At 55.2% G+C, this 60,948-nt stretch overlaps 3 protein-coding genes across 9 annotated transcripts; 1 reads left to right on the top strand and 2 right to left on the bottom strand.

Moving 5' to 3' along the window:
* Positions 1-629: 629 nt before the first annotated feature.
* Positions 630-33,193, top strand: IL11RA (interleukin 11 receptor subunit alpha). Of its 6 annotated transcripts, none has more exons than XM_032096490.1 (13): positions 630-754; positions 18,593-18,692; positions 19,037-19,097; positions 19,192-19,379; positions 19,537-19,651; positions 20,473-20,505; positions 20,881-21,044; positions 21,184-21,347; positions 21,460-21,601; positions 21,983-22,078; positions 22,260-22,359; positions 22,988-23,067; positions 23,181-33,193. In XM_032096490.1, the coding sequence occupies exons 2-13, from the start codon at positions 18,593-18,595 to the stop codon at positions 23,195-23,197; spliced, it is 1,260 nt and encodes a 419-aa protein (XP_031952381.1). In that variant the 5' UTR covers positions 630-754; the 3' UTR covers positions 23,198-33,193. The 6 variants fall into 6 exon arrangements, 4 of the variants coding, with proteins under 4 accessions (XP_031952381.1, XP_031952383.1, XP_031952382.1 ...); XM_032096492.1 differs by having other exon boundaries at positions 631-754; positions 19,213-19,379; XM_032096491.1 differs by lacking the exon at positions 630-754 and adding an exon at positions 800-819.
* Positions 33,194-44,959: 11,766 nt separating this feature from the next.
* Positions 44,960-48,169, bottom strand: LOC116438228 (C-C motif chemokine 19-like). The gene is made up of 4 exons (XM_032096992.1): positions 48,000-48,169; positions 46,743-46,866; positions 46,290-46,386; positions 44,960-45,793 (listed from the first exon to the last, which is right to left on the bottom strand). Exons 1-4 carry the CDS (start codon positions 48,055-48,057, stop codon positions 45,773-45,775), a joined length of 300 nt encoding a protein of 99 aa, XP_031952883.1. The 5' UTR covers positions 48,058-48,169; the 3' UTR covers positions 44,960-45,772.
* A 5,934-nt stretch (positions 48,170-54,103) lies between these two features.
* LOC116438227 (C-C motif chemokine 21a-like) lies at positions 54,104-57,235 on the bottom strand. 2 transcript variants are annotated; one of them, XM_032096990.1, is made up of 4 exons: positions 57,055-57,234; positions 56,409-56,529; positions 56,119-56,296; positions 54,104-55,802 (listed from the first exon to the last, which is right to left on the bottom strand). In XM_032096990.1, exons 1-3 carry the CDS (start codon positions 57,122-57,124, stop codon positions 56,134-56,136), a joined length of 354 nt encoding a protein of 117 aa, XP_031952881.1. In that variant the 5' UTR covers positions 57,125-57,234; the 3' UTR covers positions 54,104-55,802; positions 56,119-56,133. The 2 variants fall into 2 exon arrangements, with proteins under 2 accessions (XP_031952881.1, XP_031952882.1); XM_032096991.1 differs by lacking the exon at positions 54,104-55,802 and having other exon boundaries at positions 56,118-56,296; positions 57,055-57,235.
* Positions 57,236-60,948: the final 3,713 nt, after the last annotated feature.

Below are 60,948 nucleotides of genomic sequence, written 5' to 3'. Positions count from 1 at the left end.
CTGCAATAAAATGGCATACGAAACCCATTTCCAAGGGAAAGCAGCTTGGGTGGTGGATGTGTCCTGCAAAAGAGGGATGCAAACACGCACCACAAGCTGCGAGGAGGAAGGAGCCTTTTCTTCAACTCAGGGACACAAACCCCGCGGCCAGATTTCAACCCTGCATGTTCCCCATCAAATAAACCACCACAATAATAAACCCCAAAGAAACGGCCCGCCTGGGGGCCAGGGAAACTGAGTCACAGGCAGGACGTATCTGCCTCCACTCCTCCGGGATGCAGGGATGGGGGCAGGCACGGTTGGTGAACGCAGGAGGTGCTGACCTCCAAGAGCACCGGGGAGGGTTGTGCACTCTCGGGGGGTTCCTGAGCCTCAGGGGGACACCCACGCTCCGGAGGGCACCGCACATCAGTGTGCCACGGTGGGATCCCCATCCCAGCGCTCCGGCCGGACTGGGACGGGGAGCCCCGGGGAGGACCGCGAACCCCGGGCAGGCGGCGGGCAGAGGGTTCGGATCCCTCCCGGTCCCGGGGGGCGGCTCACAGGCAGGAAGCGTCCCGGGGTGGCGGCGGCAGATTGGCAGAGCCCTGCTCCAATGGAGCGGCGGCGGCAGCCCCGGCGGCTTCGCACCGCCTGCGCTACCGGCCCCAGCCAGCCCGGTGCGGGCGCCCCGCTCCCGGCCCCGCTCCCGCTCCCGGCCCGGCTCCCGCTCCGCTAGCGCCATGGACACATAGCCGCGGCGCCACGCAGGAAGGTAGGGAACAGTCCCCCGGTCCTCGGCCCGCGAGGGGAACGAGTCGCCGCCGCCCCGACTTCGCGGTGAGGGACGCGCGGCTGCGGTCAGGCGGCTCCCGGAGCTGTTTGCTGCCCGGGTGGAGAAAGTTGTGCGGGTGTGTGTGGATGTCTGTGTCTCTGTGTCCCCTCGCAAAGCAGCTGCCAGGGACTTGCCCTCCCCGTCCCTCCCGGCTGCCTGTGGGTACCCAGTGCTGCTCCCCCTTCTCCGCCCTCCGCGCCTCCGCCTTGCCCGGAGATGCTCGGGGGGTTGATGTTCCTGGGGTGGGATGTTTGAGCCCCTTCTCCAGCCTCCACAAACCACCCTCCCCCCGTTTCCTACTGCCACCCCTAATGTCTCTGAAGGGAGTTTTCTGGAGAAAGGCTGGAATGCCAGGCAAAGCGCCCCCCCTGACAGGGCCCCCTCTTCTCCTGGGGGGTCCAGGGAAAAGCTGCTCCCAATTAGGAGAGGCGCTGAGAGAGGCGCTTTCCCATGCGCGGGCGCTGGCAGGGCTCTGCTTGCCTTGTCCTTCCTTGCCCCGGGATGCTGTCTCAATCCCAGCTTCTCTGTCCTGTGCCAGCCGTGATGAGTGCCCAGCTCTGGGTTGTGCCCACCACCACTCTCAGAGGCTGGCTGTGTCACCCACCCACCAGGTCCCCTCCAAGCTCTGCCTCCGGGCTGGTGAAGGCCATCAGAGAGGGCCATGGGGCTGAGCTTGGCTTGGACATCACTGTCAGCAAACTGAGACCCCTCTGAGACGGGGCCCAAGGGCGCCTTGTGCCTGGTCCCCATGGATGGGAAGAAACCCAGAGCTGCAGCAGCTCACAGATGTGTTTCCATGCACACAAAATGGTGTTGGACTGAGTGGCATTGGTGGCATAGCCAGAGCTGAGACTTCTGGGGCTGGCCAAGCACTTTGTGTGCCGGGAGGTGACCTGCCCCATGTCTGGCTGTTGTGTTTGCAGCAGGAGGTGGTGCATTTGCACTCTGCTGTTTATAGGAGGGCAGGTCGCAGCGAGGTTGCGTGTGCTGTGACTTGAGGCACATGGCATCCCAGCCTGGCGCAGGGAGAGGAGCTTCACAGGGAGCTGGGAGCTGGTGGAGGCCCTCCTGTGGCGGGGACAAGGATGAGATATGGCCACAATGCCCCTTCATCATCCACACACCCTTTCCCCCACCAACCTGGCACTTTTTGGGGGGAAATGAAAGGGGCAATATGTGCTCTCCAGGGAGCTGTGAACTGACCTTGGCAGCCAAAGTGGGACTGGTGGGGGACAGGGTCTGACTGGTGACAGCAGGGTTGTGCTCAGGACTGGTTGTCACCAGCGGTGGGTGAACAGGGAGTGTGGGGTTCAGCAGGGTGGTGGGGAGGGCTCCCTGGAGGGTGCAGCTACAGGCAGAGCCTGCAGGAAGGTGGAAGAAAAGCCGCTCTGGCCTTGTGCTTCCTATTCCAGGAAGAGGAACCTCACAGGGAGGGGAAAACTTGACTTGATTATATCTAATAAGCCACTTTTTCCCTGTCCCAGCAAGCTGTCCCAGCGGCGGGGGGAGGAGGATGCTTGGCCAAGTGCAGGCCCTGTTTGTGAAGGATGAATGAATGACTCACAGCACAGCAAGTCTCCCCGCCGTTTTCATCGTGGCAGCAGCAGCAGCAGTTCCCCTTTGCAGCTGCTGGGTTTATCAGAAGCTGTCATGCTAGGTGGGCACCCAGGCAGCCCACACCTGCAGCCTCCACATGAAGGTGTCCTGCCTCCCCTGCCCGTCTCACACGGCTCACCTGGACCATCCTGAGTGGGGAAACCCTCACGGGTGGTAACAGCGCGTGGCATCCTCACCTGCCATGAACTAGCTGAGCACTCAGTTCAAACCCTTTCTTTCTACTCTGCTCTTGTTCAAAGGCAACTCCAGGCTCTTCCTGCTCACACAGGCCTCAACCTCCCTCCGGTTTCCTGCCGAATGCGTTCCTGGAGAGCTTATTCCCCTGTGGGTTTGTGCCAACATTGTGCTTTTAGTTCAAGACCTCTTCTCCCTCTCCGGTGTTTACCCTGCTATATTTATAGCTTCCTCGTTAGGTTAAGCATGCCAAAGGATTCTTGCCTCCTCTTCTCCCGCGGGTTTGGCTCTAGAGGAAAACCCCTTGCTAGATGCTTCCCGCAGGAGGGGGCAGGTGCCGGCTTGTGTCTCTGCTTTTCTCCCTTTGGAAAATTTTGGCATCTCTCACAGCTTGTTTCCCCTCCTCTTGTTTAGGCATGAAAGAGGGTGGCTCTGCCCCTGCCCAAGATATCGTCAAGGACTGTGCTTGGATGGTATGGGAGCTCTTCCCTGTAGGCAACACACTGGGGCTTCAGCAGCATTTGGGATGCTGATACAATGCCAGCGTCAGGGATTAGCCCTGGGATGTCTGAGGTGGCTTGCTGGGATGTTCAGAGAGTTTTTGGTTTTTCTAAGTGTTCCTGTGGTTACAACAGCATCGCAATGTGTGAAAATCACCAAATCTCTCTGGCTGGGGATGTCATGACCCTATGACCCAAGTTCCTACCAGCAAACCTCTCTGCACCTCCTAGTGATGGTTTTCTTCTCCCATCCAGGTTGTGAAGGTGGGGAAGGGCACAGATGCCTTGCAGTTACTGTTGCAGTTGTTGTTGCAGTTGTCTGTCCAACAGCCAGATTCCCATGCACCTTTTCCATGGAAAAATAAAAATTCCTTTGGCGATTAGTAGCAGGTTTGCAGTGTCAAGGATCAATGTGTAAATAGGAATTATCTCTCAAGTTTGGCTGCTTCCCAGGTCTCTGAGTCATCCTCGCATGGGAGTGGGACGGGGTGAGCTTTGGACTCTTTTGAAAGGTCACAGCACCCCCTGGAGCATCTGCCAAGCTCTCTGGTACAGGTGGATAGCTGGGCTGGAAGGTGCAATTCCTTCTCTCTAGTGGTACGAGCCTGGGATGTGGCAAAAAAAAGCTGACAAATATTTCCTCCCACTCTGGTGTTTAGGTTGGGGGCATCCAGGAGAAGAGGGACAAGAAATTTGTCAAGACCTGATTTGCCTCCATCTTACCAGGACTGTTCACTGTGGTCACATTGGTCACATCTGATCAGCACAGCTTGGGCTTGCTCCAGCAGGCATTGGTCATTGCTGAAAGGCTTTTGAGGAATTTTGGAAGAGTCTGTGCAGGGGAAGATCACATCCACCTGCTTGTACATGTTTCCTAAAGATGCTTTTGGGGAGGACAAGGAGGCTGGAGGGACCTCAGGAGATCTGACATGGTCGGGCATGGGGCTGGCCCATGCAGGTAGCAATGGCCTTCATGCAGCCAAGAGTGCATTGCCCAGGAGAAGGGAGGATGCTGAAAGCACTTTGGAAATCAGCCTGAGGCTCCTCAGAGGCTGCTCAGCTCTAGTCCATTCCTTTCAGTATGGAAACGGCCAAAATAGAATCTGCCTAATGAAGATTGTTACGGACCCGCAGAGATTGCCGCATAGGGAGAGGTGGAAGAGCTCAGTTCATCATCTAACGAAATCCTGATGGTGGGAAAAAAATCATTTGGGCATATTCTGGTTTATTTCACCTCCCAAAGTGTAAACAAGGAATGCCAACTGTTGTTGAGAAGCCAGTGCTGATGACACACTTAGGGGAAGAAGGGAAGGAGGAAGCTTCCAGCTTTGGTGGACCATCATCTCTGCAGCAGTTTGGGGAGGATCTTCTGACCCGCTAACTTTGATGAGTGTTGTGCTCAGCTGTAGCTAAGTGTTGTCCCACCTTGGGGAGCTCCAGACCAGCCTTAGGGCTGCTGCCTACCATCCTGCTGGCAGCCTAAGGGGTGTGGATGTCCTCACAGAAGAGCACGTGGGAGGCAGTGGGGCTGGCACAACATCCCTGGAGCCCCCAGGCTGGCGTGGCTGGGCCTGTCCAGCTGTTTCCTTTGCCTTCCTGTGCTTTCACCATACGCTTCCTTTGGGACAGAAGGCTTTCATCCTGGCCATACCAACAGTCCCATCGGCACATCACCAGCCCCTTTTTAGGGTATCAGGGCCTTTTGAATTCAGTAACATCGAGAAAGGTGTAAATCCACTCTTACCTTCCTGCAAAAATAGACAGGGAAAAGCCGAAAGCGCTGTCATGAAGGGTCTTCATTGTGGTCCAGCCCAGTGCCGTGCCAGTGTTGCGACAGAGCTCACAACAGCTGTGCTGCAACAGCCCTGCAAAGGTCTCCCGGGATGGCCCAGCTGCAGTGGCCCGGCTTGGTTTTGCAAAAGCTTCTGTCACGCAGGGTGCCCAGGCCAGCTGGCACCTCCCCAGACTTCCTTTCAGGGCCAGGGCCAGCCCCTGGCTGCTGGGGAGGTCTGCAGGAGTCTTTGCTTTCCATGAGTTTTGCCTGAGGCCTCAAGGCTTAGGAGGAGCTGGTGGACCCAACCAGCTATTGCTCCATCCTTGTCTTGCAAGGGCCAACACGCAACCCCAGGGGTTCTTCGGTGCTTCGGCTGCTTTTGATTTTTTTAGCTCCTGCAAGGCTCCCGCCGGGCTGTTTCATGGCTCCCTTGAGGCTACTCCACCCCATCCTGGCTTTGAGTTTTGCAGCTTCACGGCTGGAGCATGGCTGTGCCAGGGGAGGCGTCCGTTTTCTCTGGCCTCCCTGATCCTTTGCCCAGCTCCGTTTTCTCTGGCCTCCCTGATCCTTTGCCCAGCTCCATTTCCCCTCTCCAAGTGGGACTGTGCCCACAGTTGTTGCACCCCAGCATCCAAAAAACAGTGCACATAACAAGGAAGATGAAGCCCCCCAGTGCCTGTGCTGGCACAGGGAGCAGTCAGTGTGAGAGACTGGTCTCTCAGAGTATCTGCTGCACATCCACATTCCTCCTTCCCAATGGGAGGCTGCAGATATGCATTGGGTTCCCTGGCAGCTCCTGGAGCTGGGTGGTTTGCCCTGGAGATGCCTTGGAGAGCTCTGCAAGGCACTGAGGCTTGGACTCAGTGGTCTGGGAGGATGATGAGAAGCTCATCATCCAAGCTCAATCTTAGCTGGAGCAGCAGTGGTGCTGTGCCTGGGATGGATGGATGGATGGATGGATGGATGGATGGATGGATGGATTGATGGATGAAGGACTTGAGCAAGGCAAGGCCTGTGGGGAAGGTCATCTTGGTTTTCACCCCTGGGGTGCTGCTGTAAGAGTGGGATGGTGCTGGGGCAGCGTGTCCTGCTGCATCCCCAAACTATGTCCCCATGAGACGTGTCCCCAACAGGGTGCTTGGTGGTGAGCCATGCATGGAGAACTTTCTTCCTCCAGTGCCTGGGAAGGTCTCTGAGAGCTTTTTTCACTTATTTTTCCCACCTATCAAGGGCAGAGGGGCCGTGCAGCAGCATTTAACCCTCCTAGGGTATGTGGGGGACCTCACATTGCTGCTGGCGACGTGGCTGCTGCATCTCCATCAGTGACAGCATTTCAGGGGTGGCAGCAAATGCCTCTCTACCATCCCTCACCACAACCAGAGGAGGGTTGAGTGGAGCCAGAGGCAGCATTTGTGGCCAGTTCTATGAATGTCCAATTACCAGCTTGCCTTGCCACTGTGTGAGAGGTTCCTGCACCTAATTTTTGTTGAAACGATCCATTTTTCTCAGTAATTTAATAGCGTGGGCAGGCTGCTTGCTGTCGGAGAGCCAGCAGCGAGCACCGAGGAGCCTGTGTGCCGGGCTGCCGGCCGTAACCACCTTCCCTGGGCGACGCAGGAATGCTGACCTAATAGAAAAGACATTTTAAAGAGGAGTTTTGGAGAGCAGCTCAGCTCTTACTCGGCTCATGCGCACGGCTGCCGATTGTAACAGGGTCTCTCCATGCTCCAGAAGGTGCTGGGGACCAGCATGGGCAGTGGGGACATCCCTGATGGGAGCTGGGCACCAGGGCACAAGCCATGCCAGACATCAGTTGCTTTATTTTCCGGGAAAAAAAGTTGCTTCGGGGGGGCCGTCACAAGTTGTGAACCGAGGCTGGGTTCAGCGCCCGGCTGCGGTTCTCCCAGGCTGGAAAAGCCGTGGAGTTTTGCTCTTGACATTTTCCAAATGAGATGTTTTGATTTATCCTTCTTTTTTTTTTTTTTTTTTTCCGATTTATTTTATTCCCTGCCCCAAGGTAATGTTTGGAAGACAAATTTAGCTCGATTTAACTCAAACCTTTTTAAAAAAGTAAAACCACTGAAAACTAAACAAGGCCTATCATTTAGAACAAAATGTTTTGGTTTTCATTTTCCTTTTGGCATGAAAAACACAAACTTTATTTTTTTCCATTTTCCTCTTGACCTACAAACAATTTTACCATTTTCTTTTCTCCTCCTTGTTCATTCCCAAGACCGCATTGTGCATTGTGGCCAGGGAACAGGCAAGCCCTGGTACTGTTCCCAGTGGGATGGGGGTCCCAGAGTGGGTACTTCCCCGTGGAGACCAGAGGAATCTTGCAAAATCAAGCAGGAGCTGCTCTCCCTGCTGCCAGCACTGACTCAGCTGGGAGCTCCTTGTGGAAAAGGGAGGCCCCCGGGTGTGGGTCTGTTCCAGCTCTCTTAGGGGGATGTGAACCCCTGGGCAGGGCAGAGCTGTACTGCGGGTGCTATGTTCTGCTGCTGGGCATCCCTACTGGGAAGGGCGAGCTCTGGCATTGCCTTCTCTCCTTGTTTATTCAAGTTTAAAATTAATCTGACCTTCCCCTGCTCAGACATGTGCAAACACGGCACGTCCCTGAGCAGGGAGCTCCTGCCGGCCCAAGGGGAGCCCTCTCTGTCCCCAGCTTGAGGCGTTACTGTCCCCTCTGGATGAGGTCCCCACCAGGATCCGGGTGCTGGGGTATGGTGGGGCTTCCTCCTGGCAAAGGCAGCTCTGGCCGTCAATCAGTGCACGGTTAATCCTCCAGTACGAACTGCCAGAAGCCTGAATGCCCGGGTCTGGCGTCTCTGAGCTGGGCAAGGGGTGGCTGCAATGCTTCCATCCCGGGCAGGAGCCCGTGTACCCGAGCCAGCGATTGTTTCCTCAGCCTTGACCCCCTCCACTCCCTGCCAACTCAGCCCTGCGTCCTCCACCCTTTGCCAAGTCCCAGCTCTCCGCTCTGCCCCAGCCTCACCAGGCTGTCAGCCGGGCAGGGAGCAGGGAAGGGATGATGGGGAGCAGCACGGTCGCCAGACCTGGTGCAGAAGCAAGCACCCGACTCATCCACCACCTGATTTTATTTTATTCCCCTCTCAGTGCCTCGCTGCATACCACAGCCGTGCTTTTTATAGCCCCCAGCTGCAGCCTCGGCGTGCTCCCAGCCAGCTCCCCGCCGCAGCCCTGCTCGCTCCATGCCAGCAGCCCCGGCCAGGAGGGGATGGACGACATTCCCGGGGTCCCTGTGGCGGTTCAGGCGGAGGAGAGCATGGGCTGCGGAGGAAGGCGGATAATTAAACCCTAACGCGGAGCCACGCTCCCGTGCGGGCGGAGGCGCTCACCGAGCCGCGTCAGTCACCCCCCGTCGCAGCCGGCACGTGCCGCCGGCCAGGCCGAGGCCGAGTGCTGGTGGCCCGTCCCTCCCTGTCCCCTCTGCTGCTGCCCAGGGCTGGTCCCAGGCAGCCCGAGCCACCAGCTCCTTCCATGAGCCAGCTTGCTCTGCCGTGGCGGGGTGGTGTGTCAGCAAGAGGGGTACCCCCTCCATCCCCGATGGCCCCCCAGCCTCTGGCGCGTCTACAGAAGTTAGAGGGAGATTAGAGGCTCCTGCCCACTCCCCGGGAGCACTTTTATGAGCATCTGGGGCTTGCTGCTGCATTTCCGCATCTCACAGCCACTTCCACAGCTGGGATGCTGCTGTGGGATCTGGAGCAAGGAGGAGGAGGAGATGAGGTATGAGGCTGTGCTGCAGGCTGCATGCCTGGAGCACCCCTTTGTTGGGATGTGGGGTTTGCAGAGTGGGGGCGGCCGGCCAGCAGGCGGGGAGCAGCATCCTCGCTGGGAAGCAGCGGGGGGGCCCCCGGCGCCTCAGTCCCCGGGCTTTCTCCAGACGTGATTTCACCGCTGCGGGGAGGGAGAGCGGCCAAGGGACGGGCCCTGCTCGCCCCGACGGCACCCGGTTCGCTTGCCGGGGCGTTAGTCATTTGGGCCGCGGCTGGGGATGATGGGATGTGCCTCGGGTCCCCGTGGGGCAGGGGCACGGGGGCTTGGAGAGCCAGTACAGGGGACAGGGATGGGGTCAGGGATGGATGGGGGGTGCGTCTGGGCTCGCAGCCCACAGTCCCCTCCTTTACAAGCTGGGAAGGGGAGCAGAAGGCTGTGGTGAAGCCAGATGTGTGCTGGGCATCTCCAGCTGAGCAGGTGGGCCAGGATGGGGCCACCTTTGCTGGGCTGGTGCCTGCAACTGCTTCCCAGCCTGCTGCTGTGACTTTCCAGGGCCGGACATGGCAGCATGGAGGCAGAGGCGATGCTGTGGAGAGGCAGCATCCTGCTTCACGGATGGATTTGGGGACATATCCCAAGGAGAGGGCTTCTCCAGAGATTTAGGGGGTCCCTGGGAATGTGGAGAGCCCCATGGGACAATGGTATGCCTCATTCTGAGTGGGCACTGGGTGTTGAGTGCCTGTGAATAATTTTAAGCCTTGACCACAAGACCATCCAGCTTATTTTACTTCCAGCAGGGAGGCAGGGAGAGGCCAAGCAGTGGAGTACCAGTGGTGCTGCCATGTGGCTGCTGCCAAGCAGCTGGGGCCAGGCAGCCTTGGCTCCATGCAGGCAGGGCAGTGGACAAGGGAAAGCAGGGAGCTGCGGAGGCGTTGAGGAAGGGATGTGCAAGGGTGGGTTTTACAGAAGCACAGCTGTAACGTGACCCAGTATGGGTAGCTGTAGAGGGGGGCCCTCCCAAATCTGCTCCCTCCTGGAGATGATGAGCTTCACGCCATGAGGGCTGGGGTCTCGCTGACAGCACCTCAGCCCTTGGGCGAGTTGGGGATGGCTGAGGGAGCTGTGGGAAGGGGGAGCTGCTCGTGCTGCCGGCCAGGTGCCAAGCATGACGGGAGAGGGGAAAGCCTTGGAGACTCGTTCTGAAACAAGGCTGCCCTTTTATTCTATTTTACGAGTGCATTTTAATATCCACAAACATCCCGCCCTCCCCAGGCTGCTGCCAGCGGAGCCTGTATTGCCTGTGCTTGGCCTGCCGAGAAACCCCGGCCAAACCCTGGGCCCCAGCACAGGGGAGAGGATTATTTTTCCCCCCTCGTTTTTTTGTAAGATATGTTTTCTATAGCTCTAATTGGACGGGCTTGAGCCCTGGCCAAGGCAAACACACCTGGGGGAGCCTCACTTTACAGACCCCATCTGCTGTGTCGGGGGCTCTGCTCCCCACACAGCCACTGCCTGGCCCCTTTATAGGGGAGGGGGCTGTTGGGGATGGGGGGGTAGGACCGCTCCCACGCCAAACCACTGAGCAACCTCCGTGGAGGAGGAGAACCCAGCAAGGCGGCTCAGGGAGATGGTGCAGAGGCAGCAGGGGCACCCAGCAGAGCCCCATCCCACAGCAAGATTCCAGCCCAGCGTGGAGCTGAGGTATCTCCTCCCTGCCAGTGCTGCTGTGGTGGCATGGGGCTCGGTGTCCATCCCGGGTGGGATGCTGTGGGTGGGAGGTGCAGCAGATACCAGCAGTGTTTTGCCTTCCTGAGGTGACAGCATGTTCATCAAGGGGTTGCGGTCCCCAAAATCTGCATGTGCCCAGAGAGGGAGGATGTGGGGGTTCTCCAGCGTGCCGGGGTGTGTTTTGGGCTGCAGGATGACCTACCCAGTGACACCCATTCAGAGACTGTTCTGGAAAGCAAACAAGGGACTTCAGCATGCCAGGCCACTCCAGTGGCTTGCATTGACATCCAAATCCATGCTGGACTGAGCTTTAGGTGCTCCTTCCTGCAACTGCTGGCTTTTTTGTGGGGCTTTTTAGCTGGGCTCTTCCCCTTCCAGTTGTTTCAGGGTCCGCTTCCAATGCCCCCTTTACCAGCGGGCTGCACAGTGCTGACACCCTGATGCCAGGGTCTCATGGGTTTCATCTCATATCTGTACTTAGCCAGAGCCAAGAGAGCTGTTGGGGGTCTCTCCTTGACCACGCTGGGGTCCTACCTCCCAGAAGGGACCAGGATGCATACCCTGACAGCATGCTGTGCGCCAGGGAGCAGCAGCACACTTAGGTGGCACCCATCACTTGGCTCATTCTGGAGTACCTTTTGTCCTCCCTTCTACACCCCATCTCCCAGGGGTGTGCAGGGCACAGTGCTGTGCCCCCCCTCCATCCTCAGGGATGTGTACAGCGTACCCTCCCTTCCTTGTCTGCCTGCCTCTGTGGTTACCTGGCAGCACTGAGGAGGCATCACCGCTGCAAACTGCGCTCCTGGTGCTCGAGGTGCCACTGATCAGTCCCAGGAGGAGCTCTGCACCCTCTGCCTGGTGCTATGGAGGTGCTGCCTGCAAAGGGAAATACTGTGTTTTCTTGAGGTGCATTGCCACACATACCCCCCAGTGCACCCAAGTACTTTGCACCAGCACTGCTGACTTGGAGCATAAGAACTGAAGTATCAGCTTAAAATATGAAAAGGTAGGATCCAGGCTCACCAAGGCCTGCTGTTTCACTTCAGGTGAATGGGATGAGCTGTGGGGAATTATGGAGGCTGGGATGTGCCTCTGTGTGCCTCTGTGCCCCTCTGGTGGAGCCAGAGGATATCCCTGTGCACTGGGGGGCTTTGGGGCACAGCCGGAGCTGTGGCAATGCACAGGGCAACTCAAGCATTTCATGAAGAATTTTGGAGCTGTCTTGGCCTCCAGTCAGAGCAGGCTGCAATGGGAACATTTCGAAATTCTTTTGGATGAGGAAAATTCCATGGGCAGCCCCCCTCCAGAGAAAGTTTGGGATGGCTGAAATGTTTGGAGTGAGAGGCTGCTTGCTTTTGTTTACTCTGAACTATAACAGTGGAGGGGGGGAATCCAAATGAAAAAAGAGAGACAATAGGAGCCTGTAAACAGAGCTGGCCCTGAGTTGGGCTGGGGCTTCTCTCCAGCACTGAGGAAGGAGATGTGTCAGCACACTCATTGCATGGCCCTGCTTTCCCCCTCTTGGATACGATCACACTTAATCTTTCAGAACTTGGCCCGGTTTTTTTTCCCCTAGCAAAAAATGAGCCGGACGGTGTTTTTCCAACCTTCTCAACTTCAGCAGGGCTCAGCCCCCGTCCTCTGGCCTTGTACTACAGCCCCCAGGTTTTCCCTGTCTTTCCACTTTTTGCCATGTTTCCAGCTCCTTTTGGCTTGGGGACTGCCGTCTGATTGATAAGAAGTGTGGTGTGGGGGCACAGATGCTGCCCCCAATGAGGTGTCTTCCCAGCCTCTCTTCCTGCCATGTGCCTTGCACCCTCCTGCCTCCCCTGAGCTGCCTCCACATAGCAAATTCAATGATCTTAGAGGTCTGTTCCAACCTTAATTATTCAATGATTCTGTGAAAGCAGGTAGGGTTGGCTCCAAGCTTGCAGAAGGCAGGTCATGGTTATCCCACCAGGTGAAGGAGACTGGTGCCATTATCCCCACATCACACATTGTCGGAGGTCTGCAATTTCCATCCCCCTGCCCTGCTCCCGCAGGGACTCTGCTGGTGGTGTACAAAAGGTTAATGGGCCACCCTTTGGCGGTGGCTTTATTTGGGCCACCCCTTGGTGATGGCTTTATTTGGCTGCCCAGGTGGTCCTTAATGACTCCTGAAATCCCTCTCTTGCCCAAAAGGGATTTTGTTTTGCACAAGGACTGACAGCAAATTGCTAGCTGGGGGAGCATTTGTGTAAGGTGAGCTGTTTATTTTGGCCCTGCTGTGTTTTGGCTGACCCGTGCGCCTTCGTGCCTCAGGGATGGAGCTGAGCCTGATGGCTTCTGGGCTCTGGCCAGCTTTGGAGCAGGGGGAGGGAAGGGGGAGCATCGTGTATGGGGGATCCTGTGGGGCTCCGCTCCTGATCAGAGTTCCCAGCCCCAGGCTGGAGTTCATCAGGAGCATCAGAAGGAGCTGGGTGTGCCTGGGTCATTCACAGGTATGTACACTTACGTCTGTCCCCTACATATATGGATACATGCACCCTTGTATCAGCTCCAGGGCCAGCTTATGGGGGAACTTTGGTCTAGGAGATGCAGGTGGTCCTGGGGGGCAGGCTGCAGGCTGGTACCCGCCTTCTCTGCCGTACTGGGAGCTGCGTGTTCACTGAATTCTCTGCCAGGCTGGGCTGAGCCCAGGAGCAGAAAAATGTCCCAAATCCCAAAATGTTCCTGGGACAGAAAAAGCCTTTCCCACCCTGCTGTAATCACAGGGTGGCCCAGCTCTCTGCTGCAGGTCCCACCCGTGTCCCCAGATCCAGCACTGTACCCATCCCTGTCCTGCAACCATATGCCAAGGACAGTGGGATGCAGCACCCCCTCCCACCAACTTCCATGCCTCCACCCTAAAAATAATCTCCAAGCTGTAAAGAAACCCACCAGCACTACAGCTACAGCACTGCTAGGTTTCTTTACAGCCAGGAGATTATTTTTAGGAATGTCTCTGGCACGTGGCTTCGGAGAGAGGAGTGTGGGGATGGGGATGGAGAGGGGGCGCCCCTTCTCTCCCCCCCTCGGAATGCAGCGCTGCCAGCTGGCACAGTGTCAGGGCTGCTGGCTGCTAACAGAGCCCTCGCTGTTTTGGCCCTTGCCGATGCCTCCAGTTACAACTGGGAGCCAGAGACTTCTTCCCACAGGATGGAGCAGAGGAGAGCGGAAATCAGGGCGTTGGGGTGGGAGTTTCCCGGCTGGGGTAAGAGCAGAGCCTGACCTCCGTGGTGCTGCTGGCATGCTGAGGTGTGTAGGAGCCCCCCAGCACCAGGAACTGCTGGCAGCTGCTGGCTCCACAGAGGAGAGAGGTGACCCTCAGGTTATGGAGGGGTTTGGGCTTGGCTTTGGACACCGGTGGGGCTGTGGTCAGCTGGGTGTCACCAGTGGATGTTGGAGGGGATTGGTGTAGTTTGGATGGAGATGTGCATTGTATCTGGCTGTGGAGATAACTGGTTCCCTGGACGATGCTGGGGTTATCCCTGTGTTTGGGCTGAGCTGGGGTTAACCCCACTCCCAGGTTGCATTTGGCTTCGCCCCACATTTGAACTGTGTAACCCCATGACTGGGCTATGCTGAGGTTAACCCTGTGTTTGAATTGAGCTGTACCAAGTTTAACCCCATGTTAGGATGGCATAACCACATGTCTGACCTGTGCTAGGTCCAGCCTCACATTCTGGCTGAGCTGGGTTTAGCCCCACTCCTGGGCTGGGCTGAGTTTAACCACACATTTAGACTGCACTGTATTTAATTCTCCTCCTGGGCTGAGTGGGATTTAATTCTCCTGGGCTAAGTGTGGTATAATCCCATATTTGCATTGCCCTGAATTAAGCCCCGCTTTGGAGCTGTGCTGGGTTTAGTCCTGCGTTCAGACTGTGCACCAGGCTTATTGGACTGCACTGGCCTCACAGGGAAAGACTCCAACTGGTTTTACTGGTTTAACTGGGGTAATTCCAGTGTGCTGGGGTTGCACTGGCTGCAGTTGTGCGTGTGTGTGTTCTGGCACAGCCCAGCATGGCATGGTACCCCCACCACAGCAGGCATGGGGACCCATGCACCCCACCAAAGTGGTGAAGAGGATCACAGCCCTTTCTGAGGTCCCAAAGGCACCAGGGGGGAGTGCACAAAGCATCATGCCTGCAGTGCCCAAGGTGGGCAAGGTATTGCCTCCGGTGCTGCTGGTAGCCCTGGAGATGGTGCACGGCCCTGGTGGCCCTGGAGGTGGTGGGGGACATGCTTCCATCCTGCTGGGCTTTCTCTGGGCACCCAGAGAGGGTGCCAGCAGCATTCAGGGGACGGGTGGCTGTTGCAGGAGACCATCCAGCAGTGGAGTTGATGCTCCCCCACCTCACAGGCATGCGTTCATGCAGCGATGATGGAAGTCACCGGTGCTGCAGGGATGGGGCAATTCCAGGTCCCTGGCCAGGTCAGTGGCCACGGGGATATACTCAGACCATGCCATGGTTCCTCAGAGCATGGTGCTCCTGCCAGGAGCAGAGGGATTAGCAAGGCACTGCTCCCAACCCCACAGAGAAATAAGGAGAGAGGAATTCCTGCTGCTTTGAAACGATGCATTTCAACGTAGGACATGTTTCCTATGGCAGTCACTGGCAGAGAGGAGGGTTGGTAGCACAGGGCCAGGGACGCTCCCCCAGCTCAGGAGCAGGAGGAGTACTGAGTGATGCCATCTCTGGGGCATTAGAACCAGCTTTGGGCCTTTGCCCATTGCTTTTTGCAGGTGGGTGACTCCATCAGGGCCTGGTACAGGACAGGCAGAGCTGCCAAGTGCTCCTGGGTTATTTGCCATATCTCTGTTGCAGCAATGCTGCCCCCCACCACCCTGGGAAGAGGTTAGGAGGCATCCCAGCTTTCTGTGCTCCGTGGGGAGCATCCTACGTCTCCACGCTGCCATCTGCAGCCCTGAGGCACAGTGTCATCTGCTTCTGTCCCTGTCCCCACCATCCCAGCTCTGTGTGTGGCCCATCTGCTTTGAAGAGTGACTTCAAATGAAGCAAAACAAAAAAACACTAAGAAAACAAAACCCAACGTCTTTCAAAGCACCGAGCACAATGGAAAGTTGGCTTCCCCCAGGAATCTGTGCTGGGCTTTGCCAGGCCACGGCAGAGCATGGCACAGAGCAGCTGTGCCGAGGGGACTGTCACACCTGATGTGGACATCGGTGCCGGTGCACATGGCCGTGATTTTGAGGGAAGTTTTGGCTTATAGCACTTCAGTTTGCATGCAGGAAGGGGCTTGTGTCAGGATTTCTCCCCACCACTGCCTGAAAGCTTTTGCATGAGCTCAAGTGGTGCCCAGCAGAACAGCAGGATCAGGGAGGGATGGAGAGTGACTCTTTGCATTTCTGGCTCACATCCCCGGGTGTCACAGGCTGCCTGGTGACCCTGGCCATGCCAGTGACAGGAGCATCCCGTGCTGAGGGTACAGGGTCTGGCACTGCTGCTCTTCCTGCTAGGACCAAACCACGCCCCCAGGCCTGAGCTGGGTCCCTCTACCCTGGCCGTGGCATCAGGATGTCAACCAGCCCCAGGCTGGCAGCGGGCGTCTCTCTGGCCAGGACTAGCATGAACGGAAGAAGAAAAGCTCTGATTGTTCCCTCTGTCCCAGCTTGGCTCCAGGACCACTGTGCTGGGACTCTGTGTCCCCAGAATGTGTCACTGCTGGTGCAAGCATCAAGGGATGTTTTCTCTGCCTGTGTGCCCATCTGTGGGGGCATGGAGCCACCAAGGAAGATGGGCCTGGCCACTCACACTTGTGTTCATTTGCACACCTGTTTTTCCCTTGGCCGGGGAGGTTGGTGGCAGAAAATAAGGGGATCCTTTCTGGGCAGCCTGTCTTGCAGCCTCTGGCCCCCTGCCCTGCTTCTGCACCTGGTGCCGACGAGGGCTCTGGATCTTCTCCGGCTCTGTGGCTCTTTCCCCTGTTGTTTGTGGCTTTTGGGCAGGCAAGGAAGGGCTTGCCCTGCTGCTTCTCTCTGCAGCGACGCTCTCTCAGGGATAGGTTTTGGCAGTGCTGGTGTGGGTCATTTACTGAGTCAGCGTATGTCTGTAGGGGCTCAGTGCTGCCTTCCCACCCTGTGCTGGCAGGGGTGGCCCTCTGGGGCAGGGGAGCTCATGGGATGCTGGGGTGAGGGTGGGGAGCTCTGGGAGGACCCTGGGACAAAGGGTGATGAAGGGTGGAGGATGTGGACTGGCCATCAGGATGAGTGGTGTTAGGGTTAGGTTTAAGGGTTAGAGTTACGGACCACGAGGATTAGGGTCTAGGTGAGAGGTCCCTAACTAGACTTAACCACTAGGGTCATTATGGAGACATGTTGGATACCCTCTGCAGTGTTTGAATGAAAAGACAGGTCAGGAGAAGAAATTATTTTATTTTAAAGCTATTTTTTCTTTCTGTATATTAACACACTCTCCCTTCTTCCTGACACACACACATACACCCACTCCCCTTCCCCGCCTCCTCCCAGAACTATTCCTTCACTCTGGCCCACGTGGTTTTTGGAGTTATTTTTGGTTGCTGCTTTTGAGACTTAATACACTCATTTTTGTCTTCTTTTTTTTTTTTTTCCCATCACCAAAATATTTTACTTTCAGGCCAAATGTTCCCAGTTACTTACCAGCATAGTTTTGGCAGAGACCTTTTAACTGATATTTCGTGGGAATATTTCTAGGATGGTTTGGTAGGAAAAGCTTATGACAGTCTCATGAAATTATTTACGTTTGGGGCTTGTGTTTGAGGCTGCCTGGCATGTTCAGAGCGGGGTTGATGTGGGGTGCCGCACGCCTTCCCCCCTGCAGCAGATTGCCTTGTAGCTCTTGTTTCCTTTGCCAGGTGGTTTGGTCTGTGGCCATGGGCAGTCGACCACAGGAGGGGAGCCGGCTGCTGCTCTGGGGTGTTTTGCTGGGCTGGAGCATCCCTCCCTCCAGTCTCTCAGCTGTTGAACCCAGGGGGACACAGATTTATGCCTACAGATTTATGCCTGCACTTGGGGCTGGCAGGGAGCTCACTGCCCTTTGTGCCCTCAGCCCCTGCCTGCAGCTGGGAGCAGAAGCTAATGGTGTGGGTGTAAATAAACAGGCCTGTCCATTTGTGAGGGGTGGGCAGGGGGGTCTTCTAGGGAGAAATGATTCATTTCTGACTGAATGAGACAGCGTGGCACTGCTGGTAGGGATAGGATGATGCGGGCTGGGATGGATGCCCTGGGGTGATGTTGGGTGGCACAGACAGGGTGGTGTGGCTGGGTGACAGGGTGACACTGGCTGATATGTCCTGCTGATGCAGGACTCTGCAGGAGGGTCCAGATGCTTTGGGGTAGTGCTGGCTGGCACAGAAAGGGTGCTGGCTGGGGTGGATATTGTAGAACACTGCTGGCTCTGATGGGCAGGGTGATGGTGGTAGGGCAGGACAGGGCAAAGCTGGCTGTGTTGGCCAGGGTGACACTGGCTGATGTGGGCACAGTGGTGTAGGTTGGGATGGAAAGGGTCATGGTGGCAGGGAGACTCCAGTCTGTGGCAGGGGTTGACCCATGAAGAGCTGGGTGCACACCCCTGACTCTGTATCCCCTGCCTCTCTCACCCCTGACCTGCTGGTGATCTCTGAGTGGGAGGAAGGGATTTCAGGGCCATTTTCCCACAAATGGAGACCTACATGGACCAGCCTCACAGTGGGTGCAGGCCGGGGCAGTGATGTGAGACTTGGAATAACCTGAGATACCACAGCCCTGCTCTCCCTGGCTGTGTTAGCCTGTTTAGATCAGATTGCTGTCACCTGCCACATAAATACAGGCCAGAATTTCTCCTTGGTCCCTTCCCACCCCAGCTGCACAGGCACAGGTCTCTGGACCACCCGGGGGCTGGGAGCCAGCCAAGACTCCCAGCACAGGATTGCAATGGCAAAGAACCCTTAATCCCGCCAACCCACACAGCCCCAAGCTCCTGGTCAGTGTTTGCTCTCTGCGTCCCTGCTCCAGGCGTGGGGACTGCTCAGGAGCCAGGAATCAGGTGTGACTGTGGCACAGACACTGCCAGATGTCACAGTTGGGGTCCCGGGATTCAGTCCCTGTTCTGTCCCCAGCAGGATGGGATGAGATGAGAGTGAGATGCAGAATCCATGGCCCTGCAGGAATGCTGTGGGCTGTGGGCCATGCCAGCTGCCCCACTGAAGGGAATCACACCCTCTCCTCCCCTTGTCTGCCTCCTCCAGATGCGCAGTTCCATCCCAGGCCTGGGCAGGGTGATGGTGTTCCTCGCTGCAGCCCTGGCATCAGCCTCCTTTGCCATCCCTGAAGACTGGGGAGAGGAAGGTGAGACCCCCACCAAGCCCCCCATACAGCACCCCCTCCATATCCCGGGCATGAGGACCCTGAGGGCATCCCGCTCCCCCCAGACAGGAACAGACCTACCAGGGCTACATGAAACACAGCCCTACACGCTACAGTGATGGCCAACCTGTGGCCAGTGCTCCCCTGTATCTGCACATTGCCCAGCCCCAACTGGGACCAGTCCTTACTAGACCTCCATGGTGGTATCTGTGTGAAGCAAGACCCCACAGCCAGTGCCCACAGTGGGATACAGCCCCAGGGGCTCCCCACCTGTGCCCCCAGCCCTGGTGTGGAGTGCTAACATGTGGGGATGTGTGTCCCTCCAGGAGTGCAGTATGGACAGCTGGGGACAGACGTGAACCTGTCATGCCCTGGTGTCCGTGCTGGGTAAGTCTTTTCCGTGCACACCTAGGGATTTATCCAATGGGATGGTTTACAGGGTGGGCCTGGGGTGACCTGCCATCCCTGTCCCCTAACACAGCCTGCCTGGTGTCCTCCCCAGCTCACCAGTGCAGTGGAGACGAGCAGGTGCCACAGCACTGCCAGAGGGCTCAGCCGTCCAGCAGGGATCCCTGGTGCTGCCAAGTGCCAGCTTGGCCTCCATGGGAACATACAGCTGCCATGGCAAGGACGGTGGCCTCCTGCACACTGTGTCCCTGCGTCTGGGGCGTGAGTAGCACGGGCTGTTCCAGGGGGAGGGTGGTGCGTGCACCCCTGCCAGGGGCTTGCCAAAAGGGGGCTTTGTATTGACACAGGCATCCCTGTGTGCTGGATGGGCTGCAGGATGGGGGACTCCTTGCTGACTGCTGCTTCCCCCGGACCCCAGACCTGCCTGGAGTCCCCTTTGTGTCCTGCAGAGCATCTGACTATGAGAATTTCTCTTGCTCCTGGACCTCCACTGTGGAGACCTTCCTCCCCACCAGATACATCACCACATACAGGTGAATATCCCTACAGGGCATGGACTGGGGGAGTTATGGTGTGAGCTCTGGGTCACAGCCAAGGATAACCACCAAATCCATCTGGCCATCGCTCTTCCCCAAGGACCATGCTGCACCCCAGAGCAGGTTCTGTTTTGGGGTGAACAGAGCACCAGGCATTTGCTTGTTCTCAGTGGGGGTCTCAGCAGCATTGGGGGGCTGGCACAGGCAGGCTCCCTCCCTTCTGACAGCTCTGCCAGCACCAGAGGGGCAATAAAAGAGAAGCAGGTCATCTGCAAGCCTCCACACTCCGGCATGCTTTGGGATGAAAGGAGCCCTGACAGCATCACTGCTTCTAATTATCCCTGCAAGCCAAATTAGCGGGCGGCTTTGAAGTCCAAAGGAGCTCATAAAGCACAGCCCTGCTGAAAGCTGCAGGAGCTGAGGGCTTGGTGGGGAGGGGGCTGAGTGGAGTATCAGGGGGTCCACAGGGAGGGGGAGTGGAAGCAAGGGATTTGGGGGCCTGTAGGGGGAGGGTGAAGCCAGGCACAGGGGAGCTGCTTTTATCAGTATCTCCATGTCTTTGCTGATGAAACCCCAGGAAGGGAAGGGGGTCCCATTTCTTTTCCCTGGGACCCCTAGCTCCTGCTGCCAGGCTGTTCTCTAGAAGAGCTGGACGTGGTTTTAGCTCTGTCCCCCATGCTGTCACATGTGTATGTCAACGTGGGAGTGGGGAGCTGCTTTGCAGTGTGGAGCCTGTCCCTCTTCTGGGTCGTGGTGGGGTTCACTTTGTGCTGCCTCCTCATCCTAATCATCTGCTTTCCCATCTGTCTCCATGGCAGGAAGAAATCGCTGACGGGCGAAGAAAAGCGGAGGTAGGACTGACTCCCACCCTGCTCCTGCTCCCCAGGGACTGGCCCCCATCCCAGAGGCTCTGCTGCTGTCTTCAGCAGGGACCCCAAAGCAAGAGCTTCAGAGAGCCAGCTACCTAAGCCTGAGAGTCTGGGAGAAGGGTTTTCCTCAGGGAGGGACCCTCCCAGGGGAGTGTGGAGCTGGGACAGGGGTCCCTTCTGTCATGCCCAGAGGGACATGCCAGACTCTGGAAGGATGAGTGCAGCTGAGCCAGAGGGGCTGCCTCCCCCACCAGGGTCTTGGCGTGGGGGTCTCCCATGGCTCCTTCTTGGCAGCGTTTGGAAACTGTGCATGGTGGGTGAGTAGGACGTGTCGCCACCCTGCCTCCCTGTCTGCAGGAACAGGAACGGGCACATGGGGCTGTGCCTGCAGGATCCATCCCGCCCCGGCACCTGCACCGTCCACAGGTCAGAGTTCTGGAGCTCCTACCGCCTGAACATCACCGAGGTGAACCCCCTGGGCTTCAACTACCGCCTCCTTGATGTCACCATGCAGGCCATCAGTGAGTCCCCGTCCGCCCATCTGTCTGTCCCACTGTTTGTCCATCGCTGGGCAGTTACCTGTGGGTGGCAGCGGGGAACCCTACACCCCTGTGCACAGCAGTGCGGGGTGACAAGGGCTTCCTGTCCTCTCCCACATAGTTAAGCCGGACCCTCCAGAGGGTTTAGTGGTGGAGCCCATCCCCCTGGCCCCACGGCGGCTCCATGTGAGCTGGAAGTACCCTTCCTCCTGGCCCAAGGAACCCCACTTCCAGCTAAGGTTTCGGCTCCAGTACCGACCCATCATCCACCGTTCCTGGTCCGTGGTAAGTGTGCAAGGAAAGGCAGGGCCAGCAAAGGAGTGAGGTGTGCATGGGGCCAGGGAGGGTAGTGAGGGATGCCCCTGCCTGCCCCACAGCTCCCCTCTGCCTGGCACAGGTAGAGACGGTGAATCTGTCTGAGGTTATCACGGATGCCTTCGCTGGGCTGGAGCATGTGGTTCAAGTCAGTGCCAAGGATTTCCTGGATGCAGGGAATTGGAGCGAGTGGAGTGCTGAGGCCCGGGCAACACCAGTCAGAGGTGAGAGAGGGACAGGCTGTTGTGCCATCCCTCCCCAAAGCCCCTCCTAAGTCCCTTCCCCATGGCACTCATTCCCCCAAATATCAACCAGAGCGAGTCTCAACTCCCAGGCCACTTAAGGCTGGGAGGCAGAGCTGCAGGAGGACAAAACCCCTGTAGACAGCCCATGTCAGTCTACAGCTGTGCCGATGCCATTTGGGGATTGTCCCCCATAGGCTTGGGACAGAGCGGGGCTTCCAGAGCACCGTTAGCACCTTGGTGACACCCTTGGCCTCGTGGGATCTCTGGGACACAAGGACACCCTTCCTTGCTCCTCTCTGTGGGTCCCTGGGGTGCTGCCTATGCTTTTGGTGAGTGTTTCCATCTCTTCTGTTCTTCCAGACCTGGCCTCCACAGCAAGTGAAGAAACCACTACAGATGCCAGACTGGAGAGCCTGGCTGAGGAGCCCTCCCAGGCTCCCAACCCTGAGCCCATCAGTGAGTAGAGCTGGGGGTGGTGGGCAGGAGTACCATGTGTGTGGCTGAGAGCAATGGGAAGGGTCTCTTGCCCCATGCCCGTGTGTGGCTGGGCTGCTGGAGTGTCCAGGAGTGTGCCATAGGATCCCCTGGGTGCTGGGGACTGTGGCATCCCTTGGCTGTGACAGTCTCTCTGTCCCAGATCACAGTGACCCCTTGGAGAAGGTGGCTGTCCTGGTGTCCCTTGGGATCTTTGCCTTCTTCGTCCTGGCTGCTGTTCTTGTCATCACCATCCTCATCTGGTAGGCTGGGTTTTGAGAAGGAGGGGCTGTAAGATTGTTGTCCCCATCCCATCCTGAACCCTCAGCATGGAGTGCCCTGTGATCCTCCAGCCCTGCTCTGGGGTCCCTGCCAAAACACACTTGATGGCCTATAGGGTGTTTTATGCTCCCCTTGCCCCTGTGCCACACCAGGGCCTCTTCCCAGCACACCCGGTACTGCCCAGCCTGGCCTGGGCTCTTTCCAATGAGCCCAGATCCAAGGGACCTTTCTCTGAATCCCCTCAAGATGCTGCTGCTTTTATTATCTGCCCAAAGGCTCCTGCTGGGGATTCTCATGCTCCAGAGTCAGCACAGACACCCCTCCATGTGCCTTTGCTCCCTGGGAATCTTGTCCCTGGGTCCCCTCTCATCCCGGCATGGGATCTCCATGCCATGCTCCTGCTCTGCTGTCAGTCCGTGTTCCCATCCCAATCCTATTCTAACTTGTGACCAATTCCTGCTGTAGCCCTGGAGCTGACCCACTGGAGAGGTTAAACTGAGCTGGGCACAGCTGGATGGAGACACAGAGCAGAATCACTGGGAATGTGGGCAATCCCAATGCTATGGGGGGCTGCTTGGGGTCTTCAGCCACTACTGCTCTCATCCTCAGGCTCCGGGTGAGGAAACATGGCAAGGACAAGACCAAACCCAACTTTCTGGTTGCTGCCACCCACTTGAAGGCACTACCAAGTGAGTCGTGGTGCAGGGTGGGGAATGGGGGGAATGTGGGGCAGGGAGTGCAGAGTGTGGGGCAGGTCAGTGTCCCCAGTGCCCCCCTGACCCCCTGTCCTCTCTCTCTGCAGAAGCTCAGATCCTGTAGTGAGCCCTGGCCGATCCCTGCTCCCTGCACCCGCTTGCCCACGCGTGGGACTTGATGCCACTGCTGGCCCCCATGGACCCCATGCCTCTTGGGTCACCCCACAGCTGTGGACATTGCCGGAGCCCCCGACACCCTGGGGTTGCAGGATGGATCCTAAGGAGAGAGGCTCTGCTCCCAGGAGCGTTGGACTGCCTGAGCCCACCAGGAGCCAGCTGGAGTCACTTCAGGCTCAGGGTGACAGGCCAGCTCCACCTCCGAGTGCTGCTAAACAAATGGGGATAAGACACTGAGCCAGCCCCACTTCACTGCCTAGTGTTGAGGGGGACCATGGGTGTAGGCTCCCAGGGGTGCCGGGCACCAGTGCCAGCCGAGGGGTGCTGATCCCTGCCTGTCACCCCCCACCAGCTGCCAGCAGGTGGAAGAGAACACCCCCTGCCCACTCCCTCTGCCCCAATCCCCCGTGCTGTGGCTGGACGGAGCAGCGATGCCAATAAAGGGGATATGCCAATGCTATTATTGGCACTGTCCAGGCAAAACCCCTTTGCAGATCATGCTGTGCCAAGGGAGGGGTGAGTGCCAGCTCGGGAATGGTCCTTGCAGGAGGTGCACAGGCACTTCCCAAACTGTTCAGCCCTCTCCTCAGGTGCCTGGAGGGGCTGAGAGAGACCCATGCCGAGGCTAAGTGCCAGAAGAGGCTGCAGACAGGCAGCTGTGTGGGACATGTCCCTTGCCCTCACCAGCGTGACAGCCGAGACAGGACCCTCTGCACAGCCCCCCTCGCTCTGCATGTGGCCCCCTTGCCGCACCTCGACCCGGCCCCTCTAATGGCTTCCATGTGTTGGCACCTCCCAACCCCGGTGCTCAGTGCCAGCAGCCCAACGAGATCCAGATGGAGCTCGGTGGAAATTCAGACAGCAGCAATGCATGGAGCACGGAGAGCAGAGCCAGTGCAGGATGGGGACCCACGCAGGTCCTGGGGCTGCCTGTGAACCCACGATGCAGAGGCAGCCTGCACTGGTCCTTGTGTGGACTGGGTTGGAGAGATCTGGGGCAGGCTGTGCCTTTTGCAATGCGTTATGCGCCCATAGGCTCCTTGCTGCCCTCGCTGGGTGCCCTTGGGTGTGGGGTCGTGAGGGGTCTCCATGCTTGGCTTTGTGGGGTTCCAGCCCCTCAGTGTCCCTCATGAGCACAGACACTGTGAATGAGAGAGATGGGGGTCAGCCCTCTACAGGGTGCTACTGGTGTGGCACTGTCCTTGGACCAGAGCAGGGCTCTCCACAGGCCAGGTAGGGCAGGGCATCAAGATGGGGAGGTGCAAGGAGCCAGATCCTGCCTCAGGCTCAGCACTGGGACACTCAGCACATTCCAGGCTCAGCAGCTACATCCCCTCTCCCAGGGGTATCCCACAGCTTGACAGCTCCAGGTATATCACACTGCTGTGCCCTGCTGGGCTCTGGTCCCCAGCATCCAAACCACATTCTGATGTGTCACACAGTCAGCCTTGTCTTGTCATGGTCACCCTTGTCTCTTCTCAGTTCCCAGCATTGCATTGGCAGCATTTACCGCTTGGAAGCTTCTTCTCATCACCACCAGATCCCACCCCTCTGCCACTGTGGAGAGGATCAAGGCAGTGGTTGCCCAGAGATGCTGTGGAACACAGGTGATGTACCTCCCATAGGTGTGGCTCCGGTGTTTGCAAACAACTCAGTAATTTCCTGGCGTCTGGTGCTGGTTTAGAGGCTGATGCCTGCTCGAGATGTAGCAGCACAGCAGCCAGAAAATGGGAGAGTGTGTGAGACAGCAGCTCTGGCCCCTGTATTCTGCCTGCTTATAAACTCCAGAAAGCCCAGGCATGCTCGAAATAGAAGTGTGTTGCTGCTGCCTAGGGAACCCATAGATCTGTTGTCCCCATGTGGCAAGCCTTGTGTCCCCTTCCTCAGCTGGGGCTTGCCTGGCCAGGCAGTGGGGACATCCAGTTCTGGTGACCAGGGCAGCTTCAGGGCAGGAGAGGCACATCTGGTTCTCATCACTGCATCCTGCTGGCCACAACCCTACAGGGAGACCCCTTTCCTCTCTGATGTAAGGAGTCATGACCTGCCAGCCGTTTGGCAGCTGGAGATACCAAGAGCAGGCAAGGAGGCCACATGCCACCACAAAGTCCTGCCTGCCTGCACTGCAGCTGCCTGCTGGGATGCCCCATGGCTCAGCTCCCTGCCCCAGCAGCCTGTAAATGTGACACGCAGGCCTTGGGGACCCAAAGAAAGCCACAAACCCTGTGCTTTGGGTAACAAAGATGCCTGGTGCTGGGTGCTGCACTCCCAGGTGCCCAAGGTGAGGATGCACTGGTGCTGGACATGGGCAGACAGGGCTTTCCAGTGGACCAGAGAACATGCAAGGGAAGGGCCAGGGTGAGCAGCAATCTGGAATAAAGGAGAGGGATCCAGGTGCCAAAATCAACTTTGTCCTCAAGCCATGGAGAAGAAAAACAGGAAGGGACCATGAGACCAGTCCCAGTGCCGGCACCTCCCTGTCCCACTGTGGGGCCAGGGCACTTCCTCCAAGGCTTGGGCTCTCTGGTGGCTCGCACAGCCGCTGAGCGAGCAGAGGCTTCCTGCTGCAGGCTGGAGCCCTGCCTGGACGCACCCTGCCCCAAGTAGGCAGAGGCACATCCAAACTTGCCTTTGCTGCTGTATCCCACCCTCCCCAAAGTGGATGCTGTGCCAAGATCGCCAGGGGAGCTGGTACAAGCCAGGCCTGCATATGCTGAGAATGTGCCAGGTCAAAGCAGCCCATGGACTGCATCCACATGGAACAGGGATGGGTCCAGCTTCCTGGCATGGAACAGGGACCAACCCAAGCCCAGCAGGAAAAAAGTGCAGGAGAACATGGCCTCGGATATACTGGTTTAAAAAATTTCCATCAGGCAATGCCACACACCGGGGAAGGTCCCCAGCACGGAGATGCAGAGAGGTCCACATCCATTGTCTCCATCCAGCAGAGGGTGGCTAGATCACGTCTCAGGCAGGGACTTGTTTGGGAAATCTATAGCTTTGGCAGAAGCCTTTGCAGCAGGGCACTGGCTGTGGGTGGTTGTGCAGCTCTGCCCGGGCTGTTTGACTGCCACCAACCCTGCCAAATTTCTGAGCTAGCCCTCAGGACTAGCCTCCTCCTCTCCCTGCCTCGCTGGCAGGATCAGCCTGCATTTTGCAGGGGAGGAGGCCAGTTGCACAGGACTGTGAAGCAAACAGTCTCAACTTACCTCTCATGGCTGATTCTGCTTCCTTCTCTGCCAAATCCTGAGCCAAGGAAAGAAGAAAGCAGCTTCAGCAGAATGTGGGAGACATAGGCCATGAAACATACATCTCTATGTCATGAGGTGATGTAGAGAGCAAAGGGTACATATACAGTCAGGGGTTCAACAGGTAGGGAAGGATGCATGGATTGAGGGAAGAAGATGTGCTGATGCATAGATGGATGCACGGATTGGTTTTCAGAGGGAGGAAGGGATAGATGGATTTATAGATGAATGTATGGATAGGTAGTTTGGACACTCAGTTACCATCCTAAGCATCAAAGATGCTCACTGCGCAGGGGCTGACTTGTGCAGAAGGGTGAGAGGCCCATGGGCAGAGAGCAAGGACTGTGTTTGGGAACAAGTCTTGGGTGTGACCCATGCACCCAGTCCTCATGTAAGTGGTATCACAGCTGACATGAGGAGACAGAGCCTGAATTGTCAGCAGTGCAGGTTCTGAGAGTACTGGGGAGAATGTGGGGCATCTCCAGAAGGATTGCATCCCCCTCAGGAGCTGCTTCCATCTCATGCTGCCCAGACACTGAGAGAGTAGGAATAGCAGGAACCATGCCCAGAGATGCAGTGAATCCAAACACAAATGCTTTAAAAATGCAGAGCTGAGCGTTCACCCTGACCATGGCTTTCATCTCACCTGCATGTGGATACCTCTGCCTGGGAACTTGCTAGAGATCCAAGCACCCAACCCATTAGAGACCCCTGCGAGCCCCCATGCTCCCTCTTCTTCATCTGCCTCCCTTTCTAGCTGCCACAGGCCTGAAAATTCCTTGCCCATCTTTCCTGAAACAGAAAAGACATCACCTGCTGGGCCAGATGTGCTGACACCCAGATGTGGAGAAGGGAGAGACCTGAGACATCTCTTGCTACTGCACTGTCAGCTTCTCCTGCCAAATATGGGTTGTTTCTTTCTTTGCTTGCTGGGACTGGCCCCTTCCCTGCCTCTAGGATACTTTTGGTCTCTCACAGATGGGAAATGCCAAGCATGTGGCCACAGAGATGCTGGGAGACAACAGCCAGCAGCACAGCTCTGCCCAAGCACTGCTGCTCATGATGCTCTTGGGAAATGGCTGCTCACTGCTCCAAGCAGCAGCAGCAGCCCGCGATTTTCCTGCTAGCTTTTTGGCTTTTTTTTTTTTTTTTTCCCCACTGGAAACAGTCCTATTGTCCAAGCAAGAGGTCCCAGTGTTTTGTGTTCCTGCCCTGGAGTGTGGTGGCACTAGGGGACATGTGCTGTGTGCTTCCCATGCACACATTTCTGCTGTGCAACACGAGGACTACAGCTCCTTGGTACTGCCGTATCGCTTGATCAGAGGAGATATCTCCTCCCTTCCCCGTGGCAGGATCTCCATCTTCTCCTCCAGCTGCAAGGACCAAAACAGAGCAGGACACACTTTGGGAGCTTCCCTGGGCAGCCTCTCTACCTACTCTCCTCCCACCAGCTGCATCTTATGGTCCCCTTCATCCACTGCCACATCAGCTGTGTTGTCTGCATGGGCAGAATAAACAAGTAGAGGTTATGGACAGCCCTATGCAGGAACTTCTGAACCACCTGGGGCACTCCAGTGCTCCCCATGTTTCTGGGATTGCATGGAGCAGGCACTGGGCAGACAGAGCTCTGTACAGCTGGGCTTTTCTCCACATCCTGAGTATGATGGACCAGAGTTAAATGTGCCTTTGGGAGTCTCATGTGGCTTTGCAGGTTCACAACACAGCCAAACAACTCCCAGCCTTTGCTCTGCACTGGAAGATCCACCAGATGTGGAAGCAGCTCAGCTCCACATGAATTCTAGGCACCAGCACCAGCATAGTCACCTCTGTGCTGATGGATCGGGAGGTGGTAAGGTGCCAAAAGTGTCAGATATCTCCAGGATCCCTTCCTGGGATGATGACTGACCCCCAGGATGATCGGCAGGTCTTAAAGGCACTGATTCCCAGGGGAAAGCCAGCCTGGAAAGTACTGATCACCAGACATATGCTGACCTGGAAGGCACTGATGCCAGAGAGGATGCTGACTTGGAAGGTGTTGATTGCCAGTGGAGTGCTGGAGACGCCAACCTGGAGGGCACTGATCCCCAGGAGGATGCAAACCTGGAAGAGGGAGGCCTGGGAGGATGCCAATCTGGAAGGTACCAATCCCCACGGGATTTGCTGACCTGAAAGGCAACATTTATCCAGAACATGGTGCTTCTCCCCCTACTACAGAGCACTTCTTTCAGCTCCCCACTTACACTGGGCAGCAGCTCAGCCAGGGACTTCTCCAAGGGCTTGGGCTAGGGATCCACACTCAGGCAGGCATCTATGGCTGGCGAGCTGCCCCAGGAAGCTAAACCAGCAACACCTCTTCCAATTTCCCTCCTCCCCGGAACTCCCAGCTGGGAGCCGCTGCCCAGCTATGGGCAAGAGGGCGTGTGGCCCCTAACTACTGCCAAAACAACCACAGCCCCCATCCTTCTGCAGGCAAGTGAGATACACAGACTCTGTTTTCCCACTAGATGGCAAACATTGCCTTCAAAATCAGCCTTTGGAGAAATTGCGTCCATCCCTGTGAGAGGAGGCTGAGAAAGCCCTCAGGGAAAAACCCTGGGGGGGACGGGCCTGAGGCTGCTTCAGCGTGGCGCTGGGGGTAGCAGGGACCCCGGCATGCTCCTCATCTTGTTTTTTCTGTCATTTCTGAAATTGTTTTCCTTTCCCACCCTCCTGGTTTCTCCCTGGTCCTGGAAGACGCATCCCTTGCCCTATGCCGGTGGGACTGAGCACCCTGGGCAGGGAGGAGAGGCATCTGGTTAACCCTGGGTAGCACCTTGAACATCCACAGCCACAGAGTGAAGCCCAGAAGCTTTGCTGGGAATTAATTAGGCTGTGGTTTGTGAACCAAATGCATGTTAATTCCTCTTTGCAAGTGCTCAGGTCCACAGACAAGCCATTATGCTGTGTGTAAATAAAGTAGGCAGGGATGAAGGCTGTGCATGGGGATGTGCACACTTGTCTAAGGTCTTCTACCAGCTCAGAAGTATTCCCAGGCTTGTTTAAGTTTGATTTCAGGCCCAGATTTTTTCATGGTCTCTGCATTATCCTTGTGCGGAAGTTCCCTGAGTGTTTGCTGCTGGCCCTGGCATTGCTGCAATATTGCTGTGTGGTTAAACATGATGTGTCATAGCTAATGAGGGAGCTAACTGTGGATGGTAAATGTTTAATATGGACAAATCAAGCCAATTAGGCAATGTCAAGAGAAAAGTGTGTCATCTCAGCTGTGTCTGTCCTGGGTGGAGAAGAGGTTCTGTGGAAGGGTAAAACCCCTGCCCCTGGAGGATCAGCAGCTCCTAACACCAGCCAAGGGTAAAGATGCTGGATGCAGATCCTCCTGCAGACCTTCAGTCCACCCAGTGGGTACTTTCACCTGGGGGACAAGGACAGCTTTTTCAAAACAATGTTTTCTGGAATAAAGACCTCTGGGTAGCTGGAGGGGATGGCAGCCATCTCCAGTGCCAAGCTGCCAAATGGGAAGTAGTAAATCATCCCACTTAAAGCACTCCTTGTAGACCCCCAACAAGACTCTTGGCCATTCACAGCATGCTGCCTGCTTTTGTGGCAAGCCTGTGGCCCCAGAGCTCAGCAGTGCTCAGACAGGAGCACCATGGATCCCCAACAGTGGGGTTCCCGGTGGCAGGCCCCCGCCAAGCATTAATTAACTGATGGCAGCAGCTGTATTCCCTCCACAAAGGGCTCTGGAGCCCTGCTCCTCACAGCTTCCTCTGCCCTCTCTGCCTCAGTTTCCTCCCAGGCACATTGTTTGGTATCATTTACACCTGGGTGAGAAGGATCCTTTGGGTCTCCTAGCCACTTCCTTCAGGAAGAGATTATTGCCTCTTCTTCCACAAGGGCTGACAAGTCCGTCACAAGGCTATTAATAGTCACAGAGAAAACTCTAGAAAATGAAAGGAAAAGTGTGACTGGGGAATAGAATCTGAGGGAGCTGTCGAGAGCCAGTCTGCAGCCTGTGGCTCAGGGCAGCAAGCCAGTGACGGATCGTGATAGCCACTGATTCACGAGCCAAGCAGGTAAAAAGCCCTTCTGGCCCTTTCCAGCTGGGCTCCCTGCCAACCCTTGTGTTGGCGTGTGCTGGTGCATGGGGACAACAGGGTAGAAGCAGTGACAATGTGGATGGTGTGGGGTCTGGTACACCCCTGTGGCTTGAGGCTTCCTCATCCCTTGGTGAAACTCACAGCCTCTGCAGGCAGCAGAACACAAGTTGAGAATAGATGTGGCCACTTCACTCCTGAAGCTGAGATTTACCAGTGCAGGAGGGTTTGACCCCTGCTCTTAACCCAAGGAATGAAAAAGTCCCCATGTCTGAGGCTGTCATATCTTTGCCTTGATGTGTGCCTGATTCCAGCTCTCCAGTCCAGGTCCTGGGAGTGTTTCTGGCCCTTCCCTGTAGGCTCAGAGTTCTGGGAATGGTTTCCACCAAACAAATGCTTCCTGCCTCTGCATGGCATCTCTAACTGGTGACAGGCTGCCACGGGCAGCAGCCACCCTCCCACCCCTTGGTCTTACTTCAGACCGTGTCTCAGATCCCTGGAGGCTGGGCGCTGTCAGGAGAGGTCTCAAGATACCCAGCAAACCAGGGGCTGAAGCAAACTGGGAACCATGTCCTCTCCCACCTGCAGCAGGGTGACACCATCCACATCCCTCAGCTTGTGCTGCCAGGTGAGAAAATCCCCTAAGCATGAAAGTGCCAATGCTTCAGTAATTCTGGTGGAGTTGCACTGAGGGTAAGGACCTGCACCTCTCTCCCAGTGGCCTTTCCCAGGGTTTTGGAATGATCTGGGGCACTGGTGGTAGACTCAAAGAGGCTACAGGGACTGTGGGGCTGGGCATCCTCTTTGTGCTTGTTCAGATCCTCCAGCAGGAGATGGATGAGATGCACGAGCAGGCAAGGTAGCCAAAGGAGCTGGGGAAATGCTTTTGCTGTGTGCAGAGTTGAGGGATGAGCCTCTGCAGACCCATCTGGCCTTGCTCTTCAGCAGGGTAAAGGCAATAACCCACCATGGCACTCCGAGAGCCCCAGGAGAAGCATTGTGCAGAAACCAACCCCCAGGCCTGCAAAGAGAGGAGCAAGGACGCTCCAGATACATTTGCACTAAGAAACCAGCTCTGCCAAGGACTTCTTTCTGGTTGGGAATGATGCCTGCTTTTGGAGTCAGGCTAGCTGACCTGGGCCAAAACCTGCCGGAAATGATGCTCAGAGTATTCCAGTACAAGGGGACATTTGCTTCAATTGCTGTCACCTGTGCAGCCCTGATGCCCTGCAGTGGGCACCGCTCTGTCTTCAGGGGAACTGGGACAGTCAAGAAGATCAGACTGCTGCCTACAGCCTGGCTAAAGAGAACTGCTGGGTTCGGGGCCCACTGGATGGGTAAATGGAAGGAAGCACAGTACAACTCGTGTGCCACCATTGCTAGGAAGGCAGCCTGCTGCTGCCCAGCAGGAGGGGAACCCAGCAAAAACTAAAGGCTCAGATGGAGGAAAAAGGAAGAAGTCGGCGCTGTTGGTGGCTCAGGTCCTGCTGTGGGTTAGTGGCCTCCCCTTCCTGCGGGATTTTTTGCTGTTTGCTTATTCTTATTACATAAGCATAGGAGCTTGGCTCTGCTCCAGAGCCCAGTTCTGCAGAAAATAACCTCTTTCTCTTCCTTTTTGCATCACAATCCTTTAAAAGCAGCAGTCCCTAAGCTGTGGCATGAGGATCCCCAGTGAAGACCTGACAGGTGATCTATAGACCTGCTTCACCTCTGCAGTGCTCCTTGCTCTGCAGGGCTGGAAAGCTACAAAAGTGTTAGAACTGGGATCTGGAGCCCAGAGGAAGTGTACTGATGCCTGAAAGGTCATGCTTTCATTTCTCCAGGAAGACAGTCGCTTCAAAGATAAAAACCTGAAAGGATCTGCCACTTTCACTGGAACATCAGCTGCAAAGGGAAGTGCAGGTTCCCTTTGCACAGGCTCCAGCACAGCCCATGGTGACCAGTACTGTGATTCCCCTGGCATAATAATTCTGATACCCTTCCTCAAAGCACAGCTCAGATCCAGAAAGTAAGAAAAGCCCCACAAAGACAAGGAGACTGGATGTTGGGGTGATGGGCAGCAGCTGAAACCCCACAAGGGGCAAGAGGGGGGTGCTGCCCACCCAGCTCTTGGGTCTTGCTCCTGTCACACCAAGGGAAACCCAGCTTCCTTGTATCTTTGGAATCTGGGCTGTTGATGTCTCATATCTCTCCTGTTCTCCTCATCTTTGCTAAGAACGGCAAGGAGACAACACAACTCCCCACTGCCCCTCTGCCCGTGGCCATGCCAAGCCTCTCCAAGGCACACAGTCCATCAGCAGCAAAGGACAAATTACCATTGGCGGTGCAAGAAGAGAGAGGACAAGACCAAGGTGTGGGGCTTGCGAGTATCTCTGCAAGGAAACGAACCTTCGTTGTACCGCTGTGAGTATTTACTGAAATGTACACGGGGCTGTGTAATCTGCAAATCTGAGCAGACTGTGAAAAGGAGGATAAGATGCCAAGTTCTCCCTTTATCATTTAGATTTACCTTCACTTCTTGTTTTCTTTGAAGACAGTTTCCAGGCTAAGTTTTTGTATCTTGTACCCAGAAATATCAATAAAGATATTGAAAGCCCTTTAATCTACTGCTGTGTAATCAGCAGCTTATTTCAGTGCAGAGGTAAATGGCACTGGTGATAGACATTAGCTGTGCATGTCTTGGAGCTCACTGGAAAGCATCCTTGATTAGCTGGGAAGTATTCACTGGCATGCACCTGGGGCAGGATAAGTAGTCTAGCCTCACCTCATGCCTGGCTGCAAACCAAGTGGCTTTCAGTGTCCTCTCACAGATACAGGAGGCCATGCACAGCCTTGTGACACCATCCAAGTACTCCAGGAGGGTGCCAGGAGGGATAAAGCCAGGCGATGGCAGTACGGAATGTGTCTAGGGCTCTGATGCGATGTCAGCTCTGAACTGACATTAGCTTACATGTACCAGCATGGGAACCTTGAAAAAGAGTAGCAGAGACCCACCAGGATGGAGCTTTTGGGTTCCTCCCGTGCTTGCTGTGTCCTCTGCAAGCTCTTTCACCATAAGCCATGGGCATATGTGGCTGTCACCTGTGCTCAGCTCCCACTGCCTGCCTGCAGCCACTGCTGGTGCTGGTGGGAGTTTGGCAGATGCCTTCTCCTTGCTCTGTGTTTGTGTGAGAAGGGAGCTATGGGAGGAGGCAAAGCTTGTGGACCCATCCCAGCACCTCACAGCCTCCTTGAGACGGCATCTTCAGCAAAGACAAGCGTTGCATGACCAAAACAGGGCTACCCTGGCCTGGAGGCTTGTAACAGTGTTTTCCTGTGGTTTTAGGACAGTAGGGGGGGAAAGAGAACACTGTGGCATTTCCCGTGGCTTGTGCCAGCACTCAGCACCGTGGCTGTGGTTCCTGCACACCAAAAGGAGCATCAGCACTCAGGTGCAGGATGTGCCAACCATGTGTGCCCCTCCAAGCCACACAGGAACTCTTATTCTCACAGGTGCTGTCCAGAGACTCAGACCTGCACTAGACCCTAAAGCCCTCACAGTCTCATCTAAACAGACCAGGCATATAAAGAATGGAAGAGTTTTCTGCCACTCCTGTACACAGGGAAGGAGGAGGACAGTGAGTGGCACACAGAGACCGTAGCAGGGCCACAGTAAAAGGATGAGCCTGTTGTCACTGTGGAGCAGAGCTTGGCAGTGTCATTCTCCCACAACACAGGTGGTCCTGGGCTCAGAGCTGCAGCTACATCTGTCTGATAAACTCTCCGACACAGGCAGGGAGCAATCTCTTCTGCTGGGGCTGCTCCTCCTCTCTGGGGCATGCTGGTGACAAGGGGCATCTTCCCACAGCATGCCCACAAACTCTCATGTCCCTTCAGAAATGGTGTTTGGGATGCAGCAGCAGCAGCTGCAAGAAATTTAGAGGAAGGGCAGGCATCTGTCAGAGCAGCCTCTTACTTTGTGCTCATCTCTGAGTCCTGTTGTGTTCACCCCAAGCACCCCTGTCCACAGAAATCACTCTCTTTTTAAATAAAAGAAGCCAAAACAACCAACAAACAAACCAACTGAAACCCACTAACAGCAACCAAACCACAAAATACTTGAAATGTGTTGGGAGTGACCCATGAGCATTTTTCAGTCAATAGTAAGCACAGATGTGGTCCAGGGCTCTCTACTGCAGGGAACTGGAAGTACCCATCATGGTAAGCTCACAAAAAACCAGCCCAGCCTCATGCATCATGTCCTGAGCCCTGCATCCCCACTGGATGCCCTCAGGCACAGTTTTTATCTCTGCTGCCAGTTTCCGTGGATCTCCAGGATGTGCTGCCACACACCCACAGCCTGGAATGGCTCCGTGTGACAGCTAGCCTTGGACTTTGCCTGCTCGAACAAAGACAAGAAGAGACCTGATGGTGCCTTCCTTCTTCCCAGCGGGTGGCTGCCTTTTTCTGCTGGCTGGGATTTTTCAGGGAGTCAGGGACATTGGATTAAGCATTGCTAGAGCAGGGCAGAGAGCCAGAAGAGCTCTTGTCCCCGTAGCACAGGAGGTCAAAGGACCAGCACGCTCCCTCCCAGACAGCACTCACAGCTTCTTCGTCTGCAGCCACTTCCTCAGGATGTGAGAAATGCTGGGTAGGTAAAGACCTCCTGGGGATGAAGGACAGGGAAAAACCTCTACTGGTACCCCTCATCCCAGCCCCCTGTAGGGTGAGGTGTGGCTCAGCAAGCAGGATGCTTAGAAAGGGCAGCAACTACAGGGCAGCTGCCCCAGAACCCTGTGGGGCTCGTCAGCAGACACCAACAAGAAAGGTGAGAACAGGTTAATGAGCCTCTTTGGTCATTCAGAGGAGCGGTAGTATATACCTCTTACAAGAATAAAAGGATGTGAAAGGCATCACGTGAAATTTCACAGTGCAAAGGATGAAGGAAAGAGCCCAAGAGCAGCAGTGCTGGGTAAGGACAGAGGCTCTCCCGCTCTGTCTCTCTCTCCAGCTGAGACCACTACTAGGTACGTAAGAGAAATCAGCAGACACAGAGGCTTCCAGAGTCATCCTTCCCTGCCACCCGCTTCCAGCGCCCAGGAGTCACCAGTGCAGGAGCTTCCCCAGGTGGGGCTTGTGTGGGAACCATGTGCACCTACCTGTGGTGGGTTTGTCCAGCTCCTGGCTGTGCCCCGCCAGCACCCCGTGCTGAGAGCTCAATGGATTATCCACAGAGAGTGTGAAAAGAGCACTGCTGTTGCTCTTAAACTTCTACCTGAGCATTTCAGGGATGCACATGGAACAGGAGCCCTTGGGTTGACCCTGGCAATGCCGCAGTGGGCTGTGAGGGGGATGTTTCTAACCAAATTTGTCTAGGGGTGCTGGGTCAGCCTCCCTGAAGAAGAAGGAGGCTTTAAAAGACCTTCAGGGACTCCAGGGGATCAGTGCACTTCTAATGCTACAGGGGTAGCTTTACAAGAAGGAGAGGAGCTCAGGGGCTTAGTAGCTTTCAGTGCTGCCCAGTTTGATAGTTCCTTTCCAACAATTTAGGAGTTTGGCTAACACAATGGCTATGCTTGGAGTGGGGTGCCTTTTCTTTTCCCATCCTTCTGGCTGTTATCTTGATGACTCTCCCCTCTGCTTCCAGTAAGAAAGGATGCACGAGCAAGTCCTTCCTTAGCAGGGCATGGAGCCAGTCTGCCTTATCAGGCACAGAAGAACCAGCCAGGGACTTTCCATTCCTTGCTGCTGTGCTCTTTTAGGAATACCAGCCTGGTACATCTTACATACTTCAGAGACTTCCCTAGCTCCCCCTGTGCACTCTCGGCAGTTTTGTCCCAAAAGAGTTTAGCTTGGCTTTCTTTGATGGCATTTTCCTGTTCCTCTTAAGCCTCTGCCTGGAAATCCTTGGACAGGGGTATCCCACAGGAAAACTGGGAAGGACAATGCTGTTCTGGAGCAATACAGCCCCTTTGTTCCACAGGGAAGCCCTCAAAAACCCAGCCACTGTGGCCTCCTCCAGCTTTCCTTTGCAGGCAGCTGAGAAAAAGTCTCACTTTGGAGTTCTGTTGTTTGGCTCTTTGCCTGTGCTGTCCCTGATGGCTCATGCAAGTATGGCATGGAGCTGCAGACCCTCTTCACACCAGAGCTGTACCAAGACTTGATCTCCTGGCTGTCCAAGAAAGCCCATTGTAGCAGCTCCATATCAAATCCCTGCAGAACTACCAGCCATCCACCTTCACACATACTGTCCAGAACAGGAGAGCAGGAAGAGAGGGAGAAATGTAGCAGGAAGAGAGGGAGAAATGCAGCAGAAAAAGAGGGAGAAATGCTGAGCAGACTGGGGCTGTTCAGTCTGGAAAATACTGACCCAGAGGCTTTTGTGTAAGTACAAGCAGACATAGTCAATGAAGGACAAGATCTGGACCAGGAGGAATTCTTTCCCAGAGTGCACTGAAGGGGTTCTGGAAACAGAGAGGGCAATGACCCTCCTGAAGCCCAGCCAGAGTCCTTGGAACAAAGCACCTCAGGGTCACATTCACAGGGGTGAATGCCCTGTTCTCTCCCTACCTTTGCCTGCAGGCAGCACAAGAAAGGCTGCAGCCTCAAAATTAGTGGTGCAAGTGAGGCAGAGCCCTCTGGAAACCTGGAAGGTTCTGCTCATCATGGATTTGTCCCAACTGCCGGCACAGCTCATGATGAATGGCCCCAGCCTGTTCCAGCACACCACAGCCCCCCAGCATTTACTTTAGACAGCTGCAGCACAAGGAAGACAAATGAGCTCCAGAGAAACCCAACCTTCTGTTGGCCCCCTCTGTCTCTATTTACATGTCTGTTTTCTTCTCCAAGGCCATGCATCTCCTTTGTTTAGGAGAGTGTCTGGCTTCTGATCTCGTTCCAGATATTTTTTTGCTTGAGTCCTTCCTTATTCTGTTAGAGCACTGAGCAAAGAGACTTGAGGGCCTGCTTTGATTAGAACTCCCTTGACTCCAGTGCTTCAGACCTTGCACCAACCCAAAACCATGGCCTCTGCTTGGCACTACCCTGGGGCCAGGCAGTGCCCATCTCCTGCCAGCCAAACTCTCACAGCTGCCTGCCACTCCAAATCTTGGAAACATCACAAGGGTGAGGATATACCACGAAGTGGAATGGTCTCCATCTCTCTGAGATCTCCAGAGAGAGAAGGAGCCTTGCAAGGGCTTCCCCCTCAAGATGAGCCTGAGCTGTGCCCTTGCATCAAGCCTGGGCTGAGCATCAGGGTGCTGGCGATACACCCATGCACTCCACCAGAGCATGCAGCAGCATGAGAGCTCTGCGGGGAACCCAGCCCTGCGAGGACAGGTGGTCTGGGAAGTGTTTGGCAAGATGGGAACAGTGTGTTCTGCCAGCTAGCTCTCCAGCTTCAAACCAGCCTTTATTTATCCCTGAGCAAGGCTGCACAGCTGCTTTCAAAAGGCGTTTGATGCTAAACTCCTTGGCTCCACGTTCACCCTGAAGAGCTCTTTTCTGTTATCTCTTTGGGTTGCTTTCTTTTTTTTTCTCAAGCCCAAACTCAAATTATGCTGGTGAAACTGAGCCAAGCCTGCCAAGGCCTAGCATGTGGCCCAGATGGTGACAACAAGAACGCTGGTTTTCACTGCTGATGGTTCACACTCTGCTATTAGCATCGCACAGCTTGCTCCACTTCAAAGGTACTGCTAATGGAAGACACACAAGATCTGTTTCTTTCAGTCTGCCTTGGCAAGCTCTCCCCATGCTCCCAAGGCACCTTCATCACATGGGCACTAGGTCAGATCCTGGGTTTGCATCCAGGACCAAGGTTTTCTTGAGACCACAGGAAGCCTCACATCAAGCATCCAACAAGTAAGTGGAGGCTTCAGAGTGTAACTCCATCCTCCCTTCTCCGCCTTTCAGAGAGGTTCCCAAGGTCATGGGAAGTGAAGGATTTCATGTAGCCCTCAGAAGTACACAATAAGGCAGAGAAATTCCACCTCACCCCCTAGGAACCTGTTAGGACAGTATAACAGGGGAAAAAAAAGGATTAGGAAGGACTGCCTGGGGTCATCTAACCCATGCTATGCTGAGCCAGAGCCAGCACTACTTCCAGTTTCTTACAAGCTCTGGTATAATTGTAGAAGTTTCGGGCAGCGGACATGCAGCATTTCTTCATCCGCCTCTTCCTGCTAAATGGAATTTCCCCCAAAGCCCGACCCCTGTGGTTTCTCAACTTATCAGAATTAAACTCAGTACTTCTTTTCACTTTCTCCTCACTATATCTGTGCACTTGGAGAGCGTGTCATCCATTCCTGGAAGCAAGATTAACTCAAGATCCTTCAGCCTGTTGTTTGAGGCCACATCATCCAGACCTCTGATCAAACTCACTGCTGTCCTCCACAACCCTCCCAAGTGTGTGCACACCTTTCCAGAGTCCAGCTGTCCCATCTGGATTTTTACAATTCATGCACTACAGGACCACTCATGAATGATGTCCAAAATCCTCACTAGAGAAATCTCAGAGAAAAATCAAGCAGCTGGTCCTGCTGAAAGGGAAGGGGATGGTGCTGGGATGCAGTGACAGCAAGCTGCAGGACATGTATCCTCTTTTCCTCTTCTCAGCAGCTGCGACACAACCCCCACTTCTCCCATTAGCACTGCACCAGCTGCCAAGTTGGGCTGGGGGCCTGAGCACCTCTTGGTATGAGGCTGACTCACAAATGGCTCTTTGTGGTGATTTTTTGCTTCAGTCTGCAGTAACTCAGTTTTGAACACCAGCTCACAGCACACAGGCATGCCAGGAGATGCTATTTTTTGCAACAAACCACCTGTGTTGGATTTGCTGGCAGCAGGGCTAGTGAGCAGTTTAGAGAGGTAGAGAGCATCCCTCCTACCATCCTCTGTCAAGCTGCAAAGTATCTGCTGCTGCAAGTGTCTGTACTGCAGTGGGGGACAAAGCAGTGCAAACAGGACAGAGCCTCCCTATCCAAAGTGAGGAGTGCTGAGCTGAGTGACAGCATCTCCAGGATCTGCTGCCCTCCTGAAGCCAGCTGAATCTCACAGGCTCAGCAAAGAGCCATTGCACAGTACAGACACAGCCTTCAGAAGCAGCTGGGTTCAACACAGCAGATTTCAGCCCTGCTTTCACCCCAGGCAGGCGATGAAACCCACAGCCCTGTTGGCTCTGACACTGGGAATTCCCTGGGGTAGCTGTCCTTGGCAGGGTCAGAGGACAATGCAGTGGCTGGGAAATGAAACCAAGCACTGTGAGAAGAGGCTGAATCTGTAGTTGTAGCGTATCCGGGACACTTCTGCATTTGTTCTTTGCAGTGCAGTGGCTGTCATCCATCACCGTAAACGCTGCCTGGTGCCTTTCCAAAAGCTGTGTCAGCTAAATGAAAAGGTGGGAAACTATAAGTTGCAGGTACTTTCAAGGAAAGCACTTGATTTATTTGCCAAAGACCACCTCAGCAGCTCACATTTGTGGAGCATTGTCCCTCCCACAGAGAGCAGAAAGTCACAGCTTGATAATTTAAACAGGATTAAGGAGCGTCCATGTAAACACAGTTGTGGGCTTGCAGTGTGGGGACAGTCCATGCACATCCCAGCAGAGGAGGGACTTTCCCAGCCATAACATCTGCAAGAAAGAAAATGTTGTTTTCTGTGGGAAAGTGGGAAAGAATACAATGTCTTTGGAGAAAGGAATGACCAAAGGCTGCAGCAGGTGAACTTCCCAAGCCAGGAAGCTTGTGGAACACCACACCTTGAAAATCTGCATTGACACAGCACAGCTGCCAGATCCTCTGGACAGGCACAGAACAGTCACTGTGCCAGTAAAATCTATCTAGGGCAGAAGGATCCAAGGAAACTGGGCAGAAACTGGGCAGCAGGGGCCCAAGCAGACAGAGGGAGACAGCAGGATTAGAGGTTTGTGCTTGTTAGATCTAAAGAAAGATTGCAGGAAGAGCCCCTGGGTCTGCCTTAATATCACCAACCTTCTGGCTTTCCCTTTTCACCATGGACAAGGAAAGATTTCACATGCTTAGGGGTATGATGCATCCCAGCCAGCCTCAGGCTGCACACCAATTTCACAGATTCATGAGAAGGTCCAAAATCTTCTCATCTTTTCTTGCCCCATGGCTGTCCCTCTCATCCCAAGCAGAGCTAACCAGATCTTTACTAGCCCCTCCAAGTCCCATCCCTGCAGCCTGAGCTGGTGGTGATCCCTCACCTCAGTCTCTGACAGAAACAGCTCTGTTTTTCCCTGAATCAGGCCATTTTGCTGTGGTTGCAGAGCAATTGAGAAAAGAAGGGAGCATAGGTTCCCCCCAGCCTTCTGTGGCTGGGCAGGCACTGTGGAGAGCAGAAGAAAGCCTTACCTAGAGGCACAGCTAAGCAGGAAAACAGGAGGGAGAGGTGGGGAGGGCCATAGAAATGGCACTGAGCCTCCTGTCACTGCCTACTGCTTGTTCCAGAGGGATGGGTAACGGGTACTTTCCAGAGCATTCTGTCAGCAGGTTAAGTGTTCTCTTCGCTTGTCCTCCTGGTTTTGTCTTTATCTCCAGCTTTTACTGCTACTGTGCATAAAGAGAAGATGGGTGCATCTGAAGGCAGAGAGGATGGGTCCCCCCTTCCTTTCCAAAGGGTGTTCTGAGCTCTGGGACCTGGGCAAAGCTGCGCCTGGCTCGTGGTTGAGCCCACACTGCAATGAGCTGTAGTTCCTGCTACTTCTAAAAACACAAAGCAGAGTCAAGTTCTGTCTAGGCACAAAGGTCTCCATATAAGACAACTTTTGGGCTCAATTTGACTCCAGGAGCTCAGGCCAGGGAAATCCCATGCTCCAGTCCTAGGGATGAGGCCATGGAGGTGCAGGCTGGGCAATGCCACCAGGGAGAGTTCAGCTGCAGGAGGAGCACGGCAGGAATGGCACCAGCTCCTTCTCGGAACCACACGGCCTGGCTAAGAGTGCTGGCATCTTCCCACAGGACAAATCTCAGCACAAAGTGTCCAGACAAGCAGCAGTGGTGATGATATGCTGGAAATGAGGGGGGAGCAAGCAGGGGCCTGAGGATGAGAGATGCCAGGTCTGGATCCTCTCCATCATCCACACATGTTGTTTAGGCAAGAGCTAACAGTAAAACGGAACAGACTAAAGGGGCTTTTCCTCACCTGGCTTCCCACCCTTCCCAACCATCCATGTCTCATCTCCTCAGATAAATCCAGACAGGTCCCTGAGCCTCTGCCAGCTGGATCTGGCACTTGTGCCAAGGTAGAGCAGCCCCTTGCCTTGGCACCACAGAGAAGAGACCACCAGAATGGGGCACAACTGGCCCCTGCACTGGCAAATGTGCCCAGGGCATGTCCACAACTCCTGTTGACTCTTGCACACCCAGGAGTCCTGTGAAGAAGCTGAGTGAAGGCTGTGAGAGGCAGAACAGCTTTTAGCCTCTGTGGTGCTGCTCACCTTGCCTGCAGGTCCGTGTGGGGAGGATGCAGCCACTTCCTTCCCAGTCACTCCAGAAGCAGCATGTGCAACACATGGGGGATGCTGGCTACAGAAGAAGCCCCCGTACACCATCTCTTTGGAGGCAAGGGACAAAACCAGTTCCAGTAAAATGCCTGGAAAGGGTATCAGGGGCACTAAGGGAGGCCAACGTAGCATTTACCTTGGTGCCTTGCTCTTGCTGCAGAGAAGAAGATGGGTGCTTTTGCCATGGAACCTTCAATCCTACCTCCCAGCTGGGTATGTCTGTGCCAGGTCAGACACCTTGAGACCGCAGCAGGTTGTGCCTGCTGTGTCTGGTGCCCCTTGAACTCAGCCTGTGAAGCATCCAAGACTGCTTTCACCATGCCAGGCACATGAGTGCTCTCATGATCCCAGCTGTGAGTGCTGGCTGCCAGGGAGCAACCCAAAGCCTGCTCAGTTTGCTTGCATAGATGCAACCTTGTCCTTTCTCTCCTGCCTTGTGCACAGTCACCAAGAGAGCAGCAGTTTTGCCAGCTCCCTGTGAAAACTTCACAGTTATAGCATCTTGTTACACCACAACATGTGAAATACAGGTCCCAGCTTTGAATAGAGGGCTACAGGCGATTCAGTCAATGCTCCAGACCCAAGGTAATCCCTGCACGTAACTCCAGAGCTACTGAGGGCATGTCTGCACTGTACTGCAGTGGATACTCGTCCTGCACCACCCATCCCTGAGGATGCAGTGAGGGTAGGAAAAGAGCAGAAAAAACATGTCTGGGGAGTGAGAAACAGGAGGACTTTTTTACTGAAACTAGCTTTGGGTTGGGAACCGATGTTTTTGACATGGCAGTGACTAGCTGCTTTCCCTAAGGAAAGTGGCTGCTTCCTTCTGAAGAGATCATTGACATTTTGAATCAGAGAAACTCACTCCCTAGTTTACTGAGCACTGAACCAGTCTGGTTTTGACAGATTTCCAAGAGGAGTTGGGCTCTGGACAGGGGGGAAAGGCTGCTGCAGGGCTGGAGGAGGGACAGGAGCCAGGGTCACGTACCTGGTCCAGGGCAGCATCTCCTCTTGTCCTCCCTTGGGGGGTAAGAGCAGCCTGCTGCCAGAGCTGGGATCTGGATCAACACCCACTTGAGAACCATGGCAGACAAGGACCTACCAGGGATCTGTGGTGTGCAGCTGCATTGCTCTGAGGAGAACACATCTACTGCTCCCAGGAGAGATGGGAATCCTGGGCTTTGCAACCATGCTCCTATGGTCTGATTGGCCAAGACATCCCTCAAACTCTTATGGAAATAGACTAACCTGCTTCCAGCATCCCAGAGATCAGTGCAAGCCCCTTCTCCCTCATTTTTCCTGGTCCAGAACACTGTTCTCCTTGTCATGGTAGCCTGCAGCCAAGGACGAATCTGATCCATCCCAGGCTAAGCCCCTCTGGCAGTCCCTGTCCTTCACAGGGACCAGCTCCAGCTGCAGCAGCTCAGCCTCAGAGCAGATCCATGCCAAACATCCTCCCCCTCCCCAGTCACGGCCCCCTCACAGGTCACTGAGCGAGCAGCAGGAAGGCTTCTGTCCAAGCCAGCGCCAGTTATTCTCATTTCCTACTCACACTTGTTTGTCTTGGCCTCTCTTCCCATACCAGCCTTCCTTCTCTTCCTTCTTCTGCCCAGGATTGAATTGCTGGGGCTGTCACTATAGTTAATGATCTGGGACAGAGCTGGTGCTCTGGGAGAGTCACGCTCAGAGACATCTGAGCCCTGGGCAGTGTGTGGGCAGATACCAGGGAGGAGGACCCCAGAGGGGAGAACACCTGAAAGAGAAACAAGCCACCAACTGAGTGAGCCAGGCAACCAGGGGAGGAGAAGGGACAGGACTAAGCTTGCATCCAAGAGGTGTCAGCAAAAAGCCATCAGGTACCTGGGCACTCCCCGGCTTGAACAGCCCAGCCACGGCACCACTATGGATGCCATTCCCTGAGGGCTGGTGGCCATGCTCCCCCTTGCCTTCAGGAATAGTCCTGGTCCATTTCACTCCCAACCTGTGCCCAGGCATGCTGGCTAGCACCAAACCCGACTAATTTAATGATGTAGAGAGACACACAGTGGTGCTTGGGAGGAGAGGGCGGTGCCTGCCTCTTGGACACACAAATCCCACTTGTGCGTGTTCCACCCGTGCTTCAGCTGGACAGAACAGCCTTGTTCAAACATCACATGGCCTGGGCAAAAGCGGACATAAGGACAGTCTGAGACAGTAAGACCTTAGTCTGAGTGCACAGCAGACCCAAGGCTCAGGAGGAAAACGGGCACAGTCTCTCAGCCTACTGTTGATGAGTGGCAGGAGCAGGGGGGCTGCCATCTGTGCCTTACCCATGGATGTGCCCAGGAGTAGGTGTCTTCGCAGCCTCCATTGCCCCAAAAGCTCATCTTTCTGCTCACCTGCACCCCAGCTGCCAGCAAGAACTGACCTGATGGAGTAATCAACCACACTGTTCCTCAGTTTCCCTTTACTGCAAAGACAAAGCTGCAGCTCTTCCTGCAGCTCTTCTTCCATGTCCCATGCTCCTGTGGAAGCTGAGAGATGGAGCGCTCCAACCCAGCATCTGCACAGGCAGGACTGAAGTGGTTCAGGCTGCATGATGCAACACTGGCATGCTCCCTCCTTCCCCATCCCAGCACACCTTTCCCCAGGGACCTCCTCCTGTAGCCCGGTTGAGCAGTGCAGAGCAGGGCACTTGTTTTGCCACTGCGCTGAGAGACTCCCAGGAGAGACCTGCAGCCCAGCTGCTGTGTTTCTCACCCCTATGAATCCTCTTTCCTTCTCCCCACATCTCAGCACAGCCCCCTTGCCACTGCAGCACAGTAGGCAATGCTGTCTGCTCACCACACACTCCACATTGGCTTTCAGGCTCAAACACAAGGCGTGAAAACTACCTGCTGGTTTTTCTTTTTATTTAACAAAATCACAGCACAATAAAAAAAAATTTAAAAAGAGAGTAAAGAAGCAGTATACACATGGAATTGTTGCAATGAACAGACCTAGCAGCAAATAACAGACCTAGCAGCAAATAACCTGAGAGTAGCATGACCTCCAGGCATGGTCAGGGGGCAGGGGATAAGAGCCACATCACTGCCTGCTGCACATTAGTGGCTCTATTTCTACCCTTGAAAGGAAAGGCAGAAGGGAAACAGTGCAGGGAATCCAGGAGTGAGAGAGGAACCACATCAGCCATGCATTTTCCAAGGGCATCTGGGTTGTGCTTGGCGAGGATCAGCACGATGCGTGGCCACTGTGGAACCTCTCCATCATTCCACTCCATCCCCACACTGCCCTGTGCTGGCAACCCTTCCCAGGGATGCAGAAGGACTGCAGGCTGGGGCTCACAATGGAAAAAAAAGGGATCAGGCTAGAGCTGGAGGTCACAGCCGCTGTGCTGAAGTGAAGTCTGAGACTCCCCAGCTCACCTCGCAGATCAGTCCATCAAGCAGCTTCCAGACTGCAAAGGTGATGGAGTCCAGCAGCTCCTGGCTCAGGCTGTCACAGGTTGCCAGATCACACCAGGGACAGAGGGAAAAAGAGAGAGCAGACAGGGCTCTGCCCAGCCCCACACACTGGCATGAGTCTCAAGGAGGGTCAGCCCTGAGACTGGAGGTGGAAGCAGGTTGGCTCCATTAGTATCAGATTCACGGCTGGGAGCTGGTCCCACTCCAGCTGTTGGGACCAGCCAAGGGCTTCTTTGGGACCTACTTGCCTTGGTGTTTGGCCTGGGGAAGTGAAAAACCCAACTGGTATTAGTGTGCTCCTTGGGCAGGAGCCTCCCCAGAGTCCCTTCCTCTGCTGGACAAGCCATGGTGGGGATGGACCTGTCAGGGCTTGCAAAGCACCCACCAAACTCATCACAAGCCCTCCCCACGAATTTGCACAAGCAGCAGACTCCAAGCTTGCAGGGCAGAAGTGAGGAGGGATTTTGCTCCCGGTGCCATTTCCATGGCACACGCCAGGCTCAGAGAAGAGTGACACTGGGTAGACAAAAGTCCCAGGGATGCATTTATTTGGGGTGGAAGAGGGACTGCTGAGGAGACAGACTGGTCCCAGTTGGAAGGGGGAAGGATGGAGACCAAGACAAATTATTCATGGCTCAGTAGACCATGTCCCTGCTCTTCCCAGCAGCCCAGTCGCACTTGGAAAAGCCTCTCTGGCAGTGGATAACCCCCGCCACAGGTGACTTCACGCCTGGCTGGGAACAGAGATGGTTCTTACCCTCTGGGCAGAGCTGGCATCCAGCCTCTCTCGGAGACGAATCACCCACAGGGAATGGAGGGGTGCACAGAGGCGCTTGCCCTTTGTGGTGATGAATCTTCCAGGCCCATGAGGAGCAAAAGTAAGATGTAGTGAGCAGGACACCCCATGGATGCTCAAGAACAGCTCAAGCTCTCACCCGATGCCTACCTCACTGCCCTGCTCCATCTCTACCTTCAGATGACTTTCTCCCCTGGCTTTTGTCTCATGCTCTCCCCTCTCAGCTGCTCCCCCTCTGACTGAGCCTCTGGACCTCCAGGATCTCTTCCGCTGCTCTCCCTATTCCTTCGCCCTCAAATCCAGCTCAATGTCCCTCCTCCATCCTCCTCTGCCTCCAATCCTGCCTCCCTGCAAGGTCCATCCCTTGGCCATCATGAGGCCTTCTCCCTCAGCCATCACCACGTGGGCTCTTACATGGCAGCAGGGATGTCGCAGCCATCCTGCACCAGCTGGAGCCGATAATCCTGCACTATCCGCCGCGGGATGGGCGTCTCGCTTGTCCGCAGGCAGCAGTCCAGGACGTTGTTCCCGCCATGCACTGGAGAAGGAACACACCATGGAGGCTGAGGTCAGCTGCACCACTCCCAGCTTTCCTGGAGGGTGAAGGGGCTGCGGTGGCATGGTGCCTGCAGGAATGGTGCTGCACGCTGCCCTGGCTGGGCACACAGACACCATCTTTATTGTGCTCACACCCCAGTGCCAGGAGCCCTTTGCCCCCTTCCAACAGAGAGCAAAGGAGATGGGGAACACTAAACAGGCAGAAGGCAACCCTTCGGCATGACTGTGTCCCTCCTGCACCCCGGCTAGCAAGGCAGGACACAGCGGTCTTTATTTACCCCACGTCAGGGTGCTGCAGTACAGACACACATTTCCGAGGGGCTGGGGATGGCTTCAGCTTTATTTACTGAAGCAATCATAGGTTTGGCAGCCGCCCCACCACCAGCGCCCCCCCCCCCCCCGCCCCCCCACGGATCATTCTTGTGACAGCTGAAGGACATACCTGTCTGCACTTCCCTGCAGAGAAGGAGATCCAGAGTCACCCTCCCAGAAAATGCTGTGTTCACTGCTAATGCCTGACAAGGCTGGCAACGCCCACGGATGTCTATAGCCCCCAGCAGCAAGGTCTGGTGCAACACCACAAGGCGTCTGGACCCACCCCCAGCTTCCCACCACAGAGCAGAGGTTCTAATGTCACCCAACCAGACAGCTGTGACCTGTGCAAACGCCACGTCCAACACCAACAGCCCCTCAAACATGGACCCTGCCCTACCAGACACCTTCCCTCTGGCTCCCAGCCCTGCCGTTTGCCTCCAGGCTGCCCCACACCACAGGGTGAAAGGAATGTTCCCTTGGTGTACTGGGGAGAATGGGACCAAGGCAATCCCAGGCCAATGTGTGCAAGCTGGGCTAGGGCACTGGGAGGCAGGATTGCTCCATGGCCTTTCCCAAACTCACCTTCCCAGCCCCAGAGCCCCGCAGGCTCCTGTATGGACTTTGGGCAGGACAAAGTCCCTGTGGGACAGGTTACAAGAAGAGGATGCAGGAGGGCTGTGATAGAGCCCCAGCTACTTGTCCCTCTAAAAGTCTGCTGGAAATGCAAAAGAGAGAAGAAACTGAATTCTCTCCCTTCATTCCTTCACAAGAAAGGCAGCTTGAGAGGTCCCCTCTTACCATCCAGGATATGTCCCAGCACCAGGAGACTGAGGCAGAGAAGGTGAAGCTGCTGCATTTTGCTGCTGAGTCTGGCAGAGAATGGGCTGGAGGCGATGGAACTCCAGGCAGGAGAGGTGAGCTCTGCACAGCTTCCTTGTGCTCTGCTGCTGCTCCCCGCTGCTTATATATCCTTCCAGCCCATGACTTTCACTTTCTTTTGGAGAAGGTTGGGAGTTTGCAACAAGTCTTGCCACAGGCTGGATTTTAATCTTTGAGCAGTTCCCGAACATCCCAGCAGCTGCTTTCCCTGCAGCCAGCTGCTCCGTAGTCCTGTAGCCAAACACTCTTGCCCTCTCTGCCAGCACTCAGGCCACAGGTGATGCTGGTCAGGACCAGGCACATCCAGGGTCACTTTACCTTGTGAAAGCACCCCAGGGCCCTGGGATGGCGCATGGGGCATCTCACCCCACACATTTCCCAGTCTCTTCTCCAAGACAACTCTGGGACATTCACATTAAATATTGCATAGACTCAACCCTCTGATGCTATGGGGGGTAGAACTTGACTCAACCCCATTTTGGGGGTATATGTTGCTACAGGGGTGATGTCTGTCTCCCCCCAGAGTCTCCTCATCTGATTGCTGGGGCCTGGCTGTCTCTCCCTGCCCTCCCTGATGCCTGCATGGGGGCATATCCGAAGCCAGCAGAGAGAGGAGAGCCCAGTACTGCATCATGCCCCTCCCCAGGGCCAAGATCTCACAGGCCAAAAGACAACCTGATTTGCAGGTGTCCCAGAAAATGGGTTCTTGGCTAAAAGCAGCTACAGAGCTTCCTGTAAACAGGTTTTCTCCATGCAAGAGCAGAAATCCCCCGTGGAGGCTGTGTGCATGGTGCGGGCTGCCAGCAGCTCACCCGCTGCGTGGGCACTGCCGAGAGAGAGGACCAGCACTCCCGCTTTGAATGTTCACAGGAGCACAGGGACGGGGGTTGTTTCTCCTTGGTATGGTGACTCACCACCGTGCCAGTGCCACCTGCAGTGATGTCCCTTAAACCAGGCTGCTTCAGTCCCTTGTGGGAAGCAGAGAGCACTGGGGTTGTCAGCCCAGGGAAGGAAGGCTCACTGCTGTCAGCAGCTGCTCTGTAGGGGATTGGAGGCTTGCCAGAGTCAGGGTCTTCTGTGAGGGGCCCAGGGGCAGGACAAATGTAAAGGTACCAGATGCACGCAGATAAATTCCCACTGACAACAGCAAAAATACTTAGCAACACAGGTGGACGAAGTCTGGAGCAGAGTCTCTATGCCTGCACCTTTTCCCTTGCTCAAGCTTTGGACTGTCCTTGCACCTCAGTGGAGAGCACTGTGGATAAATATCTACCCGGCTACAAGGCACAGAGCTGGGACCCAGGGACCTCAGTGAGTCCCTCTGCTCCTCTCAACAGTAGGAGAGGCTCTGCCCCTTCCCCACTCCATGGTAAGAAGCAAGAGGAGACTCCAGCCATGCCACCAGACATAGTGCTGTATGCGTGCATGGGCACCAGCACCGTCACCAGCTTGATATGTGGGGTGATCCCCTCCATCAGGAAAGCATTGCCTCTGTCTGTTCCTGTGCCCTGGCAAGCCAGCGCTGTGGGGAAGGGATCAGGCGGGGGCTGGTGGGCAGGAGGAGTAGCACAAACAGGATGTGCCAGCTTAACTGCAGTCAGCACCTGCTGACACTCACAAGCCAGCAGAAGGCGAGTTTAGGTGGTGGAGGATTAGCATCTGCCATCAGCCCTGGGCTCCCTGCAGGTTTGGGGATGTAGGCTGGTTCTGCAACCTGGTCTCTACTTGATCTCCTCAGAGCGCTGCCAAAGAGATGTCACAGCAGGGAGGCTGACAGCTCCTGGTTGCTGGTGGCCAGAACTGCTCCTAACCCAGACCCAGCTCCTCGCTGGGGGTTGGTCTGATGGTGTGGAGCCCTCTGCAAAGAGTGGGTCCCAAGAGCAGAGCCTTGACCCACTGGCAAGAGGTGCTGGGGGTGCTGCCTGGCAGCAAACCCACATCTCCTTGCATGTTCAGTGTGTTTGACAGATCTTGGAGCACAACCAAGGGTTACTGGGTGTCCCATGCTGTGGGACTCCCCTCCAGGCACTGCTGGGTCCTGCACTCCATGGCAAGCAGGAGTGTCCCCAACTACCACTTCCCTGGCACAAGGTTCTCCCGCCTGCTGCTGGCTCCCAACTGGCTCTACACCAAAAGGAGCATGCTGAGTTGGGAATATATCTATCTGGGACTAAACCTCTTAGCCACCTCCGGCTGCAAGGGCCCCCTATCCCTTGAGCTGCCCACAGCCCTTCCAACTACATGGGCAGGAAAGGGAGGTTGTTCTTCCTCATGACAGTTGTCTGGGAGCCAAGTGGGTGAAAGCACAGCTTCTTCACACGCCTCTGCTCCCCAGGAAGAACATCAGAGAGTGAGGAAAGGGGCTTTCCGCCTGCATTGTGAAAGGGGAATGTGGTGGGTTTCCCCCCTCTACTGGGGTCAGTAGGATTTCTAAGAAAAGTGTAGTCATCTCTGAAGTGCATCCCTGTGGCATTCAGGAAGGTCAGCCATCCCCCCCACAGAAATGAGCCTCAGGAACCAGAAGAGGTGGTGTAGATGGGAAAGACAGCAATGCTTCAGGGTCCAGGGTTCCCAGAGGCACAAGCTGGCAGGGGATTTGGTGGGGATGAGGGAAGAGCATTGTGTGCACTGACTCATTTAAACCTCTTCCTGAGCAATTAGGGAGCACTGGAGCTCCAGCCCCAAGGACACCACAGGATAGAGCATGAAGCATCCATGAGCACTCACTCCTGCAGAAACCTCGATAATGCAGTTGTTAATTAAAGTGGAAATCAGAAGGAACAAATGATCCCTGTGGGAAATCCAACACATGAAAATGTAAACGGACCATGTGGGTATCACCTTCACCCCTGGGCTTTCCTCAGGGAGCACTGGCCATGCTGCTGCCTTCCTTAACACCTGATGGCCCGCAGGAGCCCCTGGGACAGCTGGTTCCCGGGCTGTCTGGTAGTGGTCTGCCTTCCACCTCTGAGCTACGGAGCTGGAAAGGACGAAGGGGGAATTTCAGCAAATTCCAGCTACAGCCAGACCCTGGGGTGGGATCTGGCCTGGATGCATTCATTTTGTTGGGAAATTCTGGGCAAGCACTAAAGCTGCTTCAATTCCCCTTGCAACACCCAGCTCGTGGCAGCCTCACACAGCTCCTACCACATTCCCAGTCCTGGTGTAGCACAGGGACTGAGGCCACAGCAGACTGTGGGGCTCAGGGCCCCACTGGATCTCCTCTAGCTGAGTTAACACAGTCATTCTGATTTAAATGGAGATAAGGGGGGAAAATTTAAGAAGCATGGCTTTGCCCAGAGGTCACCATGAGTGATGAGCAGCAGATCCAAGAGCCTTCATTCGTGTCTTGCTCTGCACTCCTAGGCAAGTGACCATCTCCCAGGATCCATGCAACACATGTATCCCTCAGCATCACCCTTGGGCTGCAGTTTCCCAGTCAGATGCTTCCTGCAAATAGCACGGAGATGTCAGTGGCCAGGTGGGATGCCCCCAGCCCTTCCTCTCTGCCACCTGTCCAGGGATTCCAGAGGGGATGGCTGGGGACATCTCGAAGACCTGTACAAAAAGCAGCCCACAGCAATTTCCTTGACATCTCCTGTGTCAGGCTTGGCAGGGAAGGATGCCCGGTGAGGCTGCACACCAAATTCACCTGTGGACAGATCTACAAGCATATGGGACAGAACAAACTCTTGGGGGCTGCTCTCACTGCTCTGTTGGCTCTTTGACAATGGGCAGGGAGACCATGGAATTCTTGGTTTGTTGCAGCTCTGGGTCAGGGCTCAGGTTGGCCCAACACATGACATCCTTAGAGTAGAGCAGGTGCTTTCTGCAGCCCAGGAGCAGATCTGCAATGGGGAGACAAGGACTGGAGACAAGCAGAGGGACCTCAGTTTCTGGGGAAATGGAAGGAGGAATAGCAGCATGAGACACCCCAAAGCCAAGGATCTTTAGACAGCAAAACAAAAGGTGGGGGAAGGAGGACACCTGGGAGTTACACGTAGGCAAAAAAAGGGTTGAGAGGAAGCTCTGGGCTGTGCCCTCTAGGACAGAATGAGTGCCAGGAGATGGTCAGGACTGCGAAATACTTTGGGGCAGGAAGGGTGAGAGCCCCTATTGCCCACCAGCCACTTTTCCACCTCCTCTCTGCTCTGAAGACCATGGCAGACCTCAGGAGAGCAGTGTTGGTGGAGAGAACACCAAAGAACACCTTGAAGCTTTGCTTGGAAACCAAAGCCCCTCTAACACCCGTGCAGCCCCAAAAGCAGCCCTTGGTCCCCATGAGGCTGCTGCAGTACAGCCAGCTCCTGCTGCTGGGCAAGGACATGGCATGGAGGGACGGAGCTGGTGTGCCTTTGTCCAGGTGGGCCTTGCTGGAGCTCCGCCTGGCATCACAGCCCAGAGCATTCCGCTGCTGGCACACCCCCAGAGCATTGTCTCCACCAGCTAATGACTTGAGTTAATCATTTGGCCTGGGCTCAAAACTTTCTTGGCCGTGTTCTGTCTTCTGTCTCGCCTGGCTGCTCTCTGCTGTCACTGAAGCCTTTCTGCTCCAGGGTGGTTGAGCTTTCCTAACTTTTTGCTCAGCTTGACATTGTTGCAGCTTTCTTTCCTTCCCTGCAGACTGATTCTATGCCTAGGTGGGATTTTATACAGCCCTTGCCTACCTACTACCCCAGCACACACTTCATCAATACTGCCTTATCTTGGCAGATGGGGCAAAGCAGCAGGTTTTCCCTGCCCAGTCGTACAGCCATGCAAATCCTTCCTGCTGCTTCGCTGCTGCACCGTCTTAGACCTTCTTCTTCACATCTCTTGTCCCAGCTGGGGTCTGTAGATTCAGGTCCTTTGTGACGAAGGAATTTTGGTGCCCACTGAGTGCTGCAGGTCCCAGCTCATCACCTCTATCAGGGAATCTCCTCAGAGGTGTTTGCCTGGTGCCATCTCACCGTAGCAGCACTGTGGCCATCTGTTTCACGCCTGCCTCGAGAGTAACCCTGCCACCTTGTTTTCCTGAGAAGCAGCATTTGGCAGTAAAGCTGGAAGCAGAGTGCAAACACCTGTGTGTGTGCAGGCACAGGCACACACGGGGTTACATGCGTGCATCTGTGTCCATGCTCACGTGTGCCTTCCTGAGCATGGGACAAACTCTGGTGCACTTCCAGACCCTGGGTTTTGGGTAAATTTTAGGGCAAATGAGAACACCACCACAACCATGTCATTTTAACCTGTTTTAGCCTAATGGCCTCCTCGCATTTAAAGGGAAAAAGCTCTTCTGTGCAGTGTTCACTTCCACAGCCACAGTGACACCAGGGCATGCTTCACACATGCTGGCTCACTCCTGCCGTTTTCTCATGCTTAGTTGTCTGTGGTTGCAGATGTATCGGGCTGGACCTCATTTCTAGAGAATTTTTGTGACCACTTCACAATCCCCTGGCACCACAACTAGCACAGGGAGTTCATCAGAGGCAGGGCCAACCTTAAGCCCTGGATGCAGTGTGTCCCCACCAAATACAGGGCTTCATCCAGCCCTCCCAAGCACCCCCAGCTGGCTCCTTGTATGCAGGTGTCAGTTCCCAGGATCCCAGCAAAGCACAGCCTCATTAATAACCTGTTTTATTGCTGTTGTCCCAAAGCAGCAAGGAGCACAGAGCCCCTGCTTTGAACAAGCAGTGCACATCCAGGATGGGTCAGAGTTGGAGGGACAGGTTCGGCTATGAGCAAAGATGCTGTGTCCAAACCAGTGTTGTGCCCATGTTTTCTGGCACCTCAGAACCCCTCACTGCGATCACACAAGCGACCAGGATGTCTCCACCTTGCTGGGTAACACAGCTACAAGAGAGGGGACTTGCACTGCTCCCCTGTGCCAAGAGCTCCCAGCCCGAGCACCCCAGGGACGCATCGCACAGAAACACTGCAAAAGCCTGGACCTGGGGCATGATGGTGTGTGGGGCAGGAGAGGACCCCACCATGCAGCCCTTCCGACCCCACCAAAGCCCATCACAACAGCCGGAACGAGTGAGTTTGGTTATAAAGCATATTTTATTGCCACACATCCTGTCCAAAAGCCGGTCTGGCAGACGGCCGCGTGCTCCATGTGGAGGAGGCGGCAGCAAGGAGACAGCTCAGTGCCTGTCCCGTGCTCAGAGCCGGTATCTTGGACTTCACAGTTACTTTACACAGCCTCAAAATAATACACCTAAATGCCCTCTTAATAAAGCAGTCAAGCCAGATATATGTACTTGGTAGAAACACTCAGCTACAAGCTTTACTCCAATGAACACACAGCCCGTGCTGATACTGTTAAGCTCTGCAAATCCTATTATTGCATTTATATGACTTAATAGACCTTTACTGACCAAAGTCCACATTCAAAATCTCTGCAAGCAGATAGCAGTGTGGCTCTAGTACAGCTGTTCAATTTGCTCCTTCTCAGCATGCCAAGGAGGGCAAGTTGCAAGTACACGGAGATGCCATTTCCCCTCCAGCCCTGTCCCAGGGGTCTGTCCCACCTCTACCTGCAGTCTCACCTAAAGGTGTCCTCCACTTAGTGACTTCCCTCACTAAAGGTTTGGGATAGAGATGGTCTCAAATGGCTGCAGGATGTCTACAATGAATTTTACGAAATCTTCTATTCCCCCACTTTCACACCCTCACATGCATTTTTCCCCATGTGGGCTTTTCAGATTTGGTAAATAAGTATAAGAGGGTTCCTGGTGCTTTTTTTCCCAGAAAACTAAGCATTTGTCTTAACAGTGTCTGAATCCCTGACACAAGCAAAGCCAGGGGAAAGAAAAGGATAAAATCCCACTAAACCGAACAATTTGTTCTGATTTCATTGCAATTTTGTAGCCAGGGGAGCTAAAAGGGTATAATTCCACTAAATTGAAAAATTAGTTCTTATTTCATGGAAGCGTTTTACCTAAAAAAGAAAATAAAAAAACCAAAGGGACAAATTGTGGCTATCTTTATCCAAATTACAATGCAACAGTGCACCATAAAAACTGAAATACTAGAACAGCCTAGACACAGAGCCACACTGTTACCCCAAAACTCTCCATCTCAGCCAATATTAATTGCTTTACAAAGAAGCACCCAGCAAGCAGCTCAAGTAGGACCACAGGACTTGGGACCTGCCTAGTACCCCGCGGCCTTGTAAGCCAAAAAGGAGCAAAGAGATGAGAGGAAAATAAAATGCAGCCATGGTTTATTTGGTAGAAAAATAAGAGAAACCTTCCAGAAAATCTAGCCTGCAGCATAAGGGCTACTTTGTGAAGCACGAGGAGACAGAAGTAAAGTCTTTCAGGAAGACTGAATGAAAGCACAGTTTTCAAATATAAATACAAATGTATAATATCCCCCGAAAAAAGTCATAGGAAAAGCGGCCATCCTGCTAGGCTAAATAACTCCCCTTCAGTGGGAAGCCTGTCCACTTCCCCCTAGGGGCCATGGCTCAGTTCCCACTCCCAGGTCCCCACCTATTTGGCCGTGGGACAAGTGAGGACCTGGGTGCCTGCTTTGCTGAGAACACCCAGGCACTGCAGGTGCTGGGGGATCTCTGTGTCAGGCATAGCAGCAACAAAGAGGTTCTGGGGCAGCGGGAATCCTCCCCAGCCTGCCCCATCCCCGCCCTGGGGTCGGCGGGTGGATGGGTGTGTGGTTTGTGTATCTCCATTGCCATTGCCGGGCCGTGGGTCAGTCACCAGTGGGAAGGCATCCATCCTAACAAAGGCAAGGAGGAGGGGGTGAGATGGAGAGGGTCTCAGCAAGAACACCCACCCCAAATGGGGGCCATTCCCTAGTGTGACCTGCCTTGCCCATCCCCAAGCATTGCCTTATCCCAGCAGCTCCAGAAACAAATTTAATTTCAAGGCAAGCACAAACCAGGAGAGAGTCGTTCCCTAAGTGCCTCCGTGTTCCAGCCATGGCTCTGGCAGTTCTCCCAGGCTTTGCACCAGGAGCTGAATGCCCACCCACCCACACAGAAGGATCTAGAATGGGGTGCAGCACCTTCACCCTACTGATCCCCCTCACCCACCTCTTCAGGCCTGACTTAGACCCGCTCCCGCCTCTGCTTCTTGGGTCTGCTCCTGGGACGCTGGGTCTGTGCCCTGCTCTTGGCATTCTTGGCCTTCTTGTCCAGCTGGCGCATCAACTTCTGGACAGCATCAGAAGAGGGAGAGGCACAGATTTTCTTGTTCTTCTTGGTGGTGAACCTGGGGGAGCAGCAGAAAGATTTGCTGGAGGTGGGGAACAGCGGGAGGACAGGGGAGGGTTTGTCTGAAGCCAGACTGTTCCAAGTGGTCCTGACCGCCACAGGGTACTCACACAACAGCACGCAGAAAACATCCCGACTCGGGTCCCTGGAGGCGGTAGGATGCCACCACACCAGTGGGGATGTCTTTCTTGCTGTGCTTCAGGCAGCAGTCTGAGGCTGAGCTTCCAATGCCTGTGAGCAAGGAGGGGATGTGGGATTTGGGATGGTCAGTGAAACGAGACATCTTCAGCACAGAGTGCCAGCTGACAGCACAGGGCTTGTTTGGTGTCACTGCTGGGGGTGATCCTGGGCAGAACATGGTGTTGGAAGCTCTCAACCCCAGTGCCCAGTTACAGGTCAGTCCTGGCCCCAGGAATATGACACACCACATCCGAGAGTGGTGGAGAGGAAACTGAGGCAGAGATGAGCTCCTTGAAAAGGGACTGAACCTCATTCTCCTGCCTGTTCTTCTGAGCTCCGGGTGCTGCTGCCCCACCAGCCACATGCACACAGACACGCTCCCAAGCCGAGCAAGCACTGCAAGCCAATGCCACAGGCGCACAGACACACAGAGCCCCACATACAACCGCAAACCCCAGACGCCAATGCACTAAAACACCCCCCTCACCGGCCAGCACCCTGCACAGACCCCACTGAGTACCTGCACGCCCTGCCCCATACCAGCTCAAGCAGGCAGGACGGCTCCTCATACCTCACCTTGAGCCTGGGTGATGAGGAGGGTGGCAGCCAGCAGCAGCAGCAGCGGCAGGAAGAGGCGGAGAGCCATGGTGCTGCCTCGGGTGCTGAGCAGGACAAGGCTTGGGAGCAGGACAAGGCTTGGTAGCAGGACAAAGCTTGGGAGCAGAACACGCACTGCTGCCTCGTGCTGAGGCTGCTCCTATTTATCTCTGGATTCCTTGCTTTCGTTTTCGGACAGCCTGGCAGGCAGCCCACCAGCCGGCCAAGGGCTGCAGAAGTAGAGGGTGGGGGATTCCTGTAAGCTGCAAGCCCCCCTTTACAGACACGTCCTGTCTTGTTCCCGGCTGCCCATCATGGTGTGGGGTGCCAGGTGGGGGACATGCTGGAGATACAGCTCCCATCACAGCTAGATGAGTTTGTGGGCTCCAGTTTCCTACACAGTCTCACAACCTGCCACTACCTGCTCTCAGAGGGTCGGGTGTTTACTCCCCTGAAAGGGACTTTGGAAAGTAGCCAAGCTGTTAAAGAAACCAAGGAGTCAACCTGTTTTGCTCCCCCACTTCATGATTTGCTTCCAAGCCAAACCACTGACACAAGTAATAGGTGAGAAGCGTCTCAGGGTGAGCCCACAGCCCTTCCCCCTGAGCCCCCATCCACGTCTGGCTGCCTCGGGGAGCTCCCCAGCAGAACAGAGCTGAATACAGCTGTAGGGCTGGGATGTGTGAGGGCCAGACTGCAACAGGGCTGGGGGAAACAGCACAGCCCACCATATTTTGGTGCTGATAGCAAATTGTGAGGAGCTGAGGATGAGTGGGGACCTTGACTAGGTGAAGGAATGTGCTGACAAGGATGTGAAAACCCACAGGGCAGGGTGGCAGGACCCTGTACAGCTGGACGTAGCTGGACAGATGGGGACTATGCAGAAGTGAACCCAGAGAGCTGAACAGGACCCCACAGGAAATTCCTGTGGTGACAAAAGCCATCCAAAGAGATGGCCTTTTTGACCAGACCAAGCCCTGAGCAGCTAGGGTGACACTACTCCTGCTCAGGAGAGGACGTTCAGAAACCTTTATGTTTTCAGGTAATCACCAGAGCACAATCTGGAAGAGACCAAGGACGGTTTCACAACTGCTTTGGGCAACCTCTCCCAGTGTTTGAAATGTCCCCAAGGTGAAAATTTTTCCCCCACTATTTAAGTGGAATTTCCTGTGATGCATCTGGTGTCACTGCCCCTCACCCTGCTCCAGAGCTCCTCTGAGAAGAGATGATGTCCCAGCATCACTCCAGGCCCCCTGGACAACCCCCACCAGCAAGAAGTCCCCCTTGCCATACTTCACCACCCGCTGCTAACAGCCCCTCTTCACTCACCCTGGCCTCCAGCTCCTTGGCTAGCTCCAGTCCCAATGCTCATACCAGCTGTGTCCTGGGAGGCCCAGTGGGATGGGCAGCCTTCATGGGGTCTAACCAATGATAGTGGGGGTCAAACCCCTTCAAGAGCCCCGCTGCCTGACAGCTGGGTTGTAAGCCCAGGACTTTCCAACAGTTCCTGATAATGACCCTGATAAATAGTCATCAAGGACAATGAATAACCCAGGAGAAGACCAAAGTCCCAGCTGCCGTAGAAAGCAGAGCTGTGTAAGATGCCCGCATTCTTGTTCCCCTCAGCAGGGAGAAGGCAATGCTGGAGTCATGGATCATCAACAACTGCCGTGCAGCCCTCTCTTGGGCCACGAGACAAGAATTCCTCCAGGACTGCCTGAGGCAGTGTGCCAGGGCTGCACTCCTGGGGCTTTCTCCATCATTCATGCACAGAGATCCCATTCAGGGGGATACCCACGTGCCCAGCACCCAGACAGGGGGAGGCAGCTCCCCACACACTTGTGCAACACAGAAGCTGGTGTGGAGTTGGGCAGCAGAGCCTGGGGCAAGCAGCAGGCATGGGACATGGGCAGTAGCAGATTATCTGCAGGTGCATCTCCCCAGAGTACTTGGCAGCATGGGGAACTGGTCCCCAGAGGCATCCTGTGTGCTGTCACCCATCCCTCCAATCCCAAAGCATTGGTGGCATAAGGACAGGGCAGAGAAAGGAGAGCCATGCTGGTACTTAGTGCCTTTCCAGCCCTTACTTGTGCAACCTGCCCAGACAGTGGTGCCCAGGTGCTGAGCACCTGGATGAATCCCCAGACTTGGCACAGCTGGAACACTGCCCCTGTGCTGAAGAAGCTGGGAGAGCTCTGATCCTGTAGCCATCTACCCTGGTCAAGTGTCTCCCAGAGCCTATGTGGTAACAAGACAAATGACGTAGAAGGAAGGAGGGAAGATGTCACAAGTTGCCACCAGCACAGACCAACCCACCACAGGACTCCCTCTGCTCGCAAAGGAGCCCAGGAGAGCTCTGCAGTCACAGAGCCCAGATTCCTTCCTTGCCCAGTCTGTGTCCCACTATGGCAGCAGGCTCCTGGAAAGTCCCTGGCTCTCTGAGTGTTTTCAAGACACCGCAGCAGCAACTTCTGGCCAGAGGCCAGCCCCAAACACAGTCTGAGCTGCTGAGTAGGGTCAGGGCACGCGTTTCCCTTCCCAAAGGCATCAGTCTTTGGCAATTCCCTGTTACTGTGATTTGCACCTCTAACAAAGGATCTGGATGAGCAGACTCTCACTCTTTCCAAGGAAGGTGGCTGGAGAGCTCCCAGGAGGGAAAGGGGTACCTGGCTGTTGCAGACACATCTGCATGTCTGAGCAGCAGGGCCCCTTGGAAATCAGTCTGGGGGTCCATGCCCCATCTCCCCTTCTGCCTCCCTTCCCTCAGAGCATCCCCCTTCACTCCTTCCTCTTGATGTGCCTTGCTCTGTCACCTGTTCCCCCAGCCCAGGGAGAAAGCAGGGGGCTTCTGGCAATGAGAGATGAGTGAGCGTCCCAGTTTGCAGGGACGACCGAACTTTTGGGATACAGAGGAACTGACAGCAGGGGGGTGGAGACGAGGCTTTTTAGGGTTCTCAAACACCAGAGGCTTCCAGCAGCCACTCTGGCCAGACACAATTTCTTGCATGCACCCACGTAAACCTGTCTCTCATCATCCTGGGTTCCTATAACCACCACCCTTTTCCTGTAGCTCATAGGTGCAGGATGGAGGCAGACACAGGGAGGGATACATAACAAGGCTGGGTGCCCTCTGAGGTGTCTCAGCTACAGACAATCCCTCTCTGAGCAGAGGATCTGTGTCTGACACTGTACAGAGCCCTTGCAACAGGGCTTTGTACAGTGGTGCCTCCAGCTACCCCCATGCTCAGGCAGCCCAGCTCCCGCCTTTTGCATCCCTGTGGTGGAGGGACTTCTACAGTGTATGAAGAGGGGAGGGTGTCCTAGGCAGAGACTGTGGTGTCCCCCCACACAGAGAGCACAGAAACAGCAGGACCATAGCAAAATTTGCCTCGCTGCCTTGCTTGTGATCCTTTCCCAGGCAGTAAAACCACCTTGTCACCTTGTAGGGGCTCTCTCAAGCCTCCATCCCAAATGCTTCCCAAGTTTGCACCCTGCACCAGAACACCAGAGCTCCAGGGCCTGGAGTTCACCTGTGGATTTCTTCCCTGGTTTCTAGCATCACAATTTCCTGGCATCTCAACCCGTATTGCAAGGAGATCCGTTCTCCTGAGCACTCAGCCCTCTGCTCATCCCCACCTGGGCTGACCATCAGCCCTGCAGAAGCCCCCAGCTCTGTCCCACTTAAACAGACTGCAGGATCTGCTCCCCAGGCAGCTCAGGGCTGGGAGCAGAAGTTACTCAAACTGAAGGCATCAAGAGGGGCCAACCACTGGGACTGGGAATTTCCAAATCCTTGTGGATGCTGCCTCCCAGTTAAAGTCACTGCTGACAGGAACAGGGTCGCACAGCTCAGTTCAACCCGCTGACCAGCAA

The sequence above is a fragment of the Corvus moneduloides genome, chromosome Z (assembly GCF_009650955.1).
Source record: "Corvus moneduloides isolate bCorMon1 chromosome Z, bCorMon1.pri, whole genome shotgun sequence".
NCBI lineage: Eukaryota > Metazoa > Chordata > Aves > Passeriformes > Corvidae > Corvus > Corvus moneduloides.
This window is presented reverse-complemented; position numbering and strand designations above follow the sequence as displayed.

Excerpts from the sequence above, each read along its gene's own strand:
- LOC116438228 (XM_032096992.1), bottom strand. The coding sequence starts at position 48,057 with ATGCAGCAGCTTCACCTTCTCTGCCTCAGTCTCCTGGTGCTGGGACAT. Across the intron at positions 46,387-46,742 it reads TGCGACATCCCTGCTGCCAT|ATTCATCACCACAAAGGGCA; the intron begins GTAAGAGCCCAC and ends TGGGCCTGGAAG. Across the intron at positions 45,794-46,289 it reads ATGCCAGCTCTGCCCAGAGG|GCCAAACACCAAGGCAAGTA; the intron begins GTAAGAACCATC and ends TCACTTCCCCAG.
- LOC116438227 (XM_032096991.1), bottom strand. The coding sequence starts at position 57,124 with ATGGCTCTCCGCCTCTTCCTGCCGCTGCTGCTGCTGCTGGCTGCCACC. Across the intron at positions 56,530-57,054 it reads CCTCATCACCCAGGCTCAAG|GCATTGGAAGCTCAGCCTCA; the intron begins GTGAGGTATGAG and ends CCTTGCTCACAG. Across the intron at positions 56,297-56,408 it reads TGTTTTCTGCGTGCTGTTGT|GTTCACCACCAAGAAGAACA; the intron begins GTGAGTACCCTG and ends CTGCTCCCCCAG.
- IL11RA (XM_032096489.1), top strand. The coding sequence starts at position 8,585 with ATGCTGCTGTGGGATCTGGAGCAAGGAGGAGGAGGAGATGAG. Across the intron at positions 20,506-20,880 it reads ACGGGCGAAGAAAAGCGGAG|GAACAGGAACGGGCACATGG; the intron begins GTAGGACTGACT and ends CCCTGTCTGCAG. Across the intron at positions 22,360-22,987 it reads GTCATCACCATCCTCATCTG|GCTCCGGGTGAGGAAACATG; the intron begins GTAGGCTGGGTT and ends TCTCATCCTCAG.